The sequence below is a fragment of the Ipomoea nil genome, unplaced genomic scaffold (genome assembly GCF_001879475.1).
Source record: "Ipomoea nil cultivar Tokyo-kokei standard unplaced genomic scaffold, Asagao_1.1 scaffold3321, whole genome shotgun sequence".
Classification (NCBI taxonomy): domain Eukaryota; kingdom Viridiplantae; phylum Streptophyta; class Magnoliopsida; order Solanales; family Convolvulaceae; genus Ipomoea; species Ipomoea nil.
The window spans coordinates 5,813,943-5,885,375 of NW_017619749.1; the positions used below are offsets into that span (position 1 = coordinate 5,813,943).

A 71,433-nucleotide genomic window follows, 5' to 3' on the forward strand; every position below is an offset into this window, starting at 1 on the left:
ACTACAGACATAAAGTTTGTTTTTAATATTAATATAATACATATTTATTTTTACACATATTAATTTTTAGTAAGTTTATTTGCAATACATAAAAAAAATAAAAGTTGTATTGATTGATAAAAAAATTATGATCAATCGTTATGTTGTGGAACTGTGTCCACCTTGCAAAGTGGACACGGTTCTATGTTCATAATTATTGAATTATATGTTCATAATTATAAAGTTATATATTTATAATTTTTGAACTTCGTATTCATAATTATTAAACTCTATATTCATAATTTTTGAACTTCATATTCACAACTCTATGTTCATAATTTTTGAACTATATTACAATGCAGTATCTGTTCATAACTATTTTCTCATGTAGGAGTTCAACTTGGTATTATTGGACCACAAGGTACTTGGGGTAAGTTATATGATAAGAAAAATGCCCAATCCCATCTAAGTTTTGTATACAAGCCCAAATAACGGCACATTAATAATTCGGCCCAGTCCAACTTCTTCGTTCTGAAATTGGGCCATGGGAGTTGTAAATGGGGCAAATTATGCCGTGTAATTGTATCCACTTTGTAAGGTGAACATGGTTCTAAAATTGTCATAATTGTGAATATAGAGTTAAAAAATTATGAACATAGAGTTCAATAATTGTGAATATAGAGTTCAATAATTGTAAATGTGAAATTCAAAAATTATGAACACAGAGTCCAGTAATTGTAAATTGTAAATATATATAAAGTTCAATAATTGTGAATACGAAGTTCAAAAATTATTTATAATTATGAACATAGAGTTCAGTAATTATGAATATAGAACCGTGTCCACCTTGCTCGACATAACAATTGGGTAAATGGAGTACACTAAAGGGAATGAACATCGCACATTGAGAGTGAACATTACACAGTTGGATTATGAACATTCCAGCACTTCAATCACAAATTGTTGAATTCTTAACATCCAGACACAGTTTATGCATCAATTACATAATAGTTGACTGGATATTCTTGCCTTAATGAGCACTATCCAATGTGCCTTTAAAGCTTAAATTGTCATACAATTTGGAAGGAGAAAAAAAAAAAACTTTTGTCGCATCACAGTTCAAGACTAGCATTTTGATTTGCTATACGTCCAGGTTTGGATTCTCACAAGGGGGACTGGCCTCTGGATTGTGTTGTAACCGCCCAGTAGCGCCATGAAATTGGTCAACAATTTTGATGATTAATATCTTAGCAGAGACGGCATGGATTCTTCCGACAATGCTCGTAGCCTGTTAAGCTCAGGCAGTACCTCGGTGCCGAGGTCTGGCCGGTCTTTGCGTCGTAGCTCGGTACACTTGAGAGCCATCTTGGCATACTTTAACGCCTCCTCTACAGGCCAGTCAGTAACTGCAGGATCAAGCATATCAGCGAAAGTTCCTTTCTCAATCGATCTTTCCATGTGATGGGTCAAACCCATCGGAGATTTTGCAGTAATGATTTGAAGGAGCATGACGCCGAGGGAGTAAATGTCGGATTTTATTCCCAACATTCCGGTTTGCTGGTATTCGGGGTCTATGTAACAGAATGTTCCAGCCGCCGACGTCATCCGGTATTGCGTCACGCTATCGGCGACGGTGGGAGGTACTAGCCGAGCTAGCCCGACGTCGCTAATTTTGCTGACGAAGTTCCGGTCGAGTAAGATGTTGGCCGGTTTCAAGTCACGGTGCACTAGCGGCTCCGGCTTGGTCTGGTGGAGGAAGAGGAGTCCGGTGCCGATCTCCGCCGCGATTCGGAACCTTAGCTGCCAGGGAAGAGCAGGGCTGTTGTTTCGTCGGAAGAGACAATCTTCTAAGCTGCCGTTTGCCATGTACTCGTACACTAAACAACCGTACTCCGGGCACGCGCCGAGGAGAAGAACCATGTTGGGATGACGTATGCAGCTCAAAACTTCAACCTCTTGTTGAAACTGCGACCTCCCCTGAGCGGCGTCCGGGCGGAGGACCTTTATAGCGACCTCCGTGTGATCCAGTACGGATCTGTAAACCGGGCCGTAACCGCCTTCCCCGATCTTTCGGGAACCGGAGAAGTTCTCCGTTGCGGCCTCGATATCCTCTATTGTGTACTTGCGGTACCTGAAATCATTCTTCGCGATTTTGTCGAGCACCTTCATTTTCTCGTCCGCTTCTTTCATTGCTTTCATCTCTGCATTTATCCTCTTCTGCGCCTCCAGTTCTGCCAGCCTCTGCGCCGCCTCCGCCGCTTCGATTGCGGCTTTGCACTTTAATTTCTCTTTCTCCGCCAGGGCCAGTGCCGCTTCCTCGGCTGACCGCGCATCTTCTAACCTCTGCTGCTCCTCCATTTTCCATCGATGAAGCTCCATTGCCTAATCGATTACCAAAATTTATTAGCTGAGTATTTAGGTTTCATGTAATGCATATGTTTCGCTATAAATTTATGAGTTGTAACGGAATTGAGTACCTTCTGTTTTGCGGAAAGTGCTTCCTTGCAGGCTGTGCTGTACATGTCCATTGTCTGCTTCAACTCCTGCTTCAATCGTCTCATTTCAGCCTCTACTTCGTCCTGCACATTACACAGTACAAAGCGCAGCATAATTCAAACGTCCATTGGAGGTTTTAATTTTCAGATCGGGATGCGAAAAGGCATACCAGGTTCTGGGATGACGACGACCACGACCCGCCATTTTCCTGTGAGAATGGTGATATCAGGTTGGGAGGGTTGTTCACGTCCGATGCCCTGGATCCAGAGAAGACCGATCCGAAACTCAACCTGCTTTCTGTGTCAGATCCGTTGGAAAGACGACCAGGATAACTCATTTCCTGGCTGTCAGACAGCATAGGGAACAGCCGCTCTGTGCTCGGCCTACCGGAGCTAACGAATGATATGTCGGATTCCGGCATCGACAGTTCTCCATACGATTTGTTCGAAAACTGGCTTCTGGTGAACGGTGACCTGCGTAAATTACGATCATCGTCGATTACTGCTTACTATTCATTCATATATGCGCAAGGCTAATAAATTTCTAAACGCACCTGATAAAATCATTATCTTCTGTGCTTCTCCGCGAAAATGGCGACGATGTAACATTCCCTGTGAATGAAGCAGAGCTAATTTATCCTTCTGTTCTCGATGAAATTCAGAAAAAAAAAACAGAGGAGATATATACCTATGCTGTCGCTGCTTTGCATCACCCGCGGATCAGAGAAACCAGAACCTGAGCTTGTGTTACTGTAACCCTGTCGAAAAGGCGCCGACGGCATAGGAATTGAGGCATTCCTCGAAGATGAAAGCTTCCCCTTTGCGATGATATAGACATTGCAGAACTCAGGTGCGTTTTTTACTACCCCGTTCGGAACATCTAGTGACTTGAATCTTCTGTGCCAAAGCATTTATAAGCCCAAATACCATAGACGATTTAGATCAGATGAGTTTGAATTGCAGATCGAAACATGAATTGTGTACCTGACAAAGCTGTTCTTCGAACAGGCACCAAGCACTATGTTCTCAATCAAATTCGCCGCAACGTAATCGCACAGAGCTCTGGTTATGTCTGCTCCTTCTATTACAACTTCATTAACTTGTATCTGTTCCATAAATTCAAGATATATTAATTTTATTTATGAGGATTGAGATGGAAAACCCTAACAGTTCACAATAAAAATCTTACATTCTTGCGAGTGCAGAAGCAGCGGAAAGGAAGGAACAATTCCTTGGTTTGGCTATCAATTTGACATTTGTTTACAACTGGGTACCCATCATCTATGGGATTGTTTCCCGCTGCATATATGTACCCAAAAATAAAACAATTAACAATCAATCCTTATACAGATCGTCGAAAATATAATTTCTGTGTAGATTGACATTGTAAAATTTGTATAGAAAGATAAAAAAACTTACATGATGATGAGTTAGGCTTGTGTTTGACGTTGAGGAGGGTGATACTCTTGCCTTTGCCAAGGGAGAATTTATCAATGGCCCATTTCAGAGCATATTGGCTGCCTTTGTCCTTATCGATTGCGACCACAATAGACTCGTCCCTCTTGGATGAATTGCTCTTTTGGCTTGCCATCATATTTGTTTGATCACCACCACGTAATACTACTAATATTAATAAATGAAATCCAACAGAGATCGAAATATTTCGATCTCAGGAAATCAAATAAAAATATATGAGACGAGCCAAAATATGGACAAATTAGTCGAATCTAATGATGATTATTGGGGCCTCTCCCCCCTCCTTATAGATATATTGGATAATGGTGAGATAGATGGGAGCTTGAGACCCCTTTTTTGTCTTGAAATGATGTTGGGATGGGAGGTTCCAGGAGAGGTTTTTTGAACCTAAGCTAGAACTACTCCTTCCTGATTTGCCTTTGCGTCCTCTTGGTTATATTAGAAGGCTCCCAACGCCACAGCCACGCAATACTGACCATTCATTAAACGTAGGATCATCCTTAAACATGCTACCTACATCTGCGGAATGATTAACATGTTTTCCTTACGTTGCTCTAGTTGTGTGGTCAGGTTGCATGCCATGGTTAGTAAATGATAGAGTACAAGATGATTTGACAAATCGTATAGATTTTTAAACATGCTATGCAATAAAATTTTAGCAAATTTCTTGATGGTATTGGCCCAAACAACCCATCCAATGGCGGTGAATACCAAAATACATATGATGATCCAAGGCGCCATTACGCATTAACAACATATTTGGTTCACCGAATGAATAATATGATACGAATTGTATTATATTGTTTGATTCATATAATGAATAGACCGTGTTTGGTTGGTTTAAAGAATAGAAGTGAGATGTTTTTTTAAAAAGATATAAATAAATACTCCTATATAAAATATAAAAATATACTACTACTACTACTAATAATAATAATAATAATAATAATAATAATAATAATAATAATAATAATAATGTTACATAAGATTTTTAAATAATATTATTCTATATCAACTATAGCATTGTAAAAAAAAATCATGATGGATAAGTTGTTAATTCTCAAAATGGTCCTCCGGCTATGACCTTTTCTCAAATTGGTCCATTCACTTTTAATTTCTCCAAAATGATCTTTCGACTTTTAAATTTTAAACCAAAATAGTCATCCGGTTAGCTTTGGCGACTTGGCGTTAAGTTGGTGTTAAAATAAAAGGTAAAATTGAAAATTCAGATTTTGCACTCCAATTTAAAGCAATATGTGATTCCTTTCAGTAGTCTGCGCACATATTTTTTCAAATTAAATTTTTACTCTCTTAAATCTACAATCAAAATGTGGAATAATCAACTAAAATGCCATAAATCTTTAAATTTCACTTTTAATTTTTCCATGTTTGTTGACATGCCACCGTACGATAAAAAAAATAAGATCACAGAATTAATTGTTGACAACTTAAACTTTGTTGGCCAATGATGCTGTTTGTTAACAAACAACAGTTCATCTAAAAAATTAATGAAATATTATACAACAACTCAAAACATTCCCAATAATACTTGAGTTTTGAGTTTAAACTACACCAAAAAAAAAAAAAAAAAAAATGTAATTACTAGGTTTGAACAAACCCAGCAAAAATACTTTCGAGTTCATTCAAACCCATAAATGTGTTTTTTTTTTGGTTTTTTTTTTAAAGAAAAATTCAGAGTTTATGGGTTAAAACGAGCCCCATAGATCGACATTTTAAATAAAAGTGCATAGCTTCCACTGTTCCTTCAATGTTTGCCTTATTTTTAATCTTTTGACAGACATGTATTGATAGGTACGCTCTTAAATTTTAGATTTTTTTTTTTTTTTTTTTTTTTTTTTTTGGGTTGAGTTTCTATTAAAATTGTTTGACATTTAGTTGGCATATGCTTGAAAAACGCATTTCTTTAGTAGTGATCGAAATTTTCTAAAAAATGTATGTAATTCTACTATATTCCAATGAACTTATAATTAAGCTAAAATAATATCTTTTAAGTATTTTTATCATTATTAATTTAGACAGTGTATTATTCATTAATCAAAATTGTAACATCTCATTATATTTTTTTAACATTTTAATTTCAATTAGTTAATTTATTATCTACTAGTTTTTCACTATTTGGTGTAATAAAGAATTTAGTTTTAAATAAAATAATTTAAGTACATATAAGTTCGATTCTTGTAGAACCAACATTATATGCATTGAATTAATTTCTTTTAAATATATGTATATATACGTATTATACGTTGGGTTTTACAAACTGATGTATTATACATTTTTTTTTTGAGAAAATTTTAATTTTGGTCTACTGACTATTAGAGTTGTGCTAATTGCAACACTTGACTTTCAAAAATGTTAATTTAGTATCTTGACTATGTAATTTCTATCAATTTTGGTCACGCCGGTCAAATCTCACCGGAAAAATTTAATAGGTCAAATAATGAGGGTATTTTAGTCATTTTATCCATTTTCTTTCTTCTCAGATGAGCTTCTCCATTTCCGGCGACGTTCTTCTCCGATTCTCTTAAAAAGGGTTTCAAATTTCAATCTGCAAACCCGACATCATCAATTAAACAATCAAAAATTCTCGCGAAACACGAAAAATTCAGGAAAAGAAAAAAAAGAAAACGAAATCAACCCCTCAACAATCTGAATCATCCAAATTAAAATCAACCGGGTGGGTATCATTCGTAATGATAGAAGAAATGATACCTCGAGGGTTGAACAAGAAGTGGAGGTACCACAAATGAGAGAAGACAGTATGTGCTTTGATGCCTTGGGTCTTGACTGAGAAGAACCGAAGCCAGATGATCTTTTGGGTGGCAAAGATGATGATAAAGAACCCCTGATGCCTAAGCGATTGCTGCTAGAGCCCATGCTGGTAAAGATTGATAGTTCAATTCACAGTATTTTCAGGGAAATGGAAGACAGAGAGCAGGAGAGAGAATCGGAGAAGAACGTCGCTGGAAATGGAGAATAACGTCGCCGGAAATGGATAAGCTCATGGAGAAGAAGGAAAATAGATAAAATGACTAAAATACCCTCATTATTTGACCTATTAAATTTTTCGGTGAGATTTGGCTGGCGTGACCAAAATTGATATAAATTGCATAGTCAAGGTACTAAATTAACATTTTTGAAAGTCAAGTGTTGCAATTAACACAACTCCAATAGTCAGTGGACCAAAATTGAAATTTTCTCTTTTTTTTTTTTAGTGTTACTGACTCTGTTACAATATAGTATGTGTTCATAACTACTTTCTCAACCTACTAAAACACAAAGAGCTCAAATTTATGACCTTCCATTTGAGAGAGCCACTTTATAACACTAGACCACAATGTTATTAGCCAATGATGTATTATACATAATACATATTTGACCTTCATTTAACTTTTCATATAAATGCGTCAGATAGAGGCTAAGTGTTTTTTTTTTTTTTTTTTTTTTGTTTGTTTGTTTGTTTGTTTTTTTTTTTTTTTTTTTTTTTTTTTTTTTTTTTTTTTTTGGATTTTAACTTTGTTTAATTCGATAAATGTACTTTTTTGTTTGATATGACATTTTATAAACCACACATGTGGGGTTTTTTTTTTTTTTTTTTTTTTTGTTTTTCCAGTTTTTTCATAAGTAAAAAACTAGCATTTGACTTTGGGTTGATGTGAAGGTTAGTTTTTTCAAAAAATTTACTCTTGCAAAAAGTTTTTGCAGGGGATGTTTGTTTTTTTTGTTTAAGTCAGAAGTGCGCAAGTGGAGTGCACTTCGCTCCCGAAGTGGGAGTGTGTGGAACATGTACCCGCTGGGGCGCGTTAGAGTGGCCGCAAGCTGGTGGCCACTCTGACTCAAAAACCTTTGCATTTGTTTGCTATTTTTTTTTTTTTTTGAATTGTTAGATTCCGTTTTTTTTTTTTTCCATTCATCTTCTCACTCTTATGTGGCATTTAAAAAATCACAAAAAATAAAAATAAAAAATTACTACTATGAATACTCATTTTATTTTTTGGATCAGTAAGAAAGGGGAACACCCAATGGATGCTCATTTTATTTAGAAGTTAGGTTGCATTACTTCAATATAATTTTTTAATTCTCATTTTTTTTCCTCAAAGGTTTAGGGTTTTTCATTCCTCTCATTATTATTTTTTACGTCATCATTTAATTATTAGAATAGAATTTGTGTGTGAACTGTGAGTAATACTATTTTTCTTTTATTTTATTATTATAATATAATAATAATAATAATATAATTACGATAATCATAATAGCACATACATTAATTTGTTTGCTAAAAACTTAATATAATTTTCATTATGTATTAGGCATCAATATGTCTCGATTATTGTGTACAGTGCACATATACTATAAATTCTAAAACACAATTACACTGACCATATTCCAATTCAATTATCCATCATGTCATATATATCTTCATGTTTGGTAGAAGTTATGATCCAAAATTCGATTTCCTTAACTTCCGCGATCCCGTCACCCAAAATCAAATGAACTCCGGCTGCTACATACGCACTGCACCTCTCATCTGATCTTCAATTCCTTCACAATTATTCAACTTTTTCCTCCATGCATCAATATTCCAAATCCCTTTTTTTGGGGGTGAAATTCAATTCAATTCAATTCTAATTAAACAAAGCAATTCTTAGTATTTTTTTTTTCTTAGTACCAAACGCATCCCATGAAACAACATGCATGCACTAAGGTGACACGTGTACGACACTAGATGGATTATGATTATGATTATTATTATATTATTATTATTATTTCTCCCTCACTTCCTCAATGCTCTTCACAGCCTGCTTTATGTCCCACCGTTTCTCCACATCCACTTCACAGCAACTCATCCCTATCTTCAACAGCTTCATCATTTCTTCTGGGCACCCGTTTTTAATCTCCTTATCAAACACCTCCTCCGCCGCCCCCTCGCCGTCGCCGATGGCCGACTCCACCCAGCTAGCCAGGTCGCCCTCGCTCCCCTTGCTTTGTTGCGCGAACTTTTCCGGGAACTTTCCGGTCAGGATTTCTAGAATCAGTATCCCCAGTGACCACACGTCGGTCTTCTTCGTGATTCTCCCGCCCTGCCGGAATTCCGGCGCCTTGTACGCGATCATGTGCGCTTGGGCGTGCTCCAGGTTCACCACCGGCAGTAATCCGTAGTCGTTGAGCAGCGGCTCGTGCGATGAATTGAGGAGGACGTTGGTGGACTTGAGGTGGCCGTGCGGCGCTGTTAGGCTTGGTAGCTCCGTGTACAGATAGGCTATGCCTTTCGCTACTCCTTTCACAACTTTCAACCGTTTGGGCCAGTCCAGGCTAGAGCTTCCAGATCTGTTTTTACCTTCAAGATAAACAACATGCATGTCAACAACAATATATATAACAATTGAAGTTAAGCAAACCCGCAGCCACTATTCGGTGTCTGATGCTATGCACCGAATAAACACAGTCTTGTAATTTTAGCAGATAAAAGACAAGTAGATAACATTAAAGTTAAGAGAAATTTGCAGTCACTATTCGAGACTATGCACCGAATAAACATAGTCTTGTGATTTTAATTAGCTGGCAAAAGATAAGTAGATAACAATGAAAGTTAAGAGAAACTTGCAGTCACTATGCGAGGCTATGCACCGAATAAACACAATCTTGTGATTTTAGCTAGTAGATAACAATTCACTACTGGAAATTATGGAATTTCCAACCAGTGATCTTAAAAGTCGAAAGCCTTGTTCCGACCACTTTTGGTATCCGGAAAAACCTTTGTTGCTATTTCTGACCATTTTTCGCTTTCGACTTGATATCAAATCACTTTTAGGTGGTCGAAAATTTCATAATTTCCAGCAGTGATTAAAGTTAAGAGAAACTTGCAGCCACTATCTATCTGAGGCTATGCATTGGATAAACACAACTTTATGCAAAAATTACAAGTTGCCTAACCATTACTAACCACGGGCTCAAATTAAGAAGATCAATACATCACATGTTTCCATAGTTAAACTTGTAACTTTGTGATTATCGAGATAATAGTCACTAATTTGACTAGAATTATGTTAATTAAGTGTTTTTAGAATATGTGATATGGGCAACTATATATGCATATTATAAGTTATATCCGGTGCAAATGGGCATATAAACTTTCTCTATATATATATACATACCATGGAGATGAAAAGCTAAGCTGCAATTGTCAACAAAGTCGGAGACCAAGAGCTTTTCTTCTTTCCTATAGTAGAAAGCCACAACAGGAAGCAAATTCTGGTTGGACAACCTGCCAAGCCTCCTCATATGTTCATGGAAGTCTTCTTTCCCGACAATGTTCATATGCTTAAATCTCTTAACCACCATGACGGGGCCGGTGGAAAGGGCAGCTTTGTAAGTCGCCCCAAATATGCCGTTCCCCAATATCTCAGCCGACGCCTTTAGTAGGTCCGGCAACCCGAATTTCTCCCTGTCCTCTATCAAGAACGACAGTTTCACGCTCTGCTCGGCTCTCCTGGTTTCCGCCGGCGGCGCCGATGAAGGCGCGGTTGAGCGGGCCGCCGTACTCGACGACGCCGTTGACCCTTTTTCTATCTTGTCCATTTCATCTTGTGGCGCTTTCCGTTGGGCCGCGGCTACTTGCGCCGTTGCTGCTCCTTCCTCGGCCGCTGACACCGGCTTGCGCTTCGCGAGGATGATGATGACCAACAGGATCGCCACCAGCGCCGCCGCTAAGGCCATCCCGACGACGGCTTTTGTTCCGGTAGATAACTTGGGGTGAACGTCGCATGGTTTCAATGGTGCTCCACATAGACCAGCGTTTCCTATAGGGAAAATGTTATTTGTAAATAAATTCTTTTAATGACAGCTTGAGGGGTGCCCCGGGTAACCACAAAGAGGTAAACTATCTATAGTTGATTGACTCAAATTCAATAGTGTCAATATATAGACAGTTTTAATTTAAAGTCTGATTAACTTGGTTGGGTTAACTGACAGAAATGTATTTTACAATTAGAAGGAATGAAGAACATGCATACAAAAGGGGATATGTATGTGTACCGTGAAACGAGGAAGCATTGAGCTTAGAGAGGGCAGGAGGGATTTCACCCACGAGTAAATTGTTGGAGAAATTTACCATGGTAAATCTCTCTTGCTTAAAATTTGGTAAACTGCCGTCAAATTTATTGTTCTCAAGCATCAATTCTATGAGCTTTGACAACGTGGCCAAGGAGGTGGGAATGGCGCCGACGAAGCCATTATTGTTCAAATGGAGCTTTTTCAAGGAGCTCATTCCCTGGAATCCATTGCTCGGAATCTCCCCGGAAAACTTGTTATGCGACAGATAAACGTGTTTCACGGCTCCCATTTTGTTGAAGTCCGGCAAGGAGCCTTCGAAGTTGTTATCAATGACGGCGAAAACCCTGAGATCCGGCAACTCCACCAGGGACTCCACGTCTAAGGTTCCCTTCAAACCCATCCCGTTCAAATTGAGGCCGCGGACTTTGCCGTCTTCGCACATGACGCCTTCCCAGTTATGGCGCTCTCCCTCGCAGGGAGGCTGGGAGGGATTCCAGCTGGATAACTCGGCAGCATTCTCCAACGATTCCTTGAACTTGAGGAGGATCTCCGTCTCGGATTTCGCCGACGACGACGGGGAGGCGCAGAGGAGGAATATAGCGGCGGCGGCGAGGAGCAGAATTGGTAGAGGTGGATAAGAATAGAGATTGGGGTGGGAGCGGCGGCGATGAGCCATGATACATAATACGGTGGTATAGTAGATCAGAGCGCGCACTTTGGGGAAGTGCGCGCGCCCTTTGAAGGGGCTGTCCAGACAATTGAGCTAGGTGTATGAGGCCGGGAGGAGAAATGGTAAAGAAATTAGTTTAAGGAAAGTTTTTGCCGGAAATGTGTGCCGGAGATGATGACCTAACACTGGATGAGAGCGAGAGGCCAGGGGGAAAATAGGATCCGGAAAAAAGGGAGAAATGGGTAAAGGGGAAGTCAAGTTGACAACGTATCAGTCCTCTAATTTCTGCATGCATGGGAATGAATGAATCTGAATGCATGGTTTAATGAGATGTTTGCGCTCTGCCCCATGCACCTACCAACTTTCTCTTCACTACTTCCCACTTTCCATTAAAATAATATGTCTACCAACTTATATATACAACATACAATACAAACGAGACGATCGAGGCAACAATTGCCTCCGCTAGTTATACATTCCCATCAAAATACTATATATATAGTTTTGGATTGAATCTGAATGTGGACTATAATTGCTCACCAATTTTCATCATTTATACTGCATCTTGCAACAATTACGTGCAATATGTTAATATGTAATGATGATGCGATGGACTTGTAGTTATTAAATATACACTTTTAAAATTTAAAATTTCAGTACATGTTTATATATCAACGGTTACACTTACAACACGTTTAAATCACGGAATGAATTTTGAGGTAATAGGAATACTATTTTATAAGGAATCAAATATAATATGAATTGTATTCTACTGTTTGGTTCGCGGAAGGAATAGACTTTAGGAATTACAGTGTTTGGTTGATTTAAGGAATATAAATGAAATATGCATGTTTTAAAAGACATAAATACCCTTATAAAAATATGTGATGGTGGCGGCGGCGGCGGTTGTGGCGATGGTGTTGGCGGCGGTGGTGGTGTTGGCGACGATGATGGTGGTAGTGGTGGTAGTGGCGGTGGTGAAATAGGAAATAAATTTAATTGGGGGTAAAATAAAAAATAGAAACTTAAAGCTATTCTTGATAACTCATGAATAGCTTAATACCAGGGGCTCCCAGGAATCTCTATTCAAGTGGAATAGGTCAGTCCCGGGAACCATGTTCCTGGGAATACAAGTGACCGGTTACCAAACAGAGTAATAGGTCTATTACTGGGAATGCTATGCCATTCCAGGCCTATTCCGTGAACCAAACAGCCCATTATAGCGATTACTTGTTATATGTTCGCAATTCTTACAAAAAAAAAAAAAAACTTATTAATTAATACGTTGAAAATTAAACTCATTTTAATTAATACTTATTAATAACTAAGGGATTAGGGATTATACCAAGACTATATGGCCTAATAGTACCCGCGTTGAATTTCTATTTGGAAAGTTGTGAGTTCAAGTCTTACTGGAGGCTTTATTGGTTCTTTGTATTTTAGTAAGTTGAGAGTTAACTTTGAATCTCAAACTCGAGGGTCGGACCTCATTATTCCTGCCTTGAAGACTAGTCACGAGTAAATGAGAATATATGCATTTGTATTATTATTATTTTGAAACAAGAGTATATCAATCATTATTGTGTGTCATGGTCCACACAAGTTGTGTGGATCATATTTTGTATACTGTAAAATAATGTACATTCAATACAAAAATAATATATTTTTAGTACATTAAAAATGTACATTGTATTTAAGGGATGTACATTATTTGTGTATTGAGTGTACATTATATTATAACGTACATTCAGTACACAAATAATGTACATTTGGTATATTAAAAATGTAATTTTTGTTATGATCCACATAACACTGTAAACTGTGTGGACAATAATTTGCGAGAAGCATATAATTTATCGGAGCGTTATGTTGTGCAACCGTGTGCACCATACAAGGTGCACACAGAATTCATAATTTTTATACTATAGATTCATAATTTCTATATTGTAGATTCATAATTTTTAAACGGTTGATTCATAATTTCTATACTATAGATTCATAATTTCTAAATTATATAGTTATCAAATTATGAACATATAGTTCAGTGATTTGTGAATACAGAGTTCAACAATTGAGAATATGAATATAGATTTTTGTAATTGTGAATATAGAGTTCAATAAGTATGAATCTATATTATAGAAATTATGAATTCAATTTCGTGTGCACTATGCGTGGGCAAATTATGCTATGCGCACGTGCGCACCTTAAGGTGCGCACGGCGCTAAAACGGCGTCGTTTTCCGTGAAAACGACGCTGTTTTAATTAAAAAAAAAAATTTGTTCGAAACGGCGTTAACGGCGTTAACGTCATATTCGTTATGAAATTATGAATATACAGTTATGACATTATGAATGTACAGTTATAGAATTATGAATGTATAGTTATGGAATTATGAACTTACAATTATGAACATAGAGCTTCGAAAATTATGAATGTTCGGTATGGAATTATGAATATACAGAATGAAATTATGAATGTACAGTTATGGAATTATGAATGTACTGTTATGGAATTATGAATGTATAGTTATGGAATTATGAATGTACAGTTATGAAATTATGAACATAGAACTCTGACATTATGAACTTACAATTATGAACATAGAGCTTCGAAAATTATGAATTTACAGTTATTGAATTATGAATGTACAGTTACGAAATTATGAATGTACAGTTATAGAATTATGAATGTACAGTTATGGAATTATGAATGTACAGTTATGAAATTATGAACACAAAGCTGTGAATATATGCTCCTATAATGAAGCGGTCTGAAATTAAATTTAAAAAAAAAAAAAAAAAAAAAGGGAAGATAACGTGCCTGACGGCACCATTATCCGTGCGCATGAAGCACGCTGGGCACGAGCCCACAGCATAACTATCCCTATGCGTGGTGCACAGGATTGCACAACATAATTTGCCTAATTTATCTGAAAGGGCCTGAGCCCATAATATAAGTTTGCTAATTTGGGTCTAGTCCAGATTTGCCATGAGCCCATTATTTTAATTGGGTCGGGTCACAAAACCCAGCCCAGACCCCGGCCCCACGCACGAAATATACGATTCCGAACGCCGGAAATATAATTCGTCCGATGCCCTGAAATATCATCCATCGTACACATAGAGGTAACTTGGAGAGAGAATATATATTGTTGTTATCTATTCAAATTATACTGCTATTGAATTAGGGTTTTGCAGCTTTTTTTTTTTTTTTTTTTTTTCCTTCTACACGTCAACCCAGCTATAATAGTTTAACCCAGCAACTTGTATGTAGTAAAGAATCAATTGATATTTCTGCTCTCCTTTCACCCCCTTTTAAGTTCATATATGTTTTGATTATTTTTCAGCCGCTTGATCGGAGAGGGGAGATTAAACTTGTGGGCAGAGATTTTGCTTATAGATTCCTCATCGATGGATGCTTTTCCTCAAGTTCAGGTATGGTTGCTTTCTTTCTGTTATTTTTCTATCGTGGGTTTTACAAAAAAGGCACTCAGTTCAACTAGGGGACAAGTGCATGTTCTGTTATTATTTTCTTCTTGATTATAGAGATGTATACTCTTAGATCCCAATTGAACATTGAGGTGTAGAATTCAAGAAGTGGATAATGATCATGATGTGACACATACTTGTGTGTGCTTGTGTTGTACAATATCTACAACTTGTAGCTTTCCCATGAAAATTTTGCAATATATACTGCAATGGGAGTCTATTCATTATTTTTTGTGCAATGGAGCTCTGGTTGAGAGTAAATTCTACATTTGGGTAGCATAATAATTGAAGCTTGTATGATGGAAAGTAGAATATTTTCACTTGTGTTGGTGTATTTAATTCCTGTGTTCTTTTCCTAGTTGCTACACCAGGAAAAAAGTGTAATTGGAGAAAGCTGTAAAGATTTAGTCACATATGGTAGCAAAATTTTAACATCTATAGCTCTTATCTGGTGGTCTGTTATTATCATAAATTCTTTTCAACTCAGTGGGCCAACTGGTTAGTTTGTCATTGTTTAGTCTTTGGAATTATGCATACTTTCTCTCCTCAATTCAACTAAAACTTAATCCCACTCTAGTTGACACCAATTAGATGGATCTTCTGTCTTCTCCTCATTGTAATATTAATTAGAAAATCTGCTGAGTGCCATAGGACCGTGATATCTTCCTCATCAACTTCTATTCTTCAAAGATTTATTTTCTCTCTATCCTCAATAGGTATAAGTTGTATATTGCTTTGAGTCATGCAGAGTATTTTGTAAAGATGACATTCTTTTCTATTATATGTGGCAGGAAGTTTTGCTTGAATTCAGAGCAGGCAAAATGCTAATGGAGGGAAAACGAGTTGTCCCTGACTCGCGTAAAGGGCTTGTTCGTATAGGCAGGGTATTGGATTTCAAACTTTGTTGTTTGTTTCTTTCTACTAGACTAGAAAGACATGTGCATCAAATCTTCCCTTGTCTTTTTCATTGCTGAAAACAAGCTTTTGTAAGGTAGTATCATCCATTGTTCTTAAACATGTTGCCTTGTCTTTTGATTTTAAGGGTGAGGAAGGACTTGTTCATTTTCAATGGTTGGATCGTTCTCTTAATGTTGTTGAAGATGTATCCTTCATCCTTTAAAATCTTTGCAGAAGTGAAAAGTGATTCTATTAGATAGTACTCGGTGCTTCCTTTTCCATTGATAAATAATAACCAAATTGCTCCTCATTACTAATTGAGTTGTCCTGGAAGTTGTATTCCTTGACAAAAGATAACATTAGGATCAGATTATTTTTCCAGAGGAGGCTGTTTTTGAAAAGGTAATTATCAAGTCTTGTGTATAGTAGTTTTTCCCCAGTAATCATGTTGAAAATTCACATGGTTGATCTTCTTTGTTGTTGAACTATTCAGGTTAATCAGTCAGCTGGGAGGGTTTATATTTTGAAATTTCATACAGATGATAGGAAGTTTTTCTTCTGGATGCAGGTTTGGTTTTTGAGCAAGAGTTTATCATATAACTTTTTTGAATTCAAACACACACCCCCCAATATAGGGCATTGCTAAGATCAATTGTGACTTGCATATCTTGCAGGAGCCAAAAGATGACAATGATGCACAATTATGCAGCTCAGTCAACTTCTACCTGAATCAACCACTTGGTAGAAAAATGCTTTCAAAAACTTTGGACTCTGTTTTAGCTATTTAAATTTTATGGAAGAAATCTTGCTTCCCATTTGCATTATCAAAGGCTCTGATTCTGCATACCTCAATCAATCCACAATCATTTACTGTGCTCAGCCTCTAACTGTAAAGAAATACACCTACATCTCATGTTGGAAGTGCCTTTTCCATTAAAGGCTTATTATTATTATTATTATTATTATTATTATTATTATTATTATATTATTATTATTATTATTATTATTTTATAATTGTTTGTTTTACCTGTTGTTTTATCTGCTTGATTTTTTAAATTTAATTATCTGCTTGGAGGTGTGTGAGAACTTTGGTGTCCCTGTGATACTTTCTTTTTCTTGGAACAAATGATTGTATACTATTTGCATTCAATGCAAACTAATTACTGATTTCAACTTCTGTATCTATATTTCCTTATGTACTTTTTAGAATTCAACATCTCTGATATCAGTTTATAACTACATACATGTCATGTTTTGAAACTCACTTCAACAGAGGGTGAAGAGGAGCCTGAAGCTTCTGCTCCTTTACAAAATTCTGATGATATGGTTGAAGAAGACATTTCATCAAGGTAAATTTGTGTAGTATGTAAATTCACATTTTGCTTTTCAGCAAGGATAAAGGATTATGTTCTAACAAATAGTATGCATTCCTTAATTTGCAATTGTGTTTTGAAATGACTGTGCTTTACTTACCAAGGTTTTGGTTATAGTTATTAATATGCTAACATTTGTTTGGTAGATTAAGTTGATTCTTTATAATGCTGTTCATAGTGGACTTATTAAAAGAAATGCTACACATGGTGTATGCACAAATCATTGGGCTGCAGGCATAGAAGTGGGAACCTTGTTTCTTTCATGTCTAGTGACTTTGCAAATAATGAACTGCAATCCTAATCAATTAATGAAATCTTAAAGTTGAAGGCCGAGAGAAACCATCTTTGTTACTGCAGTCAATGTGTGAATTGAGATAATGGGCTAGTTTAACTAAATTTAAAGTTAGAACTGATTTTAGACTGCCAGATTCATGGCCTTGAGATCATGGATTAACAAATAGAAAGCTGCTAACATAGGATTAGTGGATGTTTGGTATGAATCTGAACTTTGTCTTTTGTTACCTCCCCCTGTTCATATGTCTGCAGTCTGCTACCATTCCCACTCCTCTTTAACCAGTTGCAACAATTCCAGTGTGTTGTGTTAGCACCAGAATAGATTATTTAGTGTTACTAGACTTCTCTCGTTCTCTTTTATCTTTATGAGATCACACTATTGTGTTCTTAAGAACAGAAAATTATACCAAAATTGTGAAATTGAGTTATTTAGGGGCTGAGAAGTCTACTTTGGTTCTCTGGAGTCTGGACTATAATTGTTGGTATAAGTTGTACATTAGTGATTAGTGATATTCTTTCATATTTTCAATCTGTTGATTTTTGTCTTTGTTCTGGTCTGTTCCTATTTTACTTGTGGTAATTTATTGATGCTAAAGGCAAAAGAATCAGGAAAGTCATGTACTTGTTCAAACTTGTAAAGATAGAAAAGTAAGGTCTCAACTTAGCTTGGCTGAATTGTCTCTTCAAATTTCTGTTGTCTATGCCCTTTCTAGTTTGTTGCCCTTTAATGTGTAAAATTTATCATGATTTGCCAAACTGCTAATGACATATATGTGTGTATGCATGTTTGTATTTATATATGTATGTAACCTTATACCCTTTCAGGGCAGGAAATTTGGTTGGCCCAAGCATGGGTACTGAAGCAACTAGTGATGTGACATCTTCAGGACCTGTAAAGTTGGCTGATCTACAAAGGATATTAAGCAACATTGGATCATCAGGTTATGTTGACTTGTCTATTTGTATTTTCTAATTTAGTTCTCTCTGTGTCCTTCTCTCTTATTTAATGTATTCTCTAATAAAATGTTATTACTGTTGTGCATTGGTACAGATGAAGCTGCAGATCCAGATGCTGGTAAGGGTTTGATTGTTATGAGTTGTTGTTGGTCACTAGTAGACATTTGATATATGGTCTATGTTAGACCGCAATGAGACAATAGAGTATTAAAATAATTGCTAGTTACAATTTTCCGAAAGGGCTCACCTCTGCTATTGACATGAACGTCTTTGATTTTGTCTGAAGGCTTGGGATTAGCAGATATTTTAAGGCCTGAATTTGTATTACCATTGATTGAGGAAATACCACTGCAACAACAACTAGCTACATTTTTACCTGAGGTGAATGATTTTGTTTGCATTTTTGCTTTCTCTGAATTATCAAATTCTGTTAATTATTCTAGTGTCTTAAAAATTGTTTGTGAACTAGCAGGGCCAATGGAATCCAGAGGAATTGATTGAATTATTGCAGAGCCCACCATTTCGCCAACAAGTAGATTCATTTACTTATGTGAGTAATGTAGAATCTCCATATTATTTTCTTTGCTTTAAAGTACAGTTCAGGAGAGTAATATTAAGTCTCTGTCTGTTTATTATAGGTGCTTCGGACTGGACAGGTTGATCTGGCTCAATTTGGAATTGATCCTAGTAAATGTAAGTCTTTTTCTTTTAAAGAATGTCCAGAAACAGGGGAAACAAAGTATAACGTTATAATGAAAAGCCCGAATGCATAATTTTGACGGTCTGTCAAATTTTGGCGCTCCTATTTCAATCATGATGAAATTTAATATCTTTCCAAATTTGTCTCTTTTGTTAAGTAGCGTGGTATGACTCTTTCTAATAATGCTTTAAGCTAATTAATAGTCTTACCTATAATATAAGTTGTTTTAATTGAAAGTAATCAAATGTTGGAGTTGGTGGGCCAGATATTGTCCCTTATTTTCCACCTTTATGTCTAATCCAGTTTGGTTTTTTGCTGCTGTGTATTATACTATTTTGATTTGTATGACAAACTTACCACTGAAACTTGTTGCAGATAAGTTCACAGTTCCATCTTTTCTGGAGGCGCTTGAAGATTCTGTTTCTGGAACATTACAATCCAGTGAATCAAGGCAGGATGAGGACTTGAGATCTCACACACACAGCAGTAGCGATCCAATGGATGAAGATCGTCACTAACTATAAATTCAATTGGATTCATACTACCCCCCAAATGTTTGATCTGAATTCTTTGGAGAAAAAGGGGACCTTTCTGTAGTTGTATGATGTGCTCAAACTTTGAAGGATGAAAAGAATTGAGTGATTGTGACTTCTTAAGCATGTCATAAATTAAAATGGTGTTACCACCCTTCTATCTTAAGTTCTTAATTTGTTAGTCTTGATGTTTTTGTGTTTGTTTTTCCCCTTGTTTAATCTTAGGTTGGAAAGCCTACTGAAGGATTATAGCGCAATTACTAAATGATTTCACTGCAAGATCTTCTAGACATGACTGGGAGCCATTGCGGTGCAATCATGTAATAATTGTGGTGTAATCATTTAATAGTTTAACAGGTTAAAGTTTATTCTCATTTGACCTTTTATATATATATATATATATATATATATATATATATATATATATATAATTTGGTTTGTATGATAACCACTCCCTGCGTGATAATCGGGTTCATATGAACTATGCATCCATGTTACTAGAATATAAAGTATAATTATACATACACATGAGACAATGAGAAGAATATGGTAGTGAATTATTTGAATTCGTTTTGTGACTACTTACCTAATATTCAAATTGGCAATAATAAGCAGCAAAAAGGTTGTAGTATTTTGAAATGAGCGATGAAACTCAAATATTGGTAAGTTGAAAGGGGACAATTTTGCGAGTGCATCAGACATGGGACCCTCGTCTCCCGACCTTTTCTCCAATTTCGAAACCCAATCCCCTGAGCGCCAAAACTTAAACCCCGACTCCCCACCGCTTACCTCTTCTTCTGTGCGAGTGCGAGAGAGATAGGGAGAATTTGAAGTTGTAGGGGTAAGATATTCTCGATCTTCGTTTCTATATTATCTCCTCCCCGAGATTTGTTCCATTTCCAATTATTTACTCATTAATTACTGCTAATTCAACTGTCTACCATTTTTATTTTCTGGTTTAAATTTCAAAGTTCTCTACTCCGTACTTAATTATTATTATTATTTTCGAGGAAGCATTTCATTTCCACTCTTACCAATTCCCCCCTCTCCCAAATACTGAAGATGCTTCTCCTGTAATTTCTTCGTCATCGCTTCTTTCCTTTTATTATGTTTTGTTTCTCCATTTTAAAGACAAATGCATAATTAAGATCTAGATTTTATTTTTAATTTGAATTTGCTTTGATTTGTTGCACAGGGAACGTGAAAGTTGAAGCCGGCAGGTATGCCTTGTGTTCTGCATTTTTGTTTTCCTTTAAATTTAGTTCAGTTGCCAGCAATTTTCACCATTTTTTGGGGGTATTAACGAAGGCGTATAAACTTGCCGATTTTATTATCTTGTTTTTACTGTTTCAAAGTAATTTCTAGCACTGAATATCTGTGTTGTAATGTTTAGAGAAGTTCACAATTATTTATAGCACGGAATACCTTTGTTGTGATGTTTAGAAAAGTTAAATAGGTTTTATGTTCAAACTAAACAAGTATGCTTTGAATATTCATTGGCATGAATGTAATGTAATCCTTTTATATTGCTGGGGTTGGCTTATACAGGCTATGGCAGTGAATAAACTACGAAATGAAGACGCATGAAAATATGGTGAAAGGGAAAGGAAACGCAAAGAACAGCCATCAGGCTGTTTTTGAACTTAAGCAACGCGTAGTTATTGCACTGAACAAACTTGCTGATAGGGATACGTATCAAATTGCTGTGGAGGAACTTGAGAAAATTATTGAGTGCTTGACCCCAAATGGGATTACCCCATTTCTGTCTTGCATATTAGATACAGATTCAGAACAGAAAAGTGCTGTTCGTAAGGAATGCATTCGATTAATGGGCTCCCTAGCCAGCCTCCATGACAACCTTGTCGGCCCGCATCTTGCAAAGATGGTAGCCAGCATTGTTAAACGGCTGAAGGATTCAGATTCTGTTGTAAGAGATGCTTGTGTTGAGACAGTTGGTGTTTTGGCTGCTAAACTTGGTTGTTTTGGCACTGACAATGAGAACGATGGAGTTTTTATTGTCCTAGTTAGGCCTCTTTTTGAGGCATTGGGAGAGCAAAATAAGCAGGTGCAATCTGGTTCGGCACTGTGCTTGGCCCGGGTCATAGACAGTATCCAAAATCCCCCTACATTGGTTTTGCAGAAAATGTTAGCAAGAACTATTAAGTTGCTGAAAAATCCACACTTCATGGCAAAGCCTGCAGTCATTGAATTGAATAGAAGTATCATTCAGGTAAGTTATTTTTTATGAATGAAGGCTTTTTATTTTTGGAATAGACACTCATATTGTTTCTCCAGTTGGATCTGCATCTTTATGATATTACAAAGTTGATAGATCATTGTAATGTTATATTTCATTTTTGAAAAATTTATTTGATTGTAGCTTAGTTAATGACTACCTGTTTCTCTGTCCATGTTTTCAGGCTGGTGGTGCTCCATCTCATAATGTTTTATCGACTGCAATAACTAGCATACAAGAAGCACTCAAAAATAGTGATTGGGCAACAAGAAAATCTGCCTGTGCAGCATTAGGGGAGATTGCTTCTAGTGGTAGAATGGTCTTTGGCTCTTTCAAATCTTCTTGCATCCGTTGTCTTGAATCATGCCGATTTGACAAGGTAGGTGACTTAGTTTAGTTTGCGGTTTGACCATTTGAAAGCTTCCAAGTTGTCACTCTATAGTTGGACCTTCTATACTCTTTTAGTCTTTTCCATCGTTGTTCAGGTGAAACCTGTCAGGGACACAGCACTGCAAGCCTTGCACCTCTGGAAAAGTCTTCCTGGGTCAGATACATGTGAACCTTCAGAAGCAGGATCTTCTATCAAAGGTTTGCAATTTTCATTATTTCATTTTCTAAATAAAAGATGCATTTTGAAATATCACTGTTATGAACCAAATGAATATTTAAGATAGAGTTTTTTCCACTTTTGGTCCCATGACTATGGGACCATTTCAGCATTTGGTCCCTGACTATTAAATTTTTCACATTTTGGAATAAGGGTCAAATAGGCCATCGAACTGCACACGATAATGCAATTAGGCCACTGAACCTAAAAAAATCAACAATTGGGTCCCTAAGCTAACCAATTTCGAACAATTCTTCCAATTTGCAAGTTTTCAACAGGTCAACAAGTCATCCTCCCAAATTAATTATTTTTAAAAAATAAAGTTTAAAAATTAATTATTTAAATTAAAAAAAAAAAGGACTCCGGCCGGAGACGAAGAAACCGTCCGGCCGGAGTCCTTTTTTCTTTATAAAAAAAAAGAAAGAATTTAAATAATTAATTTTTAAAATTTATTTTTTAAAAAATAATTAATTTGGGAGGATGACCTGTTGGAAACCTTCAAATTAGAAGAATTGTTTGAAATTGGTTAGTTTAGGGACCCAATTATTGATTTTTTTAGGTTCAGTGGCCCAATTGCATTAACGTGTGCAATTCGATGGCCTATTTGTCCCTTATTCCTTCACATTTGGTCCCACGACTTTTAAATCCTTGCCACATTTGGTCCCTTCAACATAATTTCTGGTCACCGGTGACCAAATTTCAGGCAAGTGACTTATCTTGAAGGGAAAAATTGTCATTTTTGCTTCCCTCACCGAGAAGTTTAAGAAAAATGACAATTTTGCCCTTTATGATAAAGTCACCGGTGACCAGAAATTAGGTCCGTAGGGATCTAATGTGGCAAAGATTTAAAAGTAGTGGGACCACTTGTGAAAAATTAATTGTCAAGGACCAAATGTGGAAATCGTCCCATATTCGTGAGACCAAAAGTGGAAAAAACTCTTTAAGATATTACCCTTTTAAAAATGTCATTTTGTAAATGTTTGAAGTCATATGTTACTGAACCTTAAATATCATATTTAGTCAACTACATGCTTGATAAGTTGTGCTCTTCATACCCTTCACTTTCATGTCTTCTTATGATCATAATTGGTTTTGCATTCTCTTTTGAAATGATGGTTTACACCTCGCAGAAAATCACTATAAAGATGACTTTGGTGATACTACAAGCATCAGCGAGTCAACAGTGAAGGATGTCACTCCCAAAAAATTTGGTCATGAATTGGTTAAAAGCAGACTTCCTCTTTCTTCCAGAAAATCTGGCCAAAATCATGTTGAAAAGCTTCAGTACTCCAGAACAAATGATTGGCATGTAGAAATTGCTGTACCTAGAAGGCATAACATCTTTACATCTGAGGCTCAAAATGCACAGCCAGATGGTAGTTCTGTTACAAAGACTTTTGAAAGAAGATTTGATGTTACAAGTTCCCAAGATGTTGAATATGAATATGTACACATAGATGACAAGCAGGAATGTTCTTCTGTGTCAAATATCTTCCCTGATAACTTTCATGCAAAAGAAGTTACAGCTTCTCATGAGGCTCTTGATGAGATGAGTATGGATACATCTACAATAACCAATGAGCAGTGTGCTAGTGTAGTAACTATGGAAGAGCAAAGGTACTTGTCTAAAATGCAGGATCGAAGAAGCTTGGATTCCACTGTTACTGAACCAATCTCTAACACAATGCATGGATGTTGCCCAAATATTGCAAATGAATTGGCATCCATTCAAAAACAGCTGTTAGAGATTCAAAACACACAAGCTAATTTTGCAGATATTTTAAAGGTAATTCATATGCTCCAAGTTTCTATACTATCCTAAATGCTATGGATTGTCATAATAATTTAGTTAAATTGTGCCATTTATTGATTGGACTTTATCCCTCTTTTTCATACTTCTATGGAGGAAAATCAACCTGACCATATTAAAAGTGATTGCCTCAATGCTTTGTTGATTTGAGCAATGAAGCTACCTAATTGATGGGAATGATGGCTCATAGATTTGGTATGGCAAAGTGCAAAGATTTCCAAAATTGGACCAAAGCAAGTGCTCTGGTTTGAAACAAGTGATGTGGAAATCAGTTGCTTTTCCCCCGCCGTGTGTAGTCAGATGGTCAACAAAAATTAGGGTTAAAATACTATCTATTGGGTGAAATATTTACCAATGCAAAAAGTACACCAAAGCAACAAGGCTCTGCTTTGATTTTTGTGTAAATTTCATGTTAGCTATTGGTATCTATTGGGGGACTACAAGATTTACAAGCTTGGCATTTTCTTTATGCAAGGTTTTTGAATTCTTATGATCTACTGATAATAACCATAATTTGGTATACAATATTCAGGAGGTCACTGCAAACATAGTGGATACGCTGTCAATGGTACAGATGAAGGTGTCTGGTCTTGAAGACAAAGTTGATAGGATGGCCCAAGAACTTGCTTATGATATGAGGTGTTCTGATCCAGCAGCAATTAAGCTTCTGAGAAGAGGTCCTGCAGTTGTTTCCCCTCGACTCTCAACATACACCCCTAGGCCATCTGTTGATTTATGTCGTAGGCAGCCACCAGTGTTGCCCACAAAAGATACTGATGTTTGGGAGGAAAAGGATTTTATTAAGTGCAGATCAAGCAGTTTTTCTAAACAAAGTCTAGACACGTGGATGGATCCAGCAGCAAAACCAAATAAAAATTCTCTTGGGAAGATCACTCAGCGAGGCTCTGCACAGGGAGGCAATGGTCGTCAAACAAGAAAAACTGATAACCCCTTTCCCAGAGTTTCTACTAGTAATGTCAAGCAAAATATCTTAGAGATTGAGAGTAGTTCGTGGAAAGTTGTTAAATGTCATATGCTGAATGGGGATCTAGATTCTGCATATATGGAGGCCCTGTGCTCAGGTAGTGAACTTGTTTTGTTTCATCTGCTTGACAGAACAGGTCCTGTTCTGGACAACTTATCACAAAAGACTTCTAGTGATCTTTTGACAATTCTTGCATCATACTTCTTGGAACAAAGATTTGTGAATTCCATTCTCCCTTGGTTACAACAGGTAAGTTTTTGTTTCCTAGTTTTCTTTTAATCCTAAATGTATACTTATATTTTTCTCTAGGCAGAATAGTTGATTTTCATTCATTGCTAAAGTGATGGAATTGAATACACTGAAGTGCTATTTGTTTTCTATGTGTGATAACACTTGCCTCGTGTTCATATCTTCCCTATTCATTTGAATGTATCTTAAAACATTGTTGGCACATTTAATATGAAAGTTACTTCATCTTATCTGTCTATTCATTTGAGTGTATCTTCTGGTAATCTCTCTCTATTTTCTCTTCAACCTAGTTGGCTGAACTGTGCACCACCCACGGCCCAGAATACATCACTCTTTCTGCAAAAACAAGGCGGGAGTTCTTCTCTGGATTTCAAGTAGTTAATATGGAATTTTCTAGTGTTGCAGAAAGAAAATCTTTCATGCAGCTGGCATCAACCTTGCGCCAGACTTGGGGTTAGTGTTGGTTATTCTTTTGTTACCTCCCATCTTTTTGTATCATTTGTCTCTTCAATTTTTTATTTTCTCAAAATTCCTTCTGAATGGATCGTGGCAAAGAGGGATTAATGGTTAGCATTTCTCAAAAGTGTTCCTTTTTCTTTTCCTCATCTTTCAGAAAAGTGTTCTGCGTGACAAGATGAAAGCAGTGTGGATGCTCTCTGGCATTCGGCGAAATCTGTTGTGTTCTCAGAGACTCAGAGTGGACTTATGCTATCTGGAAATAAATTTCATAATCTACGTTTATGTTATCTGAGTCTGGCATTCATAATAGTCAGTATTTAGTAGATTCTTCAATTACCTTGTGTTGACCTGTCTTTTCTCTGTTTGTAATGGCACATACATCTTTTGTTAGAAGCTGCAGCCATCAAGATCTATTGAGTATTGAATATTGATATCCCCTCCTTGTGCACAATAGTTATCAAAATGAATAAACATTTTATTAAATTCCAATCTTTCTTGGTACATTTGCGGAGCACTGAACTTATGGTGTTCATTTTTTGGGTACACATCTAATAAGGTTTGGAGTGGTGAGATTCGAATATATATTTGCTTCCTGGAAAAGTGTTAGAAAGTAACAAAAAAAAAAAGCAGATGGATATATGGCAAGAACAACTTATATCTCCAGTAATGGATGGAGGGACGAGGAGACAAAAATGAGAGATGGAGCAAGTGTCAATACAACATTCATAACCTTGAAACAATAGATCATTCCTTAAATGTCTGAAGGGCTATAGAGATCACATTCTGGTGGCTCACTCTTGCTCCTTCCATTTGATTTAGTCCACTCCGGCTCGGGCTCGGGTTTTCTTTCGCTTTCGCATTTCCCCTTCTCATTTGCAGTTTCTGGCAAAGCTTTCGGCACTTCATAGAGCGTGACAGAGCCACTTGCGCTCTGGAGAATCGCCTCGGGACCTTTCTCTCGTGGTTGAAGGGCTTCAAGAATTTCCACTACCTGACTCATGACAGGTCTCCCTTTCGGGTTCTGGCTCAGGCATTGGTACGCCAGGTTGGCTACCTTCATCGCTGTTTTATTCGAGTATTGGCCTTCTATTCTGGGGTCTATTATCCTGAAGAGCTTCTTGCCGTGGGTTAGGAGAGGGCGCGCCCATTCCACAAGGTTGTGCTCTCGGCTAGGCCTACTTTTGTCCATTGCCCTCCTCCCGATTAACATCTCAAGCAACACAACCCCAAAACCATAAACATCACTTCTCGCGGTTAAATGCCCTGAATAAGTCAGTCAAGTTGCTGTTTAATTCACAATCTACATCAAAGCATCTGCTAATGCGAAAAGTGTTCACAGAAGAGAAGTAAAATATGTACTACTAAAAGTCTCACTGGACCGACCATACTTGATGGATAGAGAACTCTGTACTAACTAAAACACTCGAAAGTATAACATTTCATAGCGAGTAAAAACAATACTCACCAGTCATGACATACTCGGGAGCTGCGTAACCATAAGTACCCATAACTCTAGTTGATACATGAGTTTGATCCCCCATTGGCCCATCTTTAGCAAGTCCAAAGTCTGAAAGCTTTGCATTGAAATCCTACAGATTTGAATTAAAACAATAATAGTTCAGCAACTATTCTTAAAATAATGATTTGACAGTTAGTATAAACGACAGAAGTCTATTTAGTTTCACCTCATAAACAATTGATAGCCCCTTTCTGGTCTCCTCAATTAATGGAACTATAGAATACTTATATAAAATAAATACAATCTTTCAACTATCCCATTCCCGTGATTAAGAGTTGTTACTAACCTCATCCAATAAAATGTTTGAGGTTTTGAAATCCCTATATATGACGGGCCTGTCTGCTCCATGAAGAAAAGCAAGCCCTCTGGCAGCGTCCAAAGCAATCTTCAATCTTCTTGACCATGTAAGAGTAGCACACACTCCTGAAACCAAAAAGCGCACGTAAATGGTTAAAGCAAAAGCATGTCCATAAAAAGAACATATGAGACTTTGTACAAGCAAATTATCCAGCTCAATAGCATCCTTTATTCTGTAGTTTCTTTTTTTAGGTGTAAACCACGAGGGTGTTCCGGGTCTTTCTCCGCCCGTTTTACGGTCCAGGTCCACCCAACAAATCCCCACTCGCTCGGAGAGGCACAGGAGCTAGCCCAAGGGGAATTGTCACTTGCGAGGATCGAACTCGGGTTATCCCAGAATTCTTCCCCACAAAGAGAGCTCATTTGCCACTTGAGCTACCCCATTGGGTTATCCTTTATTCTATAGTTAATTCCGGATTTAGTACTCTAACTATCACCCATTTCCAATTTTAGTCTTAACTTTTAAAGCTACCAAATTTAGTCTTGTAGTATTGAAACCTTTCCAATTTTAATCCACTATAAACTTTTTTATGGTGTGAATTGTTAACATTGAGAGTGAAATTAGGGCTCCTAGAATAAGGAAATTAGGGCTTTGTTTCCCGTGTGTGATAAACAATTGGCGCAATGCGGCAATGGACATGGCTTTCCAATTTTACTCTTAATGTTAACGATTCACACCGGGCAAAAACTAATGGTGGATCACAATTGGAAATGATTTAATACTTAAGATTAAATTTTGTAGCTTTAAAAGTCAAGGACTAAATGTGGAATTAACTCTTCTATTCAAGTTTTATTTTGGTATATAATAATCAAGACTATGTGGTTTAATGGTACCCAGGTTGGACTTCCATTTGGAAAATTGTGGATTCGAGCCTCAGTGGAGGCAGGCCAGTAGCATTCAAATAAAATGACATAGAAATTATCTTTTTCAGTGAGAATAATATACAAGTTTAGATCCCCTTCATCTCCAAGAATATAGATTCTTTTTCAATGAAACTCTTACTAGTCATAAGATGTGAACTTTTTTTTCAATGAAATTTGATAGAGAATACTAACAATTAATTACATTTCTTTATCATGGCTATTATCATTTCTTAGAGTTAACTATAAACAAAATTAACGTAGGAGTGAGGTACTCACTGGGAAAAAGGTGTTTCTCCAGGCTGCCAGATGCCATGTATTCATAAACCAATAGCCTATGTTCATCCTCACAGCAGTACCCTATGAGCTTCACCAAATTAGTATGTCGAAGCTGCCCCAAATACTTAACCTCTGCCTGCAAGCCACAACTTAAAGTAAGTCGCATTAATCCGGACCATTGACATAAGGTTCATTGTTAGTATGGTAAAGGTTTATTTTTAGTACATTGAATGTTCATTTTTAGTGTACTGAAGGTTCATTTTTTGGTATACTACTTAAAAGTGAACCTTTATCAATGGTCCACATGGTCAATAGTATAATTTGTCGAATGGAAGCAGTTGGGCCTGGTATTCAAAGATAGTTCAGGAAGTTTCTCAGAAGTTGGAATTTTCTTAAATAGGGTGGTTTACTAAACAGCCTTACTTTGCACACTATCTATTGTTTAATCCCGAGAGTATGATTATTATTGATTATTTAGATTTAGATGTTATCTTCCATTTCACTTTTCACTAGGCAAAATTTGCTACAATTAGTTATAATAGAATAAGAACGGGAAAAAATGTACTGTCCAATTGGTTCTGTAAATCTAGCCCTTAACGACTAAGAACACATGTACAAAGACCAACATTTATGCGAACTAGGATAGTTTGTTTCTAACAAAAGTATGGATCTAATATTCTAGACTCACTGAAACTCACCAATTCATTATTTATGCATAAATTTTCATGAGTTTGAGGATATTTTTTCCCAGTATGTAATTTTAGTTGTGTTGCTAATATGGTAGTAAATCATATGCACTCTCACGGGTAAATTTCTTCATCTCATCACCAATGCACTAAACTAGGGTACAGAGAAGTGACATGCAAGGACTAATCGATTGACAAAAGTCAAAGCAAGACGATACTTTTGGAAATAGAACAATTAATCTGTAAACTTAATAGAAGCTACAGAAAATTACCAGCCATTCTCTGTCGCCTTGTAGACCTTCTGGATCAAGCTCTTTAATGGCAACACGAGTGGTTATGTACCCTGCTCTCACGTGTTCATCTATGACTCCTTTATAGACTCGGCCAAACCCACCTTCACCCAGAACTTGATCGGGTCTAAAGTGCTTGGTACCCAATTTCATTTCTTCATAGTTGAAGATATCAAGATCACTATTCCCAGGACTTTGTCGCAAATCCTTCACATTTTTGGGCATTACCACGATTTTGCTTTCACTATTAGTCTCATGGGCTTCTGCTGCATTTGTCTTCCTTGGACTTGCATAATTTGCTTTGGCTATAGACGGGGCAACTCCAGGGCGGACCGCTACAGTTTAAACAAACCAATGATAACAACAAATCTAAGCTTAAAACTAAATATCTACTTCTGAAATTTGTACAATTAAGTTTCCAAACAACAGGAAAAAGGAGAATACAGAGAAAAGCCAAGAATATTAGGAACGAAAATGGAATCTATATATGCTTTGTAACTATATCTTTTAACCACAAACTGGTTCAAATAGCTTCAGAATAAGTTATTGCCATTAAAACAACCAAAAATTCCCACTAGGTAAAAGTATCAAGGTAATTAGGTTTAGCATATGAGTATGATACAAGTCTACAACAACAAAATACATACAGTTTGAGATTACACATGAATCCTAGGACTAGTATCATGTCAAATGTTCATCCAATTTAAGTGCCCAAAGTGTAAATCGAATTCCAAGGAAATCTGCTTTCTCTATCAGATCCAACTCAAGAATCTACAGTTGAAAGATGATGATAATGCCATTGTAGAGCTAATAAGCAGCACTTATAAACTAATATCACTTCCCTAAACTTCAGATAGCCTCCTTAACTGCATTGAAACTTCAACTCTTCACGGAGCTAATCAAATCACTATTTAAGAGAATGACCTCAACACACCATTACTTGAGTGGTTTAGATCAAATAAAAGTTTGATTGAATTAAAAGGAAAAATACCTGAGGCATGATTTGAAGATTTATTATTTTGTTGTTGGAATTCAGCTTCTTCTTCAACACTCAAACAGGACCCCATCAATGTTGAACTCTCCAACTAATTAAACTCCAAGAGAAGATTAGCATTTCAACTACCCATTCCTCTTTCAAGATTTATACAGCGATAAAAATGAGTCAAAGATTAGATTTTTATACAGTAAAACTGAGTTTTACTGCATTATCTGAAATGGGTAGCCGGAAATCGGATTGCTAAAGCTGGAATCCGATCTGGGTCGCCGGAATATTCCAAGATTTTATTCAACACTCAGATATGAGTAGGAATAAACAGCAATGAGAGTTCCAAAGACAATAGCTAGAAGCAAGAAGAAGTCATAATTTTTACTCAGTATTTATTTGGCAGAAATAATTGTATTTTGTTTGAATTGTGAGATTTTTTGGGGGTGAGAGTCAAAAAGGAAGAAAAAAATGGCAAAACCAAAGCCAAAGCAAACAGCGACTGCATGGGGGGAGACCCCACGCTAGTTTAGCTGGCTGGACGTGGATGACCAGATCGTCCTGCTTCTCATCTCTACTTTTACCATATTATCCTTTTTCCCATCCGTTTTAGTCAAAAACCCCACTAATAATTGGTTTTGTGAGGTTTAATTTAACAACTACTAAATCACTTTCATTACTTATACATAATTGTACTTTTACTATAAGTAGATTGTCATGAACCAACCACACGTGCTTAACTCGCTAGTTCAGTACGCAATGTCCTCTGAGCCATTAAGAATATATATTTAGCCTTATCGCTTAAGTCATTAAGGGGATTAACCTTTTGAGAAAAGAAGATGGTCATAGACATATTTAATCATTATCTTAACTTCACGATATATGTAAATTCATAATTTTAAATAAGATTTTACAAATTTAATTCTTATTCTCAACTCTATACAAAATAATAGACATAAAATTGATATGTTAAAAAATATATATATATTTTGGTTATAAATTTACAAGTATTCAACCATTATATTAATAGATTTCAACTAATTTTAAATCAAATTACTCCGTGCTACTTAATCTCATTGAAAACAGACTCACTCTTTTATTAATTACCCTATTTATAATGTTGAAAAACCAAACTTTGTTTTAAAAAAATTGACTTTCTTTTCACTAAAATTAAATGCATGTGGGGTTGATGACACCAAACATCATGTCACTTCATAGATACGACCAATTCAAATGGTCCTATCTACTAATATGTCATATTATTTTGATTTACCTATTTAGGTATAACATATTTTTTTATAGAACCAAAAGGAAAATATTTAACATATTATTAAATACTCACACCTACTCTTTTTGTCACATATCTTAATTTTATTATTAAAAAAATCAAAATAGTTTTTTATACAAATTTGAATAACGATGAAAACCCACAATACAATTTGATGGTGTGCATTGATGAGTAAATCCAATTTCTATGTTATATCTTGCAAACCATAAGTAAATTACAATAAAAAGACTATTTGTGACGAACTTGACCTAGAGAGTGTTGACAAGAACCAAATTTGTAACCTTTAGGAACGAAAATGACTTTATTTTTTAAAATCAACCGAGATGCACCACATTATATATGTGTACATTATATATGTGTGTGTGGGGGGCGGGGGCATGAATGCGGTAGTATTGATATAGGGGTAGTTTTGGAATATGAAAAAGTCAAAGGGTAATTATTGGAAAATGAAATGATAGAGGGTGTGCAAGTTGTTTGGTTATGGGTGTTTGTATTCAAAAAATGAGTGCGACCCTTATTCCTCTACGCGCTCCTTGTCTGCACAACGCGGTTCACATGACTGCACACTACTCCGTACTAATTAATTCTTTTTTAATTTGGTCAAATCCACCCCCTTTTAATAATAATACTCCGTAATAATATAATAAGTTCTTTCCATCCTGGCCCCCTGAGAGAGCATCTGTAAGGATGTAAATTAACTGAACATGAATCAAAGAGGCTAGATATTTGCTTACTGTGCATAAGAAGTCCCTCTCATTTTGAGAGGTTGCTCTCACACTGCCGCGGGTGAGACTCGATTCCTGGACATTCTTTCCAACTTTCATCTCTATGATCAATTGAGCTGTCCAAGCGGGCGTAATAATATACTCCCTCCGTCCCGAATTGGTTGTCTCATTTACTCTTTGCACGCTTTTTAAGGAATTAAAGTAAATGTTATGTATTTTCCAATTATGCCCTTCACTTTTTCACTTTTGGAAATAAAAGCAAAAGTCATAAGGGTAATTTGGGAAAAAGTAGAATGATGGTGATGTTCAATTTTGGAAAGTGGACAACATTTTGGGACAAACTAAAAAGGAAAGTAAGACAAACAAAATGGGACAGAGGGAGTAATAAGTTGAACACCTTAAATGTATGCAATTTCACCTAATAGTATGTTATTTTTCATTTTATTAGGAATTGCCTGCTTACATGGATTGTGAGTTGACGTTTTAAATAATTTTTAATAATAAATTTTAAAAAATTAAATAAATAAGTATAAAGGATGGTGGCCACCGACCTCCTACTACTAATAATAATAATTGATAGAACTAATAGAACCGAAGTATCAACGAATTGAATGTTCTTCTATGAAATTAAAGGAAATTGTTATGAAAATTGATTGAATGAGATAAATTGAATGTAGAGAAGAAGAGAAAGGCATTTCCATGTTGACAATTGTTTAATTGATACAATTTACAAAGCATATGAAACAAGCGTAGTGAAGCGTATATATAAAGGTAATATAATGTTCTAAAAGAAAAAGTAGAAGAATATGCATGCATGTACTCTGTACGTATAACTTTTTGAGGTGAAATCAGCTTATCAGCGGCCATGCTGGGCAATCGTGTGCACCATGCTGCATGGTGTACAGTGTTCTATGTTCATAATTACTGAGCTACATGTTCATAATTATAAAGCTATATATTTATAATTTTTAAATTTTATATTCATAATTATTGAACTCTATATTCACAATCACAGAACTCTATGTTCATAATTTTCGATGTTTATATTCTAAATTGTTGAACTCGATCTATATTCACAAATTACAGAACTATATGTTCATAATTTGATAACTATACACTTTAGAAATTATGAATCTACAGTACAGATATTATGAAGCTGCAGTATAGAAATTATGAATCTACTGTATTTAAATTATAAATCTACGGTTTAAAAATTATGAATGTACAATATAAATTTTATGAATCAATTATGAACCTATAGTATATAAATTATGAATCCAATTCCGTAATGTGCACACGATTACACAGCATAACGATCCCTTATCAGCTCACTTTAATTTGGATCGCCCCTAGTTCTTGACAAACACTATTTAAAAAAAAAAAAAAAAACACGTACAATTATTGTCTTATATAAATAATAATTGATCATCTATAACTTTTCCTGAATTTTGATCCCAAGTACTTCACTCAAGTTTGACTCTAGATTCCTTCAAACATTAAAATACGAAGTTTTTGTTTATTTAATCATAGATAAATATGCTTAAAATTCGCCCTCACATAGTGTATTATATTAGCTAGGACAGATTTATTTTTTGATGGGCTTCAAACAATATCGAGCGTAATATATTTTTATTAGATAACGGCATTACGCATCACCTCTCATATGAAATTATATTGACTATGGTACCAAATTAAAAAATATATTTTATCTCAATTAAAAATATAAGTTAATAGTTAAACTACACATTTATATTCATATATTATATATCCTCAACATTGAGAACCCATCCAAGTGCTTGGAGTGTTTCAGAGGTGCGGCCATGCGCCATCATGAGTACGTAGTGCTAGCCAGTGCGTAGTTTGCATGTGGTCTTATGTAGGTTATGAGTCAAAGTTAACAATGTAAAACTTGGTGTAGTACAGTGCACGTTATATACTTATATTCTTCCCAAACAACTAATATAAATGTTTAATTAATTAATTTTTTGTAACAGATTATTGCTCTAAAACATTAAAATTTAAAAAAATTGCTCAATTTTTTTTGATTAATTTTTTGAAAAAATAAATTATATTCTTAAAGTCATTTTTATGTAATTAATTATTAGCTAACATCTAATTTACCAAACATCTTTCTACAACTAACTAATGTTATAAGCTATTCAAACCCGCTAACTCAATCTTTTAACAACTAACAGCTAAAAACTACGGAGTATTTGTCAAAACCCCACATAAGTGTTCCAATATATATAAATGCATTATTGCCAATATAAAAGTGTGTTTGATATCTACCACTATATCCATATAGTGTTCCATCCTACCATTTTGTCCACTCCAATAATTCTCTATATTTCATTATCTAATTTTGTAGTTGGCTTGAGCTAAAACACCATAATATACAAAGTCTGAATTTTATACCCCAGGTTTAGACTCCTAGTGTACTCTGTGCTTCTATTTGAATTGGAATTAAACGGTTCTGATCAAGAATCAGATTAAAGATCAAATAGTCCATGGTTGCACCTATATAAGGGCACCTAACCCTTTGGTAAGTGGGCTCTCGATCTCCTTTTCCTCTCCTCCTTCCTTCTCACTTCAACTATACTCTCTCTCCAGCTCTAAACATGAATAAAAGAAGCTTATTCTAATCCATTTTTGCTCCATCTTCTCTCTACATTTTCATACATGTTCATGCATGTTGTATACACAATAGAGTACACATAAACTGATCAATTATCTACATCAATGGCGCCGTCTGTGGGGAACGGCGTGTTCTCCTAATCTCCAATCCTTTCCGCTTAACCGGGGAATCCAGCTTCTTCCCTGTGAATCAGATCCGGTCGGCTTCCTTTTGTTGCTTTGACTCTGGAATACGCCACTGGCTCTGGACAGCTCATCGGTTCTTCTATAGACTCCCCAGAAATGCCAAACGCTGTTAATATAATGAAACATAGAGATGCATTGCAGACATGCGAATCAAAATCGACGCCGCTTCCATCGCCGCGGAGAAGAGCTCCACCATGCCGCCATCGTCGCCACCCATGCATCGTGGAACGGGAGTCTTCTGCTGCGGGGAACTTATATTTATAAAAGCAATATTTCAATTCTATTTCTAAAAATTCAAATTAAATTTCAATATTTCAATTCTATTTATAAAAGTAAAAAAAAAAAACTTGAATTACAATTTTTGACAAATACAAAAATTTGCTCCATAACATGAACAAACTTGGTATATTTTCTCTCAATTAGCATAACTTCATGACATTTTGATGGGGTAATAAATAATCACATCTACATCAAAAATTATATTCAAATAGAGAAAAAGATGAAGTACCACAACTAAGAGATAACATTCTATAATTAATGGTTAAATTAGTTCATCAATTCGGAGAATATTGATAATTTATTTTGACATATAAAATAGAGAACAACGTACCTATATATGAATTTCGCAGCTTAAAATTTTCTTAAATACGGTGGTTTACTAAACTGCCTTACTTTGCACACTATCTATTGTTTTTTTTTTTGAATGCACACTATCTATTGTTTAATCCCGAGAGTATGATTATTTAGATTTAGATGTTATCTTCCATAAAAAATCACTTTTGACTGGCCAAAATTTGCTACAATTAGTTATTAGTTATAATAATAAAATAAAAAGGGGAAAAAATGTAGTGTCCAATTGGTTCCGTAAACCTAGCCCTTAATAATGACTAAGAACACATGTACAAAGACCAACATTTAGGAAAGTTTATTTCTAAGAAAAGTATGGATCCAATATTGTAGACTCACTGAAAGTCACCAATATAAAATAAAATAAATTCAATTCATTATTTATGCATAAATTTTGTTAAGTTTGAGGATATGTTTTCCCAGTATGTAATTTTAGTTGCGTTGCTAATATTTTTTTTGGTAGAGATGAATCTCGCCTTCCTTACAAAGCCAATGGATTAAAATTTTTGGTGCCATCCAACTCTTACACTAAATGCTGCCATGTTTGAAGAGAGCAGAACTAGCTAGATATTCTGGTCCTAATCTTAGTTTTGTTTTGTTTTAGACCTGTCCCGATAGAAGGATTATCCAATGCGATGCCCTCCGCTAAAGGGGATTAGGTCTTGTTTTGCTTTTTGCTCCCGCGAATTAGCCCTTCCTCTGATCTGTATTAAAAAAAAAAAAAAAATCATATACACCCTTGCTGGTAACTTTCTTCATCTCATCACCCTTGCGGGTAAAAAAAATCAAGATCACGATTCCCAGGACTTTGTCGCAAATCCTTCACATTTTTGGTTGCACTATTAGTCTCATGCTGCATTTGTCTTCCTTGGACTTGCATAATTTGCTTTGGCTATAGACGGGGCAATTCCAGGGCGGACCGCTACAGTTTAAATAAACCAATGATAATAACAAATCTAAACTTAAAACTAAATATCTACTTCTGAAACTTGTACAATTAAGTTTCCAAACAACAGGAAAAAGGAGAATACAGAGAAAAGCCAAGAATATTAGGAACAAAAATGGAATCTATATATGCTTTGTAACTATATCTTTTAACCACAAACTGGTTCAAATACAAAAATGAACAAATTCAGTAGTGTCATTGATAAAGTAAATATTAAGAAGTAAATTCATTAGAAGAATACAACATTATAGAAAAAGTTATCAGCATTACTTCTTACAATGATATAATTATTATATTATACCTTTCTTGAGCTTGAAAGGTAACATTCACCCCATCCACTATCTGGTAATTGCTTTGATATAAGAAAAGTGCAAGCCTTGCGAAGAGCCTCACAATTATTGTAACTTCTCCCACAAGCAACTAATCCTCCTACTCCAAATCAACTCTCAATAAGTGTAGCAAATTCCCCAACTACCCGTCCTGCATCCATAAATGATGTTTTTCAAACCCACACGTTTATTTTTCTTCAATTAGAAAACCTTAATGTTATCAAACGTTACTGTCGGTCAGATTATATATTTATATATGTTCCTTTTTTCCTTTTCATTTAGTACTACGACGATGACGTACCATGACCCATATGAATTTTGTGTATTTTGAATATATTGTAACCCTTTGGAGATGCATGCATCTATTTCCTTTGTCCGGTATCGTAGATGTAGCTTTTTGAAAAGCACTAAGGCTTGGATAGCCGCTGAAGAACACTCAACATACCTATAAATAATTCATTATTATTTGATCAATAATATGGTTTTTTTTTTTTAAATAACGAGAGAAATTCAAAATCACTACTCAAGATTGTGGACTATGTAAATTTCGCTTTGTGATTTTAGTTGGCAAAAGACTGCGAAAAAAAGAAAAACCCTTCTAACTAGGTTGTCAACTTGTAACCTAAGTTATTAAGTAAATGATTTGACCATCTTGATTGAAATTGTCCCGATCATTATTTGAGCAATATTAACCTATATATTATAGAATAAATTCAAACTAATTGAAAAAAAAAATCAATTAAAAATTACGCTTACTCTCTTTCTATAAAAGTGTCTTCAAAGAATTCGATAGGGTTGAGTTTCTGATGCACATGGTCAGTCACATGGATACAAAATTAGGCCCCAAAAATTATTTATATTTTTACGTATTACATAATTACAATAAAACTTCTTTTTTAAAAAAAAAAAAAAAAAGTAATTCAATAAAACAGAAGGGGAGAATAGTTCACCTCCAGCCAACGATAGGCTCGTTGAGGCTCCCACACTGGAAGACCACCATCAGGGCTCTATGTTGATAATAATTTAAATGCTAAAGTTTTAAAATTAAATTTAATTAATCTTCTTAATCAGGATTATGAAATATTAATTGCATATTTGCATGCGTGGTTGAAGATCAGAGTACTATACGTACCTGTGATGCTTTTATAAAGTGGTGTCCTTTCCTTAGGGTTTGGGCATATTGTTGAGTAAGGTCATCACTTGATAAGATTGCTTGAATAGCAAAGGCTGTATCCCACATTTGACACCCAAATGACTGCAACGCATATGGAAACAACAAAATAATATTAATATATAATATTTATTAATAGTCATTTCGAAACCGGTAAAATGTTTTTTTTTTTTTTTGGGTAAAATGCATGATTTTCAAAAAATGGTGGTGGTGTGGGAGTTGTGGTGGTGGTGGCAGTGGTAGTGGTGATGATGTGGTTGTGTTGTGGTGAGGTGGTGGTAATAATAATAATAATTCGGAAACTAATAACTTAAAAAAGAAGAGAGGGAAGAGGAATGAAAAATAAAGAATCCTAAAAATATCTTTCTACTACAAAATTAGAAAGACATTTTCCATCAAATTGAACATTTTTTCCTTTGACCAGAATGAATATTTTCTTGTGACTTTATTTTTTTACCAGAATGAATATTTTCTTGTGACTTTATTTTCCTTAGAGTACCCAAACACGGGAAAATCCAGAAAATGACTTTCGGATGTCATTTTTCGAATTTCTAAACGGACCCCTAAATGATGTAAAAAATGTATGTGTCAACTCATATAAATAATACTCTATTTGTCTCATTAATATTTGTCATGTTTACTATACATTTGTCAAACTAATTTTTTCTTATTTGCGTATTTTCATTATTCATTAGTATTTTTTACTTTTTTTTTTTACTTTAATAGTAATTTTAATGGAGTTTCTAAATATATAAATTTTGTATATGAATACTAACTTAATATTATTATAAATTGAATTAAAAATAACTTTAGTCAATAATTCTTAATCAAGTTAAACCAATCATATAAAACGGGACGGAAGAAGTATAATATTAGTTTTGAAAAATGTGATCGAGGAATAATAATAGTAATAATAGTAATAATAATAATAATAATAATTAAAAAAAAAAAACAAGCATCCATTTTTGCATCATTACAAATTAAAACTCAATTCTCAATATCCATAATGGCGAGTCACTTACAGCAAGGAAAATGATAACGGCAACAACAACTAAAATTACATATACAAATGACCTGTAAATGTCTCCTATATCAAGTTAAGCTGGTTTATCTTCCTATGATCTTTTACTAGCTAAAGCCACAAGATAAGGTTTATCCAGTAATCTTTTGCTGTCTAGGGTTTGTCCAGTACATATCTTCGAAAATGGATGGATCATTCAGCACTTGGAGTATATATGTTGATAACATGAAGATCAGAGGTGGATGGTGCAATAATTGGCATGGCATGACCACACTGTAACTATAAGCAACATTATATTAGATTGATGAGATGAACCGTACCAGAATATAATACAAAACTCGACCCAGCCATGCATTGCATGGACACCCATCTCATTAGTTTATCCGAGTAACTCAAGAACGTACAAGTAGCTATCACAAGGCTTTGCAGAATTGCAGCGATGAAATCGGTAGTAATTGAAGATAGGGAACGAACTAGGGGATAGATAGAGTCTGTTCAGATTTTTTTTTTCTTAATATATTTTAACTTTTGAAAATATATTAATTAAAATTAATTTATTAAAAAAAAAAAACTATGGTTTCCACAGATAACCAGAGCTGCTCTGGTTTGCTCAGTTGGTTTTCCATAAAAAACCAGAGCAATTATGTCTTCGTCGGGAACCAAAGTCCGAAACGATTGTGAACTGACTTGGTCTGTGGAAAATAATTTCTGTTGAATTGATTTTTTAGTCACATTCAAACACGAAAAATTCACAAAATGATTTTTATAAATCATTTTTTGGATTTCTGAACACACCCTTATTAAAAGTAAGTAGGCTCAATATACAAATAACCAAATAATTTAACGCCTAATATCAACTATCGAAATTCTTCGTTCTTTAAAATTTTATTATAATTTGTGTTGTTTCAATTTTATTCAACAACTTTTCGTGTCATATGAGCTAGCTAGCTAGGTTGAGACTTGAGAGGTAAAAGTTGTGAATTGTATATGAAATTGAAAGAAAGTATGTGAGTAAGAGCATCTTAAAGGTAAATATATTATTATTTACTTATAGAATTAAAATCAAATACAAGATTATTTGTGACAAAAAAATGGAATCCCCGATCGTAATGACTTAATTTTTAATTTAATTTTTTATAACAAATTTTACCTCTACGACTAGTTGAGTTGCCCATAGTCTTTCGTTCAAGAAGTCCTAACTAAAAGATCATAACTCGGTTTCGTGTGTTTGACTATCTTAACATGAACTACATGGTGAGTTATGACACCTTTCGTCTAGAACGAAGGTAGAAAGAAAAATGATCAAAAAGTTAAGGGTCTGCAATCTAAGTTATATTGGTATCATCAAAATCTTAATACATATATTCCTAACACTAACTTCTAAAAAAGAGAGAGTTGAGAATGATGTCAGCTCTCGGCTGTGTATATCAATATAGGATGTAGAGTGTAGACCTAACTAATACGGAGTAATAATTAAAAGTAGTTGTCGACTCTTTTAACATTCTAAATTAAAATAATAATAATAATTTGATTTCAAATCTGCATACACCAACTATTTACCAGACATCTTTCTGATTTAATGGTCTTGATTAATCTTCACATCCTCACCTGAAGTTAGGTTCTTACCTGATTCAGACCTTTGGAATTACATCCGAAATAATAGAAATATGAATACGTGTTTAATTATGTGAAAGAAATACATTAATAATTGTTAATAATTAATAATCAAACGTGTGCGAAAAAGAATTCATTAACATTACACATGACATTAATACATTAAATCATATAATTATTTTTCTATTTTAATTGTCACCTAGCTAACTCCAATCTAGCTTCTAATCTTCCATGTAGCTAAGACTACAAATTTAAACACACTTTGAGTTGAGAATGACATGCAGTGCATTAGGTGGGGTCCACACAAGCATTGTTTGATAGTTGGACATACAAGCAAGTTTTTAATGTTGAAAGTTATGAAATACTAATTTGAGAGATTAAATTTAATGCATGATCTTCAACACAAATAATAAATAAGTTAATACCCAAAATCGTCCTCGACTATAGTGGTTTTTTTCAATTTCGTCCTGAATGACTTTGGTGACCTAATATCGTCCCAGACTTTTGTGTTTCGCTCAATTTAGTCCCAGACTTTTGTGTTTTTGCTCAATTTAGTCCCTCATTTGTTATTCTGTCTATTTGATGTTAAATAAATAGACAATTCAGTAATTTTAATATTGGCATCTCTTTACTCATAGACATGTGAATTGCAAAATCTTTTTTTTTTTTTTTTTACGAATTACTCCCAGAATTACTCCTAAAACTGTGAATATAAAATTTGATTTGCAGGTCCGGGAGTAATTCTGGGTGTAATTCGTACAAGAAAGAGGAATTTCGCACTTTACAAGTTGAAAGTAAAGAGAGATCAATATTGACATTACTGAATTGTCCCTTTATTTAACACCAATTTGACGGAATAACAAATTGAGGACTAAATTGAGCGAAACACAAAAGTCTGGGACGATATTAGGTCACTAAAGTCGTTTAGGACGAAATTGAGAAAAATCACTATAGTCGAGGACGATTTTGGATATTAACTCAACAATAAATGATCACAATATTCAATTAAAATTAGTAATTAATGATTCATTCAAGATTAAATGTTTTTAAAAGAAAAATACATATAAAAACTTACAATTATAAAGTTTGATGGAACAACAATGTGCGTAAGGCATAACAATGTGCTCTAGAAAAAGGAAAAATATGCACCGGAACTCTAGAAATGCAAAAATGTGTATTTGAATATAGAAAATTATGAAATACTCCTTGAGAAGACTAAATTTAATGCATGATCTTCAACACAAATCATAAACGATCAAAATATTCAACTAAAATTAGTAATTAATGATTCATTCAAGATCAAATGTTCTTTAAAAATATGTACATATAACACCTACGATCATAAAATTTGAAAGCACATCAATGTGCACTGTAAGGCACATCAATGTGCTTTAGAAGTAGGGAAAATGTGCACTGGAACTCTAGAAATGCAAAAATGTGTATTTGAATGTAAAAAATTATGAAATACTTTTTGGAAAGATTAAATTTAACCCATGATCTTCAACATAAATCATAAACGATCACAATATATTCAACTAAAACTAGTAATTAATGATTCATTCAAGATCAAATGTTCATTAAAAATATATACGTATAACACTAACAATCATAAATTTGATGGAAGAACAATGTGCATTATAAGCCAATACAACGTGCTCTAGAAGAAGGGAAAATGTGCACTGGAACTCTAGAAATGCAAAAATGTATATTTTAATATAAGAAATTATGAAATACTCCTTGAGAAGACTAAATTTAATGCATGATCTTCAACACAATTCATAAACGATCACAATATTCAACTAAAATTAGTAATTAATGATTCATTCAAGATCAAATGATTTTTAAAAATGAATACACATAACACTTACAATCCTAAAGTTTGATTTTTAACTTAGTTTTTTTTTTTGTTTGTTTATTTTTTTTAGTCAAATGCTTATTAGGATAATAATAATAATAATAATAATAATAATAATAATAATAATAATAATAATAATAATAATAATAATAATAATAATAATAAATACACATGATATCCTAAATCCTAATCATCATTAACTTGTTGGTAATAACCTACTAAAAATGCTAATTGCATATTTTTTTTTTTTTTTTTTTTGCAGATTCATGGATCAATTTGAAGCTTATTTGAATTCGATGGTTTAATTGATATCCCCAAATAGTTCAATGGCCTATTTGTACTTTTTTCCGTTATTATTATATTATTATATTATATTGTATCAATTCTCACGGTAATCACAATCTAACCAATATATATGTTTCTTCTTTGCCACATGAATATAATTTTGGAAAGTGGGACGAAGTTACATTTCCCCATCATAATTAATTAGGGAAAAAGAAAGGTAAGATAATTAATTAGTGTGTGACAATCAAAATGGTGGTTTTGAAATTCAACCATCGTGCAAAATTTTATGTAGAATTTTCAAAACTTTAGCAACATTATATTAGATTGATGAGATGAACCGTACCAGAATATAATACAAAACTCGACCCAGCGCCCATCTCATCAGTTTATCCGAGTCAACTCAAGAACGTACAACGTACAACGTACAAGTAGCTATCACAAGGCTTTGCAGAATCGCAGCGATGAAATCGGTAGTAATTGAAGATAGGGAACGAACTACGGGATAGATAGTCTGCTCAGATTTTTTTTTTCTTAATATATTTTAACTTTTGAAAATATATTATTTAAAATTAATTTATTAAAAAAATAAACTATGGTTTCCGCGGATAACCAGAGCTGCTCTGGTTTGCTCAGCTGGTTTTCCATCAAAAACCAGAGTAACTATATTTTTCGCCGGAAACCAAAGTCCGAAACGATTGTGAACTGACTTGGTCTGTGAAAAATAATTTCTGTTGAATTGATTTTTCAGTCACATCCAAACACGAAAAACTCGAAAAATAATTTTTATAAATCAATTTTTGGATTTTCGAACATACCCCTATCAAAAGTAGGCTCAATATACAAATAACCAAATAATTTAACGCCTAATATCAACTATCAAAATTCTTCGTTCTTTAAAATTTTATTATAATTTGTGTTGTTTTAATTTTATTCAACAACTTTTCGTGTCATATGAGCTAGCTAGCTAGGTTGAGACTTGAGAGGCAAAAGTTGTGAATTGTATATGACATTGAAAGAAAGTATGTGACTAAGAGCATTTAAAGGTAAATATATTATTATTTATTTATAGAATTAAAATCAAATACAAGATTACTTGTGACAAAAAAAATAGAATCGTCGACTGTAATGACTTAATTTTTAATTTAATTTTTTATAACAAATTTTATCTCTACGACTACTTGAGTTGCCCATACGAGCTAAATACAAAATTACTATAGTCTTGTCCCAAAAGGCTGAATCCGGCCCCATCGAGATTCAAACCTTAATCTTTTGTCTCAAATACTGTCCACTAAACCATTGAGCTTAGCTTGTGCGAGTAAAATTACTATAGTCTCTATTATCAATACGTAGCACGTAATGAGTCACTCTCCCGCTCTACTTCTTTATAACCTCTTTCCCAACTCAATCGAAGGTTATAATAAATGCCAACTTTGTAATGAGATTCCCGGCCTATGCCACACTCCTCTACTATCACTAAAACCTGGACCTGAGTCAATCTCTCCTAGCATTACTAGCTTTTTGCACTACCATTTAATGTCTACTTTAATACTTTTTCCCATTGGATTCGTCCATAATTAGCTTCAAAAGCAACTGACATTTTTATTCTACCATGTATGTACCCCTAGCTAAAATGTCTATATATAGTAAATAGGAAATCATTATTTTTTAATTTAAGAAATCACTAATTTTTATAATAATGAAATATTATTTAGAATCACAATTAAGGATCGTTTGGAAATAAAAAAGAATGACATCTGAAAAATGAGTTATTTTTCAAAAAATATTTTCTTTTTCTTTGTTTAGCTGTACAACAAAACAGTCTTAGTGTGTTTGGTTAATTTTTTAAAAAATACGTAGAATTTGGTCTAATTTGTTTTGTTACATAAAAAACAGATGCATAGAATTTCTAAATCGTTGATTTCCTTATACTAAGAAAGTGAACTTGATTTGGTCTTGTTAAACCAGTGCACGAATGAATCATTCGCTATCTATGTTCTTTTTTAAATGAGTTTGTATTCTGACCTACGTGAAAGATTAGAAGATTTGAGTTAGGTAGGTGATAATTAAAGTAGAAAGAAAATTATATGATTTAATGTATCACTGTCATGTGTAGTGTTAATGAATTCTTTTTTCGCACACCTTTGATTATTAATTATTACGGAGTTATTATAGGCTGTCAAATTCCCTTTCTAATTCTCTCTTTCAAAGTTCAATCTTTGTGTTTCTTTCTCATCAGCATTCACCTTAAAAATTAAATGACTTTTGTTTAACTCCTTTTTACCACTCAAGCAGTCAAGCATGCAGGTACTTGATAGCTTTTTGTTTTAATATGTGAGTGGGTATAAATCGTCTAATTACATAATTTGCTTTGCTTTGGAAATTGAGTTTAAAGTAGAGGAAAATTGGTTTTGGTCTTTTGGGCGTTACTCTTCAAAATTACTATCTGGAAATGGTTTTTTTTATATAAAAATATAATGTTTGCATTTATTTAATATGCGTTAACAAATTCTGTCTTAAAACCTGCCTGCCTTTTTAGTGTTGTTATTTAACTTTTCAATCATATGCTTTTAACACTTGCTAATATAATAACGGACGAGTTTGGACTGAACATTGAAAATGTTGGTATGGAAATACTTGAAACATGTAAAAAGGTTAAACAGGGTGCTCATGCTATAAAAAAACAAAAACAAAATAATAATAATAATAATAATAATTAAACAAGCAGCATCATAACAATAATAATAATAGCATAATAAATGAAGTGAAACTTTTAACAACACAACATAAAGTGGGAGCCTTACAACAATGGAGAAAAATTACATTAATTCAACATCCTACCTTAAACCATCTAATAAACAAGGAAAATAGAAAGACAAATCAAGACCTTTCCGAAACTCAATTCTCAAAATCCATTACGGATTCGAAAAGCAAGCACGGAACTTAGAGCAACGAAAGTGATAATGAAAGCAGAAACACAAGTTGCATACATGAGCTGAAAAGGTAAAGGACGATCTCTCATTATTGGATACAGTTGTAGTGTCTCATGGATGATACAAAAGACAAGAATGTTAGTTAAAAATTGAATGAGCATAGAAATACCACGGCGAAGATCACCCGGAGGTGGACGGCGTACAACACCATTTCTGTCCTGAAATATAGCAAAAAAAAATTTATTTATTTATTTGGGTGTAGAAAAAGTCTTTCCCAATTAATATAGCATAGAATACGAAAAAAGGGCCAAATAGGCGACCGGCGACGAATGCCGGCCACCGGTGACATAATCCGTCGACAGTCGTCAGATTCCGGCCGTCCGATCGTCTTCCAACGGAGAAGACGACCAGTCGCGTAAAAGCTTAATAAAAAAAAAAAATCTTACCCCGGCGTCCATTTTTCTTTAGTTTCCTGGAGAGCTTGAGAGTTAAGAGTAGGTGAGAGTGTTGGAGTTAGAGAGTGAGAGAGTGAGAGAGGCGATAGGTATATATATATATATATATATATATATATATATATATATATATATATATATATATATATATATATATATAGATGGTTGCGTGGTGATGGAAGGGAATAATAGTGTATAGTATGGGATGTGAAACGAAAACTGGGAGCGACGTTAAACTCAGTGGAAAGAGGTTATAGATGAGATGAGTAGTAGGATGATGCAGTGAAGACTAGCATCACAACATTCAAAAATGGGTTTCGTACCGTGACTATATGAAGAGAGATAACTTGGAAAATATCAACTTCATTACAGCTGGGTACGAGGTTGATGTATGGTGGAATTGAAAGCATAATGAATATATCTCTCAGAATGGAAGAGAGATGCATGTCCTTCATAACCAAAATCAGCAAAACACTTTTTTTTTTTTAGCCTTAGCTTCTTTCTGAGTTACACTCTCTAACACACCAAGCCCAAACTCACCGGCTCAACTTCAAAAGACTAAACCGTCATTGAAGACTGAAATAGCTTCGTTAACGACATTAAACATGTTTTGTTGATAGAGAATTAAAAAATAGTCAGACCATAACAATATTATGACCAATTGTGGATGTTCGAATAAAAAAAAATTTTAAAAGTGGATTGTCACCTAAAAAAATAGAATTAATTCATCAATTATTACATTATGATTAAAAAAAAAACACAATTAATCTTAAGAGTGGTGCCACTCGACCACAAGGTCACAACCTCCCATATAAAATAATTCACAACAACATGTTTATGTTTATTAACCAAAAAATGCTAATTGCACAACTTTTTAATTTTTAATGGTCCAATTGCACTTTTTTTTAATGGTTCAATTGCACAATGTGTAAAAGTTCAATGATATATTTGACATTTAAAAAAATTATTTTATATTTTACTCAAAATAAAATTGAATTCAGTTTATAATCCATCCAAATGCAAATATTGAACTAATTTTTGTCATTGTTTAAACTAAAACTAATTTGCAGTATATAAAATGAACTTCTAAATTGAAAAAAATCAATAATATAATTCTTCGAAAAAAGGGAAAAATAAATTTAGATTAAAAGCAAAATAGGAAAGAAAATATTAGTTTATTAAAATTGAAATGAAAATGATAACAAAATTTAAAGCGAAGAATTATGTAATGCGGGTGAGTTGAGAGAGGTAGGTAAGTACGTGTATATATATATATATATGAGTGGGTGGGGTGCATCTTAGCTAGCTTGCATGCAATGCAATATAATAATAATGTATCCAGCTTGCTTTTATGGAGAGTGAAGAGAGAGAAGGCCATCCATATCATACTACTATATATACTAGTACTAGCTTCTAAAAAAAAAAAGAGATTGTCATTGTGATGTCAGCTCTCAGGAATGATGATGAGGTGAAGGGATTTCCATATGAAACTGACACAAAACCCACTGTCATCTGATCTGTTTGCTTTGCATCACTACCAAGGAAGCTAAGGCTTTAATTTTTGATTAATTAGAAAGGTAATCACATTACATAAACACTCCAACAAGATTAATACATACAAAGATAGCCAATGCCTAAAGTCCAAATCCAAAATAAAATGATAACTCAGAAACACATTACATACACTCAACAAATATTAAACACATGTTCAAAGTGCCAACTTCAAATCTTCTATTCCGCCTCCAAACAATCAAACCCCCTATCTAACCACATGTTCTGGCATTCTACATTTTAAAAATTGTTTTTAAATGAAATCCGTGAGGTAATAATGACATACAATAACGACAATTATTGTTATAGTTCATTTTTTTATATACATACTGCATACATCACCAACCCCATATATATCTCTTATTCTACCTTTGATTTTCGAGGTAATACTTGTGTACCCCTCACCCACTCCATTTTTATTAATTCAATTTACTTTGAAAATTAAATTAATTAAATTTTCAACATCTTATATGTAAACAACAAAACATTATTAGGAAATTCTATAAAATATTATATTTACATTCATAAAACTAATTTAGAATATACATGTACACCTAATTATTTTGAGATGACATCACAAATAAGACAGTTAACCAAAATAGGAAGAAAATCAAAAACCAAATGTAACTTGATTTTAATAGTGTTCAAATAAAACTTTTTGCTACTCAAGATTTTTTAGAAATGCGGAGAAAAAGAATAAATATAATTGGTTAGAATAAAATCATTTTAACGAAATTAGCTAATGTTTACTCATCTATTCATCCCTCAAGGCTCAAACCTAGGTGCAAAAACAAAATACCGATACTTCCAAACAAATATTTTTCCTTTTAGTTTGTTTGATCACTATTAGTAATTGTTTAACTTGATTGGGATGCAAAATTTAAAAAGTTGTTCAAAACAGTTTTTTGAATCAATTTTTTTGAGAAAATAAATTATATTCTTAAAAGTTATTTTGTATGTAATCGATTATAAGCTAATAACTAATTTACCAAATATTTTTCTACAATCAACTAATGCTATCAATTAGTTAGTCAAATTCACTAACCCAATCCGTTAATATCTATTTTGCCAAACGCCCACATAAGACCGCTTCTATTAGCGGTTCTCACTTGCCAATATAAAAGTGTGTTTGCTATCTATACTCTATCTATTATCTAGTTTTGTGGTTGGCTTGAGCTAAAACACCATAATATACAAAGTCGGAATTTTATATTTATTAACTTTATTAATTTTGGAAATGGAAATAAATATAGGAAATTGATGCTTTTTTTTTCTTTTTTTTTTTTTTTCAAAGATTCTGTAGAGTGTAGACTGTAGAGTAAATTTTTGTGAGATTTCTTATATATTGAGCAAAAAATAACATAACACAGAGTAAAATAGTAATCTAGCTAATAAAATATATGATATGGGTGTGAGACTATAATTAAATTCTTGACTTGCAATATTATACATAAAACATTTTTATTTCTTGGTACAAACAACATGATAATAGATGGAGTATTAAAATTAAATAAAACATATATATATATATATATATATATATATATATATATATATATATATATATATAAAAGGCGTAAAGGCTACGCTTTTTGTCACGTATTATTAGAAACATTGAATGAATAATAGAATACTGCATGTATGATTACTCTGCAAACAGCACACGGCGACGATATTTTCCAAGAGCCCATATTGGAAAAATATTTCGGTATGAGGAATAGTTTAGGGTGCAATTTTTCATGAACGCCCCTGTGATTTCCTGCACACAATTAATTAATTACATAAGTGTTAATAATACTGGTATTAATCACGGTAACTCAATGGCTCAGAGAATCTGTCCACTTTAAACATAATTTCCACACTGCCATAGTCACTGCCGAAATTTGAACCTTAATCTCTTTTTTTAAATATTGCCTACTGAACCAGTGAGCTAAGTTCGCGCAGGTTTGATAACTTTATCCTAATTAGTGAGAGTCTTAAATTGGTAATCATTGTTATTTTTATCCTGAGTAATACAAGAATAATTAAGATGACGTACCTGTTGTGGGAAATCACCGTCTTCCATTTGGGAGTTTATCAACAATTTTATTCCTCGATGTATAGGAGTTGGATCAATTTCAAACTGAAATTTTTGACAAATATAAATTGAACATTATTAATTAACCATCAAATTTTGTCTTCAATCCCATATTTCACTTTTTCATTTCCATTTTCCAAAAAGCATGTCTTGCTTGATTTTTATTTGAGTTAATTTCAGCAATGGTCCTCTGACTATATTGATTTTTTAAAATTAGTCATTGACTTTTAATTTGGACACTTTAGGTCCCTTGACTTTTAAATTTCTTTCCAATTGAGGTCCTTTAGTCAGAATACGGTTAATTGAATTTTAAATGAAGGGGTAAACTCATCATTTCACCTGCCTATGTATTATTCTTAGTATTTCTCCATTGTATACGCGATATATATGAAGATAATCTTAGTCGAAACCCTAAAATGTTCCTCGTCGTTCCCCATTTGTTGACTACTCGTGTGTGTGTTCCTCTATTATTGAGATGTTTACAAGGTATAACAGCGAAATACGAAGAATAATACATAGGCAGGTGAAATGACGAGTTTACTCCTTCATTTAAAGTCTAATGAACCGTATTCTAACGAAAGGACCTCAATTGGAAAGAAATTGAAAGTCAAGGGACCTAAAGTGTTCAAATTAAAAGTAGAGGACTAATTTTGAAAAATCACTATAGTTGGAGGACCATTGCTGGAATTAACTCATTTTTATTTTTTATATTCTTTTTAAAAGGGCACTGTCACACTGGAAAATAATCAAAATATGGACGAAGAGTACCCCGCATTTTCCCACTTTTGGTAAACAAATTTTCCAACTTTTTAAAGAGATATAAAATTTAGAAATTATTTCCATTTTAATTTTTTTTTCATCCAAAGACGTTTTTCATTTTTTCACATATTATTCCAAAATGTTGAATCTCCAATCCCAAGGGCCCCAATGCCCCAACCCGACAGAGCATCTGAGAGGATGTAAATTATAATAACTCAGTTGAATACAAATACTAGTCAGACCTTTGTTTACTGCGGAGCCCCTCACTTTGAGAGATGTTTCTCTCCATTTTTAACATATTGAATTGACATAAGATTGTTTTCGGTTCAACATTATATTTACAAGAGTAGCTTAGATGACTCACCTGACCAGCGTCAATTAGAGATAACAAAGCCCATGATGTTTGAACCAAATTTGAGCGGTTGCCTTCCAGATTGGTATACACCTATATATTGCAATAAATAAATCATTAAAATGGAATTATGAAGAAAGGCTGAGACAACTAAATTCTTTTTTGGATAATACTATTTTAATTTTTTTGAGTGACGAAAGAATCCTTAGCCACTATCAGAGGGTGTGTATTAAGTAAATCTCGTTTTGTAACTCAAGTCATCATGATAAGATAAACTAAATTAGATTGCTCAGAGCTGACCGACACAAATCAAGAAGGCCAATAGACCCACTCATGCTGGAAGTTGATGATCCTATGATCTTATGGTTACCTAGTCAATAACCTGGTCAACTTGATTAGAGTTGGTCACTTTTCACTTGGATTATTCTCTAATGTTTCTGACATGCGTGAAAATAAAAACCTTTTACGTATATTTATTGACTTACTTCGTTATCATTCAAATGTAAAAATGAACAAATTCAGTAGTGTGGTCATAGATAAAGTAAATATTAAGAAGTAAATTCAATAGAAGAAAACAATATTATAGAAAAGTTATCAGCATTAATAATTATACCTTTGTTGAGCTTGAAAGATAACTCTCACCCCATCCACCATCTGGTAGTTGCTTTGATATAAGAAAAGTGCAAACCTTGCGAAGAGCCTCGCAATTATTGTAACTTTTCCCACAAGCAACTAATCCTCCTACTCCAAACAAACTCCCATAAGTGTAGCAAATTCCCCAACTGCCCGTCCTGCATCCATAAATAATATAATGTTTTTCAAACCCACACATTTATTTTTCTTCAATTCGGAAACCTTAATGTTATCAAACATCACTGTCGTGGTCAGATTATATATGTTCCTTTTTCCCTTTTCATTTACTACTACGACGACGTACCATGACCCATCTGAATTTTGTGTATTTTGAATATATTGTAACCCTTGGGAGATGCAGGCATCAATTTCCTTTGTCCGGTGTCGTGGGTGTAGCTTTTTGAAAAGCACTAAGGCTTGGATTGCTGCTGAAGTACACTCAACATACCTATAAATAATTCATTATCAATTTTTTTTTTTTGAATAACAAGAGAAACTCACAATTACTATATATCTAAAACTGTGCACTAAGTAAATTTCACTTTGTAACCTTAGTCGGTAAAGGACCATGAAATTGATCAACTTGACAAAAATTGTTTCGATCATTATTCGAGCAATATTAATCTATAGACTATAGAATAAATTCAAACTGAAAAAAAAAAAATCAATTAAAAATTATGCTTACTCTCTTTCTATAAGAGTGTCTTCAAAGAATTCGGTAGGGTTGAGTTTCTGATGCACATGGACACAAAATTAGACCCAAAAAATTATTTATACTTTTACGTAATACATAATTACAATAGAATTTTTTTTTTTAAAAAAGAAAGAAAAGAATTCAATAAAACAGAAGGGGAGAATAGAATAGTTCACCTCCAGCCAACGATAAGCACGCTGAGGCTCCCACGCGGGAAGACCACCATTGGGGCTCTATGTTGATAATAATTTAAATGCTAAGGTTTTAGAATTATATTATAATAAAAATAAATAAATTTTGTGCGATATTTATTTATTTGTTTTTATCAACGTAACATTAGCGTACCTGCAATGATAAGATGACATTAACAGCATCGTACAAGCATTCAGTCTCAATTTTTTCTCCAACCAATTCTTCGGGCAGTTGTGAAAGTAACAGGGCAACCTATTTATAACAAAGAATTGTTAAAAAAAAAATTAAAAAATTAAAAATTGAAAAAATAATTTTGAAGGATTCTATCCAATACCTTAAGTCCTTCAGCAGTGCAGTCGGAGACTTGCCAACCATGGTCTTGCATGGAAAATGTCCAAGCCCCTTTTGAAATGTGTCTATACATTTTACTAAAATCTCCTGAGGGATTATCTCGTACCTAATTAATTGGAAAAAGTAATTAAATTTAATTAAAAGCATTTTATTACTCATATATACTGCATATGCGGGAAATTAAATTTAATTAATCTTCTAATCAGGATTATGAAATATTAATTGCATGCGTGATTGAAGATCGGAGTACCTGTGATGCTTTTATAAAGTGGTGTCCTTTCCTTAGGGTTTGGGCATATTGTTGAGTAAGGTCATCACTTGATAAGATAGCTTGAATAGCAAAGGCTGTATCCCACAGTTGACACCCAAATGACTGCATATGGAAACAACATAATAATATTAATATATAATATTTATTATAGATCCCTTTAAAAACCTTGAAAATGTTTGTTGTAAAATGAATTTTAGAAAATGGTGGTGGTTGTGGTGGTGTTGGTGTCGGTGGTAGTGGTGATGGTGGTAGTAGTAGTGGTGTTGGTGGTATTGGTAGTGGTCTGGTACGTAGTGGCGGTGGTGTGTGGTGTTGGTGCGTGGTAGTGGTGGTACGGTGGTGGTGGTGTGGTTTTGGTGATAATAATAATAATCCTGAAACTAATAACTTAAAAAAGAAGAGGGAAAGAGAGATGAAAAATAAAGAATCTAAAGACATTTTTCCGTCAAATTAGACCCTTTTTTCCATTGATATTTTCCTCGTACTTTATTTTCCTAAAATACCCAAACACAGGAAAATCCAAAAAATGACATCTAAAGTCATTTTCTAAACGACCCTAAATGATGTAAAAAAACGTATGTGTCAACGTACTCATATAAATAATACTCTATTATTCAAACCATTTTTTTCTTATTTGCTTATTTTCTTTAGTATTTTTTTTTACTTATTTTTAATTTTTTAATAGTACTTTGACAGTAGTAGTAATTTCTAAATATATAAATTTTGTACATAAATACTAAAATTAATATTATGATGAATTGAATTAAAAATAACTTTAGTCAAACATTATTAATCAAATTAAACCAGCCACATAAAACGGGACGGGGGAGTATATAATATTAGTTTGAAAGAGGTGACCGAGTAAGTGGAGCATGCTTCTTCTATCAAAAGGCAGCTGAGAATTCCATTTTGATTACCTCCTAGGCTAGTACACACCCTTAAACACTAACTGAAGTTTTTCTCGTCATCCAAATAATACAATATTAAAATTTGGGTGGTATATATATAGAGTAAAAAATTGAGTTACCTGTATTTTCAAACCATCTTCAGCAATCCAAAAGTAATCAGGAAGGCGAGCAAGATGGCGTTTGCATGCTTCTGACGTTGGATCTTCCACCCAACAAGCCATAAGGCATAACACCTGCGTAGTACGTACGTACGTAGTGCACATCATAATTTATAACATAAATATATTATTTTAAACAATTCTGTTTTTTTTTCCTCAGAAAAAAAAAAAAAAAAAAAAAAAAAAACTCACTTTTTCCACACAACCAATGCAAAGATATCTGCTGTTCTCATCCTCATAGTGAACATGCTCTATTGCGATCTTCAAAGCCTTGTCTCTTATTAGCTTGGAAAATGGCCATCTCCCCAAAATGGGCTCAGCAATATGGTGAAGAAACCCCCATAATATATCTTGCATTAAAGGATGAGGGTAATACAGATCTTCCTGTCACAGAATTGATCGGAGTTAAAATATAATTTGTCTTTTAATTCATGACATATATGACTCCAACTAATTAATAAATTGATATAAAATGAAAATATTAATAGTTAGGACCTTGGCACAAGTATTCCTGGCATGGTTCCAATTGATTTTAGCATAAGATTGGGAATGAATCTCCTTCCTTAATGATTCCACCAAAGTTGTTATCTTTCCGACAAACCGCTTCCCATATAGATACGACATGGGCATGTAAACTAACCGACAATAACACAGCATTTTCCCTGCAAGTTTCATGCATATATATATGTTTACGTTACCAACGTACATAATATCAAATAACTTATTATATATTCATGAAGACTTAATTTCATTTTTGGTCCTAGATTTATAGGTGTCAATCCACTTTTAGTCATTCTTTTTCGTTCTTTTTGGTCTTAGTATTATTGTGGCATGACCATTTTTGGTTCTTTGTTAACAAAATCGTTGAAATATCATTAAATACGATGACATTTCAAACTTTTTAAAAAATAAATACAAAGTGGGTTGACTCGCTATATATATATATATATATTTTGAAAAAATTCATAATTGAAGACCTAAGTGCCGTGAATTTTACGAAATTTAAATAGTTTTGTTAATGAAGGACCAAAAATGATCATATCACAATAATATTAAGAATAAATGAAGATTTTTTTTAAAGGACTAAAAATTGATTATCACCTATAAATTTAGAATAACAAATGGAATTAACTCTATTCATGAATACTCTAGCTACCCGACCTATATGTTGTTATCACTATATCTTATTCTTGACTAGGGTGAATGGGTTTTTTTTTTTTGGGTTTTATTTTGAAACAGACAAAATATAACACGTTATTATATTATTGTTATGCTTGTGTTTTATTTTAGGTTTGAAAACGATGGTTTAATATAATCCAAGCTTTTAGGTTTCTTTTGTGAGTATGGTGAGATTGAGACAATTTAACTATTGTTTCTATCATATATGTATATATCGTTCTCATTATCGATACACTGTTGTCTTTAATTGAAATTTTATAATGTTTGACTTTATGTGATGCGTCGAAATCGGTGAGTCTTTTCATTGGATTCAAAATAAAATGCAAAGTAGGTCTTAGTCATATTCATATACAACTTGGGCCCTTTTTTTTTTTTTTTTTTTTTTTTGAAGAAAAAATTAATATAATGATAGGAACTGAAACCTGGATGAATAGGAAATAATTTAGGGAGAAGCCAAAACTCAGGTGGCAATGGGTTACACCCTTCCCATTCATACACTCCAAGTACCTGCCATGCCGACAAAAATTAATTAGCTAGGACAACTGTAATCATTTATTAATGTACTTTTTAAAAAATTAATATTACAAGAAAAACAAAAAAAGACATGTGAATAACGTTGTAGCTGCCAATGACTTTGTGGTCTAGTGGCAAGAAGTGATTCTCCCAAATGAGAGGTTATGGGTTCTAGCCCTAATGGGAGTAGTATTGACTCTTTGTGCTTCAATTAATAAGGGGTAGTATTGACTCTTTGACTGCTTTAGTAGGTTGAGAAAATAGTTACGAACAATAGTACATATCTCGACAAATTAAAAAATAGTAATAAAATGAATTCTCCAAGAAATATATGTATAAATGATGTTTATTACGTGCGGCAAGCCAAAATTTTCCCCAAAAAGGAGTGGCAACCGGGGTAGTATTTGTGCTTCAGTAGGTTGAGAAAATAGTTACGAACAATACAACATATCTCGACAGAAATATATGTATAATTGATGTTTATTACGTACGGCAAGCCAGAATTTTCCCCAAGAAGGAGTGGCAACCGCGCCGCCGTGGTCGAGGATCCACCGGCGGCCGCTAGCCACGGCCGTGTCCTCTCCGTCACCGTCTTCTGCTTCTTCTCCTAACAGTCTCAGTGCGACGTAGCTCAGAACCGTCCCAAACATTGTGCTGTGACCCTCTATGTGAAATCCCCAACCACCGTCTTCATTCTGTTGTCCCACGCAAAAATATATAAATAAATTTTAAAATGAACTTAAACTACCCTAATAATTTACTCCGTATATTTTTGAACTAATAATTATTAATTAACCATCACCATCTATCTTCGAATGTTAGTTAATAAAATATCGAGTTAGAATAATCAAGTAATAATAATAAAATTATATAGAATGAGACTTGATAGCTAGCTAGTAGTAATAATAATAATAAAGAAATTTTTGAATAATATTGTCTAACTTATTCATTCATCCCATTATCATGGGTACGTATAAGATGTACTATTGAATTTAAATTATAGTGATAATATAATGATAAATTACACTAATTTATATTTAAATTTGATAATATCTATTTCTCAACCACTGTCAAAAAAAAAAAAAGGAAAAAGCTAAGCGCATTTTTAACCTGATGATTGTATATATAACGGATGATCTCCTTCTGATGTTCTGGTGATAAAACTTCATTCACCATTCCCATGACATACAACGATATTACCTGCACAATTCATTAAGATCATATTTTTTGTACAAATACCATGACAGTACAAAATTTTAACCCTTAGGTGTACAAATATGTAAATTGACATGCATAATAATAATAAAAAAAAAAAGTGTGTATATATATAGTATTGTGGCTCTGTTTGGCAAATGTAGCTAAAAAGCTATAAATTAGGAGCTGAAAGCTGAAAAGCTATAAGCTCGGAGCTGAAAACTGAAGAGCTGTTAAGCTAGCAGTTATGATTGAAAGTGTTTGGTAAAATTAACTTTTTGATAAGCTGATAAATGTAAAAAGACTAAAAAAGACATCTTCATCAAATTTAAATTAGTTTGTTTACATATTAAAATTTAACATTTTGTCTTTACAAAAAATTAACATTTTGAAATAAAACTGTTAGCATAATCATGATCTAGCATCTCATAATGAAGTAGCAATATTGTTGCTAATCTCATAGTAATAATAATAATAATAATAATAATAATAATAATAATAATAATAATTATTATTATTATTATTATTATTATTATTATTATTATTATTATTATTATTATTATTATTAATTGTGGTGAAAGTTGCGGATAAAGGAGAAAGAAAAGGTTTTAATTGGGAAGGGTAAATTATGACATTTTTTTAAAATAATAAGGATAAAGATGAAAAAAAAGTTAGGAAGCTAGGAGCTTATTTTGATAACATTACCAAACAGAGCTTATAGCTTATTTTTAGCTTAAAATAAGCTATATGCTCTGCCAAACAGAGTCTGTGATGAGGAAAAATCACAGTCACTACTCATTGAGTAATCATGTCTTGTGACTCTAACCGGCAAAGCTAAGGACAAGAAATACCAACAAAGTACTAAGCTGATTGTGAGAGTCGAATAAAATTGTAACTGGCTGATCTTATGGTTACTAAGTCAGTTGCGCGACTAAATTAAGAGTAAATAATACAGAAATATATACAAGTACGTGGCAAGTGGTTGAAGCTAACTAGGCCGGCATGGAGTAGTAGCGGCTGCGGGCACGTCTATATGCGCAATAATAATGCATTTATTAGTGTTACCAGAGGTTGCAGGAAGAACAAAGGACCAGCAGACTCCGCCGGCCAATGCCCATCGTGGCCTTGTATGGTTGAATAGAAACTTATGCTTCTTAACACCGTGGTTTTCACCGCTTCTCCGGTTATGTCCTCCGTTTTCTCCACCTTAACCGCCGCCGGAATCCCACCGCACGGCTTCTCCTTCCTTAACTGCAAATTAAAAACACAACATATACGTACGCACGTATTGCATGATAATGATTTCCTTTCCTTACTCATTAGCTCGCTCGTACATACGAACAAACAAACACTGCTGGAAATTATGAAATTTCTCACCAATCTTAAATTAAGTCAAAAGCCTTGTTTCGATCACTTTTAATATCCGGAAAATCTTTTAATTTGTTGCTATTTCTGACCACTTTTTGTTTTCAACTTGATTTAAGATTATTTCAGGTGGTCCATAATTTCCGGTAGTGAAACAAAACCATCGATGGAGGTTTAATTTGAATTTGTATATAAAAAAGAAAGCAATTAACCGGCAACTAACCTGCATGCGCATGAACAAGTCGGCGCTTTGCTTGCAACGGAACCTATTGTTGGTGAAATCCCGGCGCATTTGTTGAACCAGAGCTCTCTCCTCCGGCGTTCCGGCGTCGGGGTCGAACTCCCAGTGCTGCCTTCCGATGTGGTCGTTGGTGGTGGTCAGCCACCGCCCATTCCCCTCCGCAATCTTCAACTTCCACATCCTCCGATCAACGATCTTTCTCAGTTCCACTACTATACAATAAACACCCTAATTAGCTTCTTCAACTGCAAGCTAATTAAGTAAGAATTGAAATAAGCATATATATATATATATACACACATGATCAACGGTAGGTGATAAGTTGATTTTCGTAACGCTAACCCTGCTACCTTGTGAAGCAGCAGTTCCATAATATGTCCAAACAGTGCCATTATCTATCCCATTAATTAATCTAACATTTAGCACTTTACTATTGGTTCACGATATTTGACATTAAAATACCATTACCTACCTCTACTCTGATCTGTCCTTTTTGGATACAAATTAAAGGGACATCATATCGATCATACACATTATTTCACACCACAAAAATACCTAAATTTTAAAAGTTAAATAAAAAATATATAAGTCACATTCGTTCATCAATTTTTAAAGCTTATTAAAATTTTGCCTTAGCTAGCTTATTCATATAAAATAATGTGTCTATCTCACTCATTGTCCCGAAATTAAATATATAATTATTTATTACATCATACCTAACTATATCTCAGTTCCTATGAGACTGTTTCACAGATTCTCATTCGTGGGATATATGGATCCAATTTTTATAGACATTAAATTAAACTTTTTCGTACAAGTATTACAATTTTTCTCATAAGTAACAATTCAATATAATCCCTAATATTACATTTTGATTCTAAAAATATTACATTTTTTCTCATAGATATTTTTTTTTTCATAAGTAACCATCAATTAATTTATCCGGTCCATAAATAATTAATGATTTCCTGACCGTATTAGTATATAATGCACGCTAATTAAGTTCTACGGTGCCGGCGGACACTGCACGATTACTCTTTGAATTTCCCGTCTTTAATTTGGAGGCTACACCCTCTACATACCTAGCGCCATTTCAATATTATTCCTACCAGGCCATTGCCATTTGGTACAGTCTAAACCAAGTTCATCATACTTAGTTAGATAATCATAAAATTTAAAATTTAATTCCAAGTGAGAGTTGTCTAGTGGTATTTTTTATTTGAATTGGTCAACACAATTATTAACAATCTATTCTAATTTATTTTTTTGTGAGTTTTATTAATTAGAGTTACAAAGTGAATTTTACTTAAAGTATAATTTTAGGTATTAATACAGTAACGAGTTTTTCAATAAATTGAAAAGAAAAATAAGATTTTTACGTCTAGTGAATTTGAGTTTTTATATAGTAGTTGCGTTAATATTTCATTTCGTTTCACCGTTGTGACACATTTGGATGATTTTTTTTTTTAATTTAAATTTTTATTAATAAATTGATGAAGTGGCTCACTATATATTGGTTTATTCAGATTTCAGACAGTAGACTTTCCACATATAATTTCTTATCATCAAAATTTGATATGACTATTTAAATTAATTCATGCCGCTCAAGCACTTTTCAGACCAATTCTTTTTCGTTTTTTTTTTTAATTGGAGAAAAATTCGCAATTACAATTTAAGGGTGTATATCTTTTGAACATATGGCTTTATGAGAATTAAATCGTACTAAGAAAATTTTGTGCAACAAGTTCAACAAACAAAATGTTAACAAGAATCTCGAACTCGTAACTTTCTTGATGTGGATCTTTGGGGGTGAACTCGAGAGTCGATTCACCAAAGAGTCCTCCGGTTGCCCGATCTTTTCCTCACCAAAACAGCAGGAACAGCAATTACGGTTTGAGGGTGTTGGAGATGGAATTGGTTGATGTAGGGGCTGGATTTGGGATTATTTTTGTGTTTTTGTATAAGGATATTTCCGCCACACCTTGGCCTTAGGTGATAAGGAATGGATGACACCACAAGATTGGTATTATCTTGATAAGCCTAAAAGAACATCTCTCAACACACAAGAGAGAAAACAAAATGCCTTAGCATTTCTTTCATTCAACTTCATTCATCTATATCTCTTTTTTTCTGGTTGTGTTTAGCCTTTATATAGGCTAATACATAACTTTCAAATGGAAAACAAAGAGTTAAGAGTCTCCTAATATTAAATTTTAACATAAATGCATTTTAAATAACTAAAATAACTAAATGACTTCATTTCAATGATGACTATGTTAAATGAGCCTTCTAGGACCTTCTTCTTCATAATTTTTGGACCAACATAATGATCTTTTAAATTGTTGTCGTCATGACCTCATCATTTCTGATACGAAAATCATACTCCATCCAATCAACTACCCTTTCGGGGCACAAACTCAATTTTCTTAGCTTATCCGATCGGATGGTTGAATATGTGTCTTTGGGTTCATCCTGAAATGGACAATGTAATCAACAAATTACTACGTGATCTGTATTCAATTCAGCAAAAAATGTAAGTGAATTTCTCCACGAAACTATGTATATATCATATATGTTTTGTAAGGTGCAAGTATGATAAAAATGGAGTAAATACCCAAAATGGTCCCTCGACTATAGCTAAATTTACAAATTGGTCCTCGACTTTCAATTTTAACCAATTAAGTTCTTAATTTTGTAATTTTAACACAATTTGGTCTCTGTCTATTTGACCGCCGTTTGTTGACTGTGATTTTTGAGGATATATATGTACTTTCATGATCCATAGTCGGTTTTTTAAGGTTGCGGTTGCATTTCCAGACCGCACTGTTACATTCGAATCCACTGCCGAAAGCAATCTACCAAATCCGGTTGCCTTTCTTCATCCTCCCTTTGGATTCAATGTAGTTGAGTTCGTACCAGAGCGAAGAAGACGACGTGTTTCCGAATAGGTGCAACGCCATCCTGGAGGCCTCCACGTGCTCTGACGAGAGCTAAAGGTTCTTCTGGAGATCGTCGATCACGGTCAACAAATAGTCAAATAGATGGAGGACTAAATCGTGTCAAAATTGCAAAGTTAAGGACTTAATTGGTTGAAATTGAAAGTCAAGGACCAATTTGTGAATTTAACTATAGTCGAGGGACCATTTTGGGTATTTACTCAAAATGAAAGCATCACGCAACTACTTCAATCTTGCCGGCCGGATAATATGAGGGCTACCAGAATAAGGTATTTTGACTTTTGTGAGCAAAGCAGCAGCTACTAGCTAGCTAATAGAAAGAAACATCGTCTATTACAAGGCGTTTGGTTGGGGGAGGAAATTAGGAGAAAAATTAATTGTAATTTTATGAGGAAAAAATAAAGTGGAATAAAATTACATTGTTTGGTAGGGAGGAATTGACTAAAATGTCATTGTCTAATAATAATGATATATAATAATGATAATAATAATAATAATAATAATAATAATAATAATAATAATAATAATAAAGGGCAAAAAATTCATTTTACCATACAGCCTACCAAATGGGCCAACGTAAAACTTACACCAAATCAAACTTGTAATCTTGTTGTAACAAAGTCAATAACTTGATCAATTTAGTTTTAATTATCCCCAGACCTATATAGTTTGTAACCAGCTTCGTAATATAAACTTTATACGAAGTAATCATTAACTATATTCTACTTCATAAAAAATATAATCAAAATAACCCACTCTAACACTGATATTAATCCCTGCTTGTTTCAAGTTACTAATATTATCCCTGCATGATTTCAAATTAGACCCCCAACAGGAATATGTGCTAGAGGCAAAGGAGCTATTTTATGGGATAGGTCATTATATTCTCCAAATAGTCATCAGCTCTTGGAAGGGCAAATTAAACTTGATACCATAGGCTATATATTGGTCGAGCATGGCACAGCAAAAACCTCTGTTGAAGGTATCTTTATGGCTGGAGATGTACAGGTAAATGATTTTACATTCCTTTGTGTTTCCTTCAGCAAAATTTAAGAGAATGCAATATTTATATATGTGATATAAGTAACTGGGTTTTGGAACTATCATCAAAATTAAACTCACTTGGACCAAACCATCCTGGTATAAATAAGAGACAATATATCGATCTTTAGACACATCTCACCAGCAATAGTCATAGACTTGTAACCACTATTGCAAAAATCGGTCTAGGCCCCCCTAGGCGCTAGGCGCCTCTAGTCCGTGGCGATTTTCTCCTAGGCGCTCACCTAAGTGACCGACCGCCTAGCGCCTAACTCGGTCGACTTGGCTGCCCAGCGTCTAACTTAGCCGGGTTAACTCGTCCATTTCGGTCGAGTTAACCTGATTGGCTCGGCCCATTTCGATCGAGTTAACCTGATTGGCTCGGCCTTGCTAATATATATATATATATATATATATATATATATATATATATATATATATATATATATATATATATATATATATATACCCGTAGATTAGTTTGATACTTTGAATCTTTGGATGATTGAAGTATTTGAGTATTTTTAATTTTTAATATTGTTTTGATGTTATGACTTATGAATTATCATTATTTCATTTATTTGGATGTGTTATTTGATTGAATGTTGAAAACAGCCTCACTAAAATTGTCAAACTGCAAGTCTGCCACTGTTTTTTATTGCGCCCGCCTAGCACCGCCTAGATTCCGCTTAGGCGCTAAGCGTTGCCCGGACGCCCTACTAGCGCCTAGCGCCTACTGCAACCATGCTTGTAACAGATTAGGCATTTAGGCTAATGTTCCCTCTTCAATAAGGATGGGTTTCGGCTGGGTTGCTCGCGATGACCAGGGGCAATTTCTAGCAGCGAAAGGAGTTTACAAGAATGGCCTTTATCATCTAATAGAAGCAGAAACCATAGCAGCTAGGGAGGCGCTAAGCTGGACTAAACTCAAAGGTTGAGATTATATTTATCTGGAAACTGACTATCTGCTAGGGATGGTAATGTGCCCCGTCCCCTTTAAAACCGGGGACGGGGATGGGGAAAATTTTCGGGGATCGGGGACGGGGACGGGGGGTTTGTGGAATTCCCCGCCAGGGACGGGGATACCCCTCCCCGCCCCGCCCCGTCCCCGAATAATTAAAAAATATATATTATTTTAGGAATTTAGGAGTATTGCTGTATAGATTAGTTTTAATTGTAAATTTAATTATATACTTTGTCTTGTCATATAAACTGTATACTGTGAAATTGAAACAATTTAAATTGTAATGTGAAACAACATTTAAATTAGAGATTAGATTGTGAAACCATTGAAATTATACACTTACACTATGTAAGCTTTGAAATTAAATTATATTGTGAAACCATTAAAAAATTAAATTATACTGTGAAATCATTTAAATTATACTGTAAGTAGATTGTGAATATATTAATGAATCATTTGAATGTTTATTTGTTGGTGCATGTATAGATTGTATACTGTGAAACCATTTAAATTATTTAATCATATAATTGTTGTCTATTAGGACTTATACATTTTTTTTTTTTAAATTGTAGACACTTTGACCATGGGATTGACCGGGGATGGGGATTCTCCGTCCCTGCTAAATTTCCCGTGGGGACGGAGACGGGGAATTTTTTCAATTCCCCGCCGGGGATGGGGACGGGGAGTATACTCCCCGCCCCCGTCCCGACCCGTTGCCATCCCTACAGTCTCTGCTGCTTGTCCAAGCTGTAAGTACGTAGTGCGCAGGAAAATGATTTTTCCTTCGACCTGCTGTTGGCTAATGATGTAAAAGACATGCTTAGTTCATTGTAGCATGCATGTCTTTCTTTTGTTAAACTAGTCCCGAACGCCAATCTCATTACTAGGAAGTCTTGTTCCAAGACGACTTGTGAAGAGTGGATCCATATTCCTCCCTCGTTTATTTCTAATGCTTTATATTCGAACTTGAATTAATGAAATTTTCCTTTTAGCTTCAAAAAAAATGTTACTAGGTTAACAATTTTGAACTTCTCATATGCTTAGGTATGGGTAAATTATACCATAGACCAAAATCTATCATACATTATATATGAATTTTAGTCTAAAACGACATTCAAATTATATATTAATTGTATTTATAAATAAATTATGTATTTATAAATAAATTGAATGTACATAATATATTAATTGTAATAGATACATTATATATTAATTATTAATTTTATAATAAGTACATATATAATTTATTAACTGCACATATATAATATATTAGTTATAATAAATAAATAATTTATTAACAGAAAATACATGTTAATTGTAACTCTGTAAGCATATATTGTAAAATATAAAAATTGAAACATATAGTTTGGGCCTACATAAACGGGCCTATGCCAGAGTCGTGAAGCTGAAAATAGCTAATCTGTTTAGAATTGAACAGATTTCAGAGGCAAATTATGCTATGGAACCGTGTCCATCTTGCAAGGTGGACACGAATTTAAAATAGCGTCGTTTTGGTGAAAAATGACATCTTGTCAATTAAAAAAAAAATACTTTCTTTCACCGTTAACGTCATTTGTCTTTAGAAAGTCTATGTTCATAATTTTTAAACTCCATATTCACAATTATTGAACTCTATATTAATAATTATAGAACTCTATATTCATAATTTTTGAACTCTATATTCATAATTCTTGAACTCTATATTCACAGACCACAGTTATGTAACAATATATTCACAATTTTTATGTCGTTGAATTTTTTGACAATTTTTTTTAAAAAAAATCTGATTGGTGGAGGGGAAACGGTGCTACGACACCGTTACTCCCAAATTACAGAACGGCGTCGTATTGAAAGGTGGACACGGGTCCATGGCATAACAGTCTTATTTCAGATATGACGGACGTTATTAGCCGCACTTCGCCCTCTCTGCTGATATAATGATGAGAGAGTGGAAAACAACGGACGGAGAAAGGACGTATGCGACGGCATTATTGACTGATTTTTTTGCTCCGACAACTTTGAATAATGACATGGTAGAATGCGCTTAGACAATATGGTATGTGAAGTTGAGACCCTAACATAATAATGAAGAAATGACTCCAGAATATACATATATATCTTCATTGAGAAATAAATTTAGAGTAAATACCTAAAATGGTCCCTTGACTATAGCTAAATTCACAAATTCGTCCTTGACTTTCAATTTTAATCAATTAAGTCCTTAACTTTGCAATTTTGACACGATTTGGTCCTCGGTCTATTTGACCGTTTGTTGACTGTGATTTTTGAGGATATATATGTAATTTCATGGTTCATCGTCGATTTTTTAAGGTTCCGGTTGTTATGAACAATTTATAGTTTCTATTCATTTTCTTTATTCTTTTAATAAAATTAAGAGTCTCATGAAAATTTTATATCTTAGGTTTGCTTATAAAGAATCAATTACATATTTTCATGTTAAGAAGCAAATTGTCCTCGTCCTAAAAAAAAAAAAAGGAACTCTTAGCTTTTAAGATGATGTGGATTATTTATTTTATTTATTTTTAATTTTGTAAACTTATGTGACTTGCAAGCTTGTGTAGTTGAGTCTTTTGACTATTTTTTTTATTATTTTATTATTATATTTATAATATAATATGAAAGCGGAACCACTTTTGAAATTGAGAGAGTATTATATGGAGGTAAAAAAATAGTGAAAGAATTACAAATATGATGATGTGAAAGTGGGACAAATTTTTTTAAATGAGGGAGTATTGCATGAATCAAGATAATCTTAGCAGGTTAAAAAAAAAAAAATGTAACATCACACTAATTATAATTTCAAGTGACGTAACAATATAATATGCTGCCATTACTAGATTCTTGGTTATATATTGCAGATTTTTTGGACTTCTTTTAAAAATTGTATTTATTTATTTCATTAAAAATGTTTTGCTCAAAAAAATTAAGTTGGGTCACACATGTGCAAGACCGTCTCATTGATTCTTATCCATGAGACAGAACGGGACGGGTCGGGTCAATATGAAAATAATGTAATATTTATACTAGAAAATATAATATTAATCAGGAATATATGTAAGTAGTGTTTGTTACTTATAAAGGAAAACGTAATACTTTTGAGAACAAATGTAATACTTTTACATTTTCCTTCAAAAGTATTGCATTTTCCCATATAAATAATAAACATTTCGGGTCGGAGTGTGGAGGGTCCTTAGGGTTGGGGTTCAGCCTTTTTCGAAGAATAAACATTTTATCAAAAGTATTACATTTCATCTTGACCTGACTTGTCTCGCGGATAAGAATTCGTAAAACAGTCACACACAAGTTTTTGTCAATCAAGTTACATGTATAAAACATTCTCACCATATGACATGACAATTATAATTATATTCTTATTTGATTAATAACTAGCTAGATTCATTTTTTAACTCGGGATGGGGTCTACCAATTTGTGGGAGTTACAAAAAAAAAAAAAAAAAATCTCACGTCAAAGTGAGTTTGCCAATCCGTAATAATTACAAAATAAAAAGAGGTTTATTATTACATTAGATGGTTAAGGGTTTTAATAAAAGGTTTTTGTTTCCATAACTTTATCCAATAAATAAATTATGATAAATTGATAATTTAATTTTTATTTTTGTTGGGTTGACTAGGAAGCAAGAGCGAGGATTGTGGAAGCAAGAAAATGAGAGGGGAAAAAAATAAGGTAAGAAATTGTTGTCACTATGGTTCAATTCAAATATTTAATGATATGGCGGTTCATCTTAACCATTTCTCGATTTATCTAATTTGAATACCTTATCTATCTTGTTCATCAAATTTTAGAATAAAGAAAAAATTGGAGAAACTTATCAATATCTAGCCACTATTTATTTTTCATTGACTAATTTTTTTATTTTTTAGGAAAAAATGAAATTGTATCTAGTTAATACTTAATATATACATTTGTAATCTCATTAAGAACATACCATCCCCCCCCCCCCCCCACACACACACACACACACACACATATATATATATATATATATATATATATATATATAACCTCCGACAAGTTCATTTCACATGTGGGGTACTCCAACTAATTAAGTTGGTCAATAATTACAATGTTTCAAATTTAGTTTTATGTAAAAATTGTTTATTAATCTTTTTTATTTGAACTGGTCAGTTATGTTAAACATATGCTAGTTTATCTCATCGTGATATCCTTTACCAGCTAGCTTAGGATCACATGTGAGTTTTTTCGTAAATTAAAGTATATGTCACATGTAGGTTTCAGCCTTAGTTCGTTGAGCTCGTCGAACATTGAGCTTTTACTTTGAGAGTTAGGATCACAAGTTCAACTCCTAGTTGGGGGTCGCCAATTGGCCAAGCTGATCAGCCAAGCATTGCCTAACCTAGTTTTACCCCCCCCCCCCCCTCCTCCCCCCGGATGCGTCCTTTGTCGACTAAGGCTTTGAGAACTAGTTTCACTCAGTATGCACCCTTAAATAGTTGTTGCGAGCTTTTTTGTATAAACAAAATGTATGTCACATGCCTCAACACATGTAATGTTTTATTATTAAAAACTGATATTATCTTGAAAAATGAAAAATAACGCTGTACGATATCAATTAATAAAGATAGAGTAGCTGTTTTTTCTTTAAAGTTACATTTAATTTAGTTTGTAAGTTGATATATACTTATTTATAAGTCTACTAGTTAAATGAAGCATGTTACGCAACTAAATAAATATCCAACGCTAAAAAGTAATTTATAATAATGATCTAAAAACAAAATAAATCTCAATCCAGGTTATATAACTTATTTATGTCTATTTTTCTATTAATTTTTTTTTATACATTATACTATAAGAATTGTGCTATGCAAATTTTTTTATAAAAATATCACTACCTTTAGAAAAATAAATTTCAACAAAATTCATAATAATAATAATAATAATAATAATAATAATAATAATAATAATAATAATAATAATAATAATAATAATAATAAATCCTTAAAATTGAAATGATTTAGGCAAAACTATGAAGACAATTGTAAAATTAGAAAGTATTTGTAAATGTACAAAAAAGAAAGCTCAATGTATAAGTTATCACTTTTGGTCATATGGCTATTGAGATCTTGTTAATTTCAATCAACGACTTTCAAAACTATCAATTTAGTATCTTAACTATTCAATTTTGGTCACTCCGACCAAAATTCACCGGAAAATATTAATAGGTAAAAAATAATGAGAGTATTTTAAAGAAGAAAGAAAATAGAAGTAAAAATACAAAAATACCATCTTTATTTTACCTATTAATATTTTTAGGTGAGCTTTGACCGACAATTTAACCGGAGTGACCAAAATTGATAAGAATTAAATAGTTAAGGTACTAAATTGACAATTTTAAAAGTTGTGGATCGAATTTAACAAGACTCCAATAGTCATAGGACCAAAAGTGAAATTAACTCTTGCAATTAATTATAACTTAATAGTTAGATTTAACGGTGTTAAGTTAAAACTTAAAATATGAGGGGTAACATTGGAAATTATTTGTATTAGTATATGAAAGAGAGTCTAAAATATAAGTCATTAATGCAATCTATTACACTAACACAATTTGTAATTTCCCCATCCCTTTTGATAAAAAAAATAATAATAAATGTAAATGTGTAACCACGTAATGAATACAAATTACTAAAAAAAGAAATGTAAATGTGTAACCACGCAATGAATACAAATTACTATTTATAGAGATGCTGAAATTTGCTCTCATTCATTTCGCTACGTCCTAACTAACTCATACGAAATGAATGTAAGTAACCACATAATGGATACAAATTACTATTTATAGAGGTGCTTTATCTTGCAAGCTAAATAATCACTATTGTTTAGACTTGGACGTTCTGGAACATCATTATCGAGATTTACATCAACCATGGACGGTTGATTATATGGATTTATATAATTATTAGTATTTTTTATGCGCAATGTGTAAAAAATAGGTGCCTAATATTAATAAATTATGTTAAAATTTTAAATTTATTTAGATTTTAGATATTTAAATTATTCTAAATAATAATAATAATAATGTAAAATATTTTTAATAATTTGATATTTATACTTTAGTTAATAATTAACATATAACTCAAATATATAATGTGTATATTTTTTTTTTGAAAGCTACTGAGGCTCCACTGAGGCTCGAACTTATAATCTTCCAAATGGAAGTCCAACCCGGGTACCATTAGACCACATAGTCCCAGTATATATATAATGTGTATATATTATTATTAATGAAGAAGATACGAAAATATATGGTGGATGCATGTGCATAGTAACAATAATGGAAAAGATAACGGAAGTTATAACGGTAGGGGTATGTTTGTCCAAAATATTTTAAAGTACAACTCTTATAGCATAATGTATAAAAAAAATTAAACTTAATGTAAACAATGGACATAAATGAGGGGTATAACTTTCATTCGCACTTATTATGTTTTTAGATTAATATTATATTACTAGTTACCACACGCACATTGTGCGAATATTTTAATGTCCTATGTGTATTTTTAAATTAGTATTTCAGAATTTATCAAAGTATCATTCGGTATTATGGTGTATATCAATGTGAGATTATCAAATTTTTCATAAAACTAAATATTTCAAGAATGCATAACTATGATATGTGGCATAAGAATGCATAACTATGACAAGTGTAATAGCA

At 33.6% G+C, this 71,433-nt stretch overlaps 6 protein-coding genes across 11 annotated transcripts; 2 read left to right on the forward strand and 4 right to left on the reverse strand.

Annotated features, from left to right (window-relative positions):
• Positions 1-870: 870 nt before the first annotated feature.
• On the reverse strand, positions 871-4,347 carry LOC109169740 (U-box domain-containing protein 35-like). 3 transcript variants are annotated; one of them, XM_019318629.1, is made up of 9 exons: positions 3,894-4,347; positions 3,664-3,773; positions 3,459-3,580; positions 3,163-3,371; positions 3,029-3,086; positions 2,645-2,948; positions 2,457-2,558; positions 1,192-2,361; positions 871-1,159 (listed from the first exon to the last, which is right to left on the reverse strand). In XM_019318629.1, the coding sequence occupies exons 1-8, from the start codon at positions 4,066-4,068 to the stop codon at positions 1,219-1,221; spliced, it is 2,223 nt and encodes a 740-aa protein (XP_019174174.1). In that variant the 5' UTR covers positions 4,069-4,347; the 3' UTR covers positions 871-1,159; positions 1,192-1,218. The 3 variants fall into 3 exon arrangements, with proteins under 3 accessions (XP_019174174.1, XP_019174176.1, XP_019174173.1); XM_019318631.1 differs by having other exon boundaries at positions 871-2,361; positions 3,163-3,368; XM_019318628.1 differs by having other exon boundaries at positions 871-2,361.
• Positions 4,348-8,285: 3,938 nt separating this feature from the next.
• On the reverse strand, positions 8,286-11,885 carry LOC109169919 (pollen receptor-like kinase 1). Its single transcript, XM_019318826.1, has 3 exons — positions 11,004-11,885; positions 10,124-10,768; positions 8,286-9,306 (listed from the first exon to the last, which is right to left on the reverse strand). Exons 1-3 carry the CDS (start codon positions 11,695-11,697, stop codon positions 8,732-8,734), a joined length of 1,914 nt encoding a protein of 637 aa, XP_019174371.1. The 5' UTR covers positions 11,698-11,885; the 3' UTR covers positions 8,286-8,731.
• Positions 11,886-14,729: 2,844 nt separating this feature from the next.
• LOC109170368 (26S proteasome regulatory subunit RPN13) lies at positions 14,730-20,122 on the forward strand. Of its 2 annotated transcripts, none has more exons than XM_019319449.1 (14): positions 14,730-14,817; positions 15,039-15,126; positions 15,972-16,064; positions 16,223-16,282; positions 16,441-16,479; positions 16,571-16,645; positions 16,752-16,818; positions 17,351-17,426; positions 18,570-18,685; positions 18,796-18,819; positions 18,988-19,082; positions 19,174-19,251; positions 19,340-19,394; positions 19,777-20,122. In XM_019319449.1, the coding sequence occupies exons 2-14, from the start codon at positions 15,103-15,105 to the stop codon at positions 19,917-19,919; spliced, it is 945 nt and encodes a 314-aa protein (XP_019174994.1). In that variant the 5' UTR covers positions 14,730-14,817; positions 15,039-15,102; the 3' UTR covers positions 19,920-20,122. The 2 variants fall into 2 exon arrangements, with proteins under 2 accessions (XP_019174994.1, XP_019174995.1); XM_019319450.1 differs by lacking the exon at positions 14,730-14,817 and adding an exon at positions 14,903-14,957.
• Positions 20,123-20,378: 256 nt separating this feature from the next.
• LOC109170365 (microtubule-associated protein TORTIFOLIA1) lies at positions 20,379-26,761 on the forward strand. Of its 3 annotated transcripts, none has more exons than XM_019319444.1 (9): positions 20,379-20,775; positions 21,130-21,155; positions 21,480-22,164; positions 22,355-22,549; positions 22,656-22,758; positions 23,908-24,563; positions 25,120-25,821; positions 26,112-26,274; positions 26,435-26,761. In XM_019319444.1, the coding sequence occupies exons 3-9, from the start codon at positions 21,508-21,510 to the stop codon at positions 26,449-26,451; spliced, it is 2,493 nt and encodes an 830-aa protein (XP_019174989.1). In that variant the 5' UTR covers positions 20,379-20,775; positions 21,130-21,155; positions 21,480-21,507; the 3' UTR covers positions 26,452-26,761. The 3 variants fall into 3 exon arrangements, with proteins under 3 accessions (XP_019174989.1, XP_019174990.1, XP_019174991.1); XM_019319445.1 differs by having other exon boundaries at positions 21,130-21,154; positions 21,483-22,164; XM_019319446.1 differs by lacking the exon at positions 20,379-20,775 and adding an exon at positions 20,810-21,007 and having other exon boundaries at positions 21,130-21,154; positions 21,483-22,164.
• Positions 26,762-26,883: 122 nt separating this feature from the next.
• LOC109170367 (serine/threonine-protein kinase At5g01020) lies at positions 26,884-31,681 on the reverse strand. Its single transcript, XM_019319448.1, has 6 exons — positions 31,264-31,681; positions 30,255-30,607; positions 29,297-29,432; positions 28,086-28,222; positions 27,746-27,869; positions 26,884-27,543 (listed from the first exon to the last, which is right to left on the reverse strand). Exons 1-6 carry the CDS (start codon positions 31,337-31,339, stop codon positions 27,032-27,034), a joined length of 1,338 nt encoding a protein of 445 aa, XP_019174993.1. The 5' UTR covers positions 31,340-31,681; the 3' UTR covers positions 26,884-27,031.
• An 18,769-nt stretch (positions 31,682-50,450) lies between these two features.
• On the reverse strand, positions 50,451-59,961 carry LOC109170366 (lupeol synthase-like). Its single transcript, XM_019319447.1, has 18 exons — positions 59,741-59,961; positions 59,218-59,403; positions 58,069-58,158; positions 57,450-57,653; positions 56,868-56,952; positions 55,762-55,928; positions 55,459-55,650; positions 55,228-55,341; positions 54,180-54,302; positions 53,913-54,035; positions 53,732-53,830; positions 53,563-53,619; positions 53,378-53,424; positions 52,997-53,140; positions 52,673-52,850; positions 52,072-52,152; positions 50,910-50,993; positions 50,451-50,630 (listed from the first exon to the last, which is right to left on the reverse strand). The coding sequence occupies exons 1-18, from the start codon at positions 59,936-59,938 to the stop codon at positions 50,517-50,519; spliced, it is 2,286 nt and encodes a 761-aa protein (XP_019174992.1). The 5' UTR covers positions 59,939-59,961; the 3' UTR covers positions 50,451-50,516.
• Positions 59,962-71,433: the final 11,472 nt, after the last annotated feature.

Excerpts from the sequence above, each read along its gene's own strand:
- LOC109170367 (XM_019319448.1), bottom strand. The coding sequence starts at position 31,339 with ATGGGGTCCTGTTTGAGTGTTGAAGAAGAAGCTGAATTCCAACAACAA. Across the intron at positions 30,608-31,263 it reads ATCTTCAAATCATGCCTCAG|CGGTCCGCCCTGGAGTTGCC; the intron begins GTATTTTTCCTT and ends TTTAAACTGTAG. Across the intron at positions 27,544-27,745 it reads TCCCGAGTATGTCATGACTG|GGCATTTAACCGCGAGAAGT; the intron begins GTGAGTATTGTT and ends TGACTTATTCAG.
- LOC109170368 (XM_019319449.1), top strand. The coding sequence starts at position 15,103 with ATGGATGCTTTTCCTCAAGTTCAG. Across the intron at positions 16,646-16,751 it reads AGTTTTTCTTCTGGATGCAG|GAGCCAAAAGATGACAATGA; the intron begins GTTTGGTTTTTG and ends CATATCTTGCAG. Across the intron at positions 16,819-17,350 it reads CTACCTGAATCAACCACTTG|AGGGTGAAGAGGAGCCTGAA; the intron begins GTAGAAAAATGC and ends TCACTTCAACAG.
- LOC109170366 (XM_019319447.1), bottom strand. The coding sequence starts at position 59,938 with ATGTGGAAGTTGAAGATTGCGGAGGGGAATGGGCGGTGGCTGACCACC. Across the intron at positions 55,342-55,458 it reads GCATTGGTTGTGTGGAAAAA|GTGTTATGCCTTATGGCTTG; the intron begins GTGAGTTTTTTT and ends CGTACTACGCAG. Across the intron at positions 54,303-55,227 it reads AAGATGGTTTGAAAATACAG|TCATTTGGGTGTCAACTGTG; the intron begins GTAACTCAATTT and ends TTCCATATGCAG.
- LOC109170365 (XM_019319444.1), top strand. The coding sequence starts at position 21,508 with ATGAAGACGCATGAAAATATGGTGAAAGGGAAAGGAAACGCAAAGAAC. Across the intron at positions 22,550-22,655 it reads AATCATGCCGATTTGACAAG|GTGAAACCTGTCAGGGACAC; the intron begins GTAGGTGACTTA and ends ATCGTTGTTCAG. Across the intron at positions 25,822-26,111 it reads TTCTCCCTTGGTTACAACAG|TTGGCTGAACTGTGCACCAC; the intron begins GTAAGTTTTTGT and ends TCTTCAACCTAG.
- LOC109169740 (XM_019318629.1), bottom strand. The coding sequence starts at position 4,068 with ATGATGGCAAGCCAAAAGAGCAATTCATCCAAGAGGGACGAGTCTATT. Across the intron at positions 3,372-3,458 it reads TCGAAGAACAGCTTTGTCAG|AAGATTCAAGTCACTAGATG; the intron begins GTACACAATTCA and ends GCTTTGGCACAG. Across the intron at positions 3,087-3,162 it reads GCAAAGCAGCGACAGCATAG|GGAATGTTACATCGTCGCCA; the intron begins GTATATATCTCC and ends CTTCATTCACAG.
- LOC109169919 (XM_019318826.1), bottom strand. The coding sequence starts at position 11,697 with ATGGCTCATCGCCGCCGCTCCCACCCCAATCTCTATTCTTATCCACCT. Across the intron at positions 10,769-11,003 it reads CAATGCTTCCTCGTTTCACG|GAAACGCTGGTCTATGTGGA; the intron begins GTACACATACAT and ends TTTTCCCTATAG. Across the intron at positions 9,307-10,123 it reads CTTAGCTTTTCATCTCCATG|GTAAAAACAGATCTGGAAGC; the intron begins GTATGTATATAT and ends TTTATCTTGAAG.